The sequence below is a fragment of the Gossypium hirsutum genome, chromosome D06 (genome assembly GCF_007990345.1).
Source record: "Gossypium hirsutum isolate 1008001.06 chromosome D06, Gossypium_hirsutum_v2.1, whole genome shotgun sequence".
Classification (NCBI taxonomy): Eukaryota; Viridiplantae; Streptophyta; class Magnoliopsida; order Malvales; family Malvaceae; genus Gossypium; species Gossypium hirsutum.
This window is the reverse complement of record NC_053442.1, coordinates 3494868-3566956: the sequence shown is the minus strand read 5'-3', so window position 1 is coordinate 3566956 and position 72089 is coordinate 3494868. Positions and strand designations below refer to the sequence as shown.

Below are 72089 nucleotides of genomic sequence, written 5' to 3'. Positions count from 1 at the left end.
TAACACTAGTGAAGGTAATATTTAAAAATTTACCGAGTAATGAGTTATTTTTTATGGGTAAACTACTAAAATAGTCATTTTTGTTTGACTCAGATTATATTTTAGTCACTTATGTTTGAAATGTTATGTTTTAGTCACTTACGTTATTATTTTGTTACAAAGTGATCACTCTACCGTTAAGCTCTGTTACCTCCCTAATAGCGGTCCTAAATGACAGTCCAAATTAAATTTATTTAATTAAAAACATATTTTCACCCAGCAACAGGACATCCAAGTTGGCATTTAAAATCCATTTTGACTGCCATGTAGGACTGCCATTAGGGAGGTAATTGAATTTAATGGTAGAGTGACCACTTCGTAACAGAATAATAACGTAAGTGACTAAATTGTAACATTTAAAGCATAAGTGACTAAAATGTAATCTGAAGCAAACAAAAATGACTATTTTTATAGTTTACTCTTCTTTTATTTTTTAAAAGTAGTGCATTAATCTTTTTGTAAGATAATATTTTGGTCCACTTAATTAGCGTTTGATTAGGTTTTGATTAACTAAATTTTAAATAATTTACTTTCTTTACTTTTTAGATTTCAAAATTTAGGTTCGATTGTTAGTATTATTAACATTTTTCTATTAAATTCGTTGGCGTAATATTTTAGGAAAAAAATCATTTAGTATCCATGTAAGAAAAATAATGACATTGTAATAAACCTAAATTTAACAATTGAATTTTAATGACACCAACAATTGGACTTGCATTTTTAAATACAGGCAGTAGAATGATTGAATTCCTTGAAATAAAAGTAAGGGACTAAATTCTAAATATATAAAAAATACATTGACTTAGAGCATATTTTAACTTAAAATTTTAAGAAATTTTATATAACGACTTAAGATGATACTAGATAATATCACACTGTGTGATATTTAGTCACATACTTTATCTAAGTATATTTATAATGAATACAAGTTTATTTATCATATTTTTTGTAAGGGTAAACTACACCCAATGTCACTAAACTAAACTATACCCAAGGTCACTAAACTAACTATCTATTAGTAAGTTTACGTTTTGGTCACTCAACTTCAAAAAGTTATAGAATGATCATTGAACTATTTGAATATTTTCATTTAAGTCATTGTGTTATTAAAATCGTTGTTGCAAAGCCTTCTCTATTCATACCACTTGCACCAATCGAAAATTCTCATTCCCCTTCTCTTCTAGAGTTTAGTTTTTCATGACACAATTTTGAACGTCATCAGTCTACAAACCCAAATTCAAACAGTTTTCTTCTTCGATATCTAACATTGATCATCAAATTAACTTGGATCTAATGTATATTCTTCTACTTATCGGTGTGTACAGATTCATCGTACCAATCGTCAACTTGTCGAATGAAGTTTACTAATCAAGCTTCAAAAAAAATTTCGAATAGTTCAATGATTTTAATGAAAACTTTATAATTTTCAGTCACCATTTTATAACTTTTTAAAGTTAAGTGATCAAAATGTAAACTTACTAATAATTAACTACCCTGAATAAAATTTATCCATTTTAAAAAGGTATATATAGCAATTAATGAGATACTATTTTTTTTAGGTGGTGAGCTAGATATCTAAGTTGTTTTCAATAGGATGGCTTTAATGCTTAATTGAGAAGACATTATTTGCAATTTTGGTACCAAGAAGACATGAATTATTGCTTAACAAGTTTCCAAATAAATCCAAACATCCCTTTTATCTATTTTGAGAAAGCTTTTTGTTTAATTTTTCTTTTATTATAAAACTTGGTTGGAGCAAACTGTATTAAGAAATTTTTGATGTCACCCAAGTCAATGATTCAAATATATTTATCATAACTGCCCTAAATTTTGCCAAAAAATTCAAAAGAAATCATCATTTTTTGTTCCTTCTACATAAATTTGACTATAAAATTAAGCTCTTATAGTAGACCGCTAAGTAAATTTTTTTTAAAGTAATTTATTTTTCAAAAATTAAAATTAATAAAAATTTATAATTAAATGTTTTATTTATAAGTAAATTTATAATTAAAATTTATGTCAATTGAAGACTTCATATTGAATTTTTAATTATTTTACTTGTAATTTAATCTAATTTTATAATTAATTTGCACGTTCATTATCTCAAATTTTAGTCATAATTTTTTTAGTGAAACTCACGTACCACTTACAAATAATTCTCGTGATTCGTTTTCTAGATAAGAGTATAAATCATTACCACATATTTATCATTAACAAATAATTTTTACAACTCAATTCCATTTTGTGAATAACCAATAATTGGATCCCATTTATTAGTCTTAAAATATTTAATAAAATTAAAAAATTTGAAAAAATAAAATACAAGGCGATTGAATTTTTTTTTTTTTTGTTGAATCTCCACGCAACGAGTAAGGATGGTCAAAAATAAGATAATGAGGTGGTTGTTCCTTCAAAAAGAGACAGCTTACGGCCTTCCATCAATGGGCTGTCACTTTAGCCCCTTCTCCCATAATTGCATTGGGGGACACAATGGCGGGTGTTTTATAAAAATAATACAAAAAATAAAAAATACTAAAATAATATAATTTTTTTATTTACCAAGATAATACAAAAAAAACAGTTAAAAAAACAAATCTCAAAGAAGGGCATGTACATGTGGTGTTTGTGGTAGAGGCGGCACAAATTATTCGTATTTTGGCCATTTGTTTATATTTTTTTCTGAATTTTATTACTTTTAAAAAATATATTATTTTTTATTTTTTTATTTTACATTATTTTAGTACATTATGTTTGAAATGTATTAATTTAGTGTGTTTTTAAATAAATTAAAAAAAACCCTTATTTCAGTCCTTTATTCGTATTTTTTCTAGGATTTTATTACTTTCAATAAAAATATATTATTTTTGTTTTTTATTAATTTATATTATTTTAGTACATTATGTTTAAAATGTATTAATTTAGTGTATTTTTTAAATAAATTTAAAAAAAAACCCTTATTTTGGCCCTTTATTCGTATTTTTTTCCCCAGAGTTTATTACTTTAAAAAATATAATATTTTCTAATTTTATTATTTTAGTACATTATGTTTGAAATGTATTCATTTAGTGTGTTTTTTAAATAAATTAAAAAAACTCTTATTTCGGCCCTTTGTTCGTATTTTTTTTTCGAATTTTATTACTTTCAATAAAAAACACACTAAATTAATACATTTCAAACATAATGTACTGAAATAATGTAAAATAAAAAAAATTATAAAATAGTATATTTTTTAAAAGTAATAAAATTCGAGAAAAAAATATGAACAAATGGCCAAAATACGAACAATTAGTGCCGCCTCTGCCACAGGCACCAAAGGTGCCGCCTGTGGCAGGCCCTTCTTTTGGTATATTTTTTGTATTATTTTGATAAATAAAAAAATATATTATTTTAGTATTTTTTTTATTTTATTTTTGTATTATTTTTGTAGAAGACGCCACAATGGCTCTTCTAAATTTATAGAGGACAAAAAACCGAAATTTTGTTTTAAAAAAGAAGGTTTAATAGTCACTTTATTCTTGAGCATTTGAGATTTAGTATTTTTGTTTTTAAAAAATTAATATTTTAGTACTTAAAAATTGAAATCCAATTAAATTTGAATTAAATATAAATTGAAATTAATTTTATAGCAAATAAGTGAAGTGAATACATTATTGTAATTAAAAGTAAAAGGGATAATATAATTTTTGGTTATTGAATTTAGTAATTAGGTTCACTTTGATACTTGTATTTTTTTATCTGTTTTGATAACCTTAACTTGACTCCTAAATTCATTTTGAGTCCTGAACTTTAAAAATATAAAAATTTGATGATATGACACTTTGAGACTATGTCACATCACCACTTAAAGATTAAAAATTATATAAATTTTCAAGTGATGCAATAGTACAATTTTAAAGTGTCACATACAATGTTTTAATAATTAGACTAGTGGTTGAACCAACCAAACCACTGGTTCTCAATTCAGTCGATTTGATCAGTTCAACTGTTAGACCAACAATAATTAAATAAATAGTTAAAATTTCTAAAATTTTAAAAAATATTAAATAGATTAAACTATTCAACTATTAGTTTTTGTTTCAGTTTTCGATTTTTACCGATGTCGAATAGTTTTTGATTCAATTGGTTCAACCTTTTTTTTTACCAGTATACCAGTCTATTCTCAATTTAATCGATCCAACCAACCAATCTAGTCATGTTCCAATAACACTGGTTATATCATCAAATATTAACGGAATCAAAGTTCAGGAATAAAAATGGACTTAATTGTCAAGTTTAAGTACCAAAGTGAACAAAAAAAGTACAAGTACCAAAATGGACCTAATTGTCAAGTTCAAAAGGCCATAAATTATATTATACCGAAGTAGAATAACTAAATTTAAAAGCCAAAGAGTACAGGGACTGGATTTTAAATTAGACCAAACAAATATCTCCCAAAAAAGGAAATACGGCCTACGTTACCGCATATCCCACGTGTCGGTGGCCTATACGAGGGACGGCTCTTTCCCCCAAATCAAAGCAATTTAAACAAATTCTTTCGACTACTGATTCGTCCACGTGTCCCAAATACCGTGAAAACCACTAGCGGTTTATACACAAAACCGCTGGTTTTTTGCTCCCGCTTAAAAAAAAAAAAAACTTTCCTTCTATAGATGGCTTTCCTTTACGCTAATGATAATCAAGGCCAAAACGACGTCTCTGAAACCTCGGTTTGTCTCCTTTCTCTGACTCCCGTTCCTCACTTCCTTTCCAAGTAAGTTTTTCCCCTATTATTTTTCAAAAAATAAAAAAGGCAAAATTAAGTTTATTTTTGCTAAGTTTTTATCATTCCTTTCTAGCTTTTTTGTCGGATATCGAGAGTTTTAATTTTTTTTCACTTTTTTTTTGGGTTGAATAATTAGAAAAGCTTAATCGTTTTTGAGACTTCGCTGAGCTATAAAAGGTATGGGTAGAGGGAAAATAGTGATAAGGAGGATCGATAACTCAACGAGTAGGCAAGTAACTTTTTCGAAACGAAGGAACGGATTGTTGAAAAAAGCCAAGGAGCTTGCGATCTTGTGTGATGCTGAAGTTGGAGTAACGATCTTCTCCAGCACTGGAAAGCTCTACGATTTTGCTAGCACCAGGTCCTTTTAAGATCTCTTATCATCATATTCTATTTGTTTAAAATGTTCTTGGTTTTTCTTTATTATCATAATTTGTGATTCTAGCTAGCTTATTATTATTATTTTCATAGATTTGATTTGAATGTTTCTTCGTAATATTTTTTTTAAAGTTTTTTTTTGTTAGATGTGAAATTAAATGAGACCTTAATGTTGAAATACGGTAGGGAGATTTAAACGTTAGAGATATTTAGCTTTGATTTTATGATTTTATGATTCAAAAAAATGTGCGGATTTAGTTTGAGTGTCGCCTTTGATTGTTCGTCATCCTCGTTTCGTTATGATTTAGGGTTTGGCTGAGTTCGAAATTTTAGAAAACTAGAAAAGTACGCCTAAGCTATAGAGAGAGTAATTTGAGTTCAGGAGTTGACTTCTGAGATTTTCTACAAAGACTAGCGATGGCTGATTGAAGGTTCCATAGAACTAGAGTAACTTTGTTTTTGGACATGGTAGAGCTAGAGTATACTAAATTAATATCTAAGAAGAACTATAGCTCATGCTTTTTGTTTAATATTAGGACTCAATTTGAAGCTCCTAATCAAAATGCTTGGTTTAAGAAACAAACGAAAAAAAGAAACTTCAGAGATTTGGGGTTGAATGGTCGTCTCAATAAACACTTATGATTTAAAATTCCTCTTGTTTTTATTTTTTCCATAATGACACCAGGTATATATATAACCAACAAGAACTCCAAGCACTGTAGGAAAAGTGAAAAAAAAAAAACTTGAATGACTTGCCAACAGGATCCCAATTAATTCATGAATTAAGCTTATAATTATAGAATGATATGTGTATATACATATATATTTACTTTGTAGAACAACAATTAATACGGTCCCTTTGATAAAAGGTCAGATTAGGAAATGTCAACCCCACATCTAGCTGAAGAAATAGGAGGAAGAAAAAGATAAATGATGTTGTCAACAGTTGATGCCACTAACTACCTATCAGCAAGCAGTTCTGGTAAATAATATATGAAAGTTAGTATAAAATAACTATAGAAGTTAGCCTCCTAAGATAACCAATGATCCAAAATATAAGTTGTCAATCTATAGTATCTATAAAGTGTTTTTATCATAAATAAATGGAAAGATGACACCTCATTACTTTAAGATACAACTTGTACTACTGAAAATATTATGAAATGCGAAAGAAGCATTACTAAAATAGGGTTCATGAATAGGATATGTATAGTAGTAAAAAGTTTCTGCTAGAAGTTTGGAAAAATATTTTTGGTGGCAAGTTGACTATCCTATGGAGGATGGTGGATATGAACATACTCATATGTATATATTCAAAGTCAAGAGTGTCACATTGAGTGATGATATATGCAATATTGTTGGTGATGGCAATGAGGCTGTTTGCATAGTCTGGTCAGTGCAGTGATAGTGAGGCTTGTGCTATTATAAGAGGTAATTATGAGCTTGGGTACGTATAGTAGTGACAAGTTACATGTATTCTTTCAATTAGTAATTAATTAACTACATTTCTTTCCACAAAAATGTGTTTTTTGTTTGAATTTTCTCAATGCTGAATTAAGAAAGAAGGCTAGGTTGTGGAAACTTCTAGGAATTAACTAAACCTAAATTTCTTTTTACAATAAGAATACTGCTTTCTTTTTCAATATAAACATCATTTTAGAAACCATTAGGCTATTTCAACTTAAGCTAGGTTGACATTTATTCGTTGAATATATATGATAAAAGAGGAAATATATACCTAAATGATCAACATCAACAACTTAGATATATTTCTTGGTACATAAGAGTTTAGGTTAGAGGAGGTTATCCCAATCCAAGATCAAGACATGCTACTGGCTTCATAGAGGGCTACATCAGCAACTTGATAAGTGAAATTTGTTATACCTTTACTCCTTGGACACACTTTTGAGAATAACCCTTCAGAAAAACCCTTTAGAACAACTCTTTACCTACACAACCGCGTGAACCTCTCATAATAATTGTCATTTATCAACTGTCATGCTCCATCTAAAATGATTGATAGCGTGTCTAATCATCACCCTACCTATGTCTCTAGTGGCAGACCACTTGACCAATTTACTTTGAAGTCACCAATAGAAGGATGACACATGACACCTTGGGATCATAGTTAAGGGTATATAAGCCCTTAGCCTCGTCCATGAAGGGGGACCCCCCCTCTCTCTCAATTATTCTCTTTCAACTCTGATCAACTCATAACCATCACTACCAAGACCTTCGTCCACAGACAAGGTGAATCGTCTCACACTGTCATGATTTTTGCCTTGTGTGATCTAAGTATCAATAGAATTGTTGTGCTCTACTGTGTGTATCACAGGAAGATTGTTAACAAAATCCTAAATTAAATAAAAGAAATTAGGATAAAGTCTAGGTGAATTCCCTTGGATAAATTGACTAGATAGGTTTACAACTGAAATTACAAAATAAAAAACTACAAACATATAAAGCCTATCTAAATGTTTTCTAGTTCAACAATGTATATACAATTAATAAGGAACTAAAGATATTGAAGCAGAATGTAAGTTGCTTAGTGGTTAATAAAAAATGAAAAATATATTTAATTAAATAAAATATTTAAAACTTATTTAACGACTTAACTTTTGTAAGCATGCATATGCAAAAAAACGTTTGATGATAAAATTTAATATCTAATACAGAAAATTAGGAAATCTAAAGGAGTTTTATATATACATACGTATAATTTTTTTAATATTTAATTATAGATAATGATACTTCTGCACCTTAAATATTCTCTTCATTATTTTAGTGGAGATATGAAGATAATATGCTAACCAAACATCCTTTTAAGTGAACTGTATAATATAATCCTAGGGTTTCATCATTAGAGTTCCATGATTTCTGATTCGGGCTTCGTGTTTCATATGTAATATTCAAATATCGTAATGGAATACAGAAAACATTAATATAGGAGAAAGCAAGCTTCCCCAACCTTATCTCTAAAGTTGGTCGCAAGAGACCAAAGTCTAGAGGTCCTTTTTTTTTAATAAAATAAATATATAAAATAAAAAAATGTCTCAATGTAAAAATAAAAATAAATTATTATTTGATAGTGAAAATTATATTAAATAATTATCTTATATTTTTAAAGAGAAACAGGAGAATCAAGGGAGATCATGGATATTCCAACCTTCCACCTCACAATATTTTGACAACAACATTAGGGTTTCTAGGAAAAAATAATTCTAAATTCGAAAGAACACTATCCATCTAAATCGAATTAGATGAGAACATAGAAAAAAGAGAGTACAAAAGGCCGCATGCAAAAATTGAACTCTAAGCATAAGTTAGGCTTTCACTTTATTTTCATGATCATAGGCACTATATATATAATGGGGCCCCCCAACAAGAGATAAGAACTAATCATCTTCATTGTAAAAGTCACGAACCAAAGATGTTCCTATAAAAGGAAGTGAATATATAATTGAAAAAAAGAACCAAAATATCTTACATTTGCAAACAAACTAAGGTGTGATTCATGGACCATGATTTTACTAACTAATTCTAGATTCTTATGGAATTGAATATTGGGAAGATAATCAATCTTTATAATATATATAATCACATGAAATCTTATGAAGTAATGCGTAATATTATTCAATATCTATGACATTGACGGGTTTCAAAGCACATTATTCACCACTTACTCTTTGTTTATTACAATTTGTCAAACTCAAATCCTCACTCTTTAGCTTTTTTCTTTTTAATTAGTTCATTTGAAAACTATAGCATAGTTTCATTCGAAGCTAAATGTTCTTAAAAGCAGTTTTAGCTGTTGAATTATACTGTTGCCAGCCTCAACTTTATAAACGTCAAAAGGTGCGTTCTGATCCGTAGGAAATCCTGAATGTGGAGCACTTTATATAGAAAATTTATCCACGTTTATATTAAAGATTAATTAATATCCTCTTCTAGAAAAAGAATCTTGTAAATCTTCTCGTTACATATTTTTATAATTTAAAAACTTCAATACATTGAATGAGATGATTTCAACAAGACAACTATACGATTGGTTATAAAAACGGGTGCTTTATAATGAAAATTGTATGTATTGAAATTACAATGATGATTATACTTAATATTTACTAATTCTATCTAGTATTTAGACATGAGATTTTAAAATAAAATTTTAAACTACAATATATTAAAATTTGAAGGGGATAAGATATGCATAAGATAGGATATTATTGTGGTCTCGAAATAGGAATTATAATACAGAATATTCAATTTACACGCTTTCTTTTAAGAAACAAAACTTAGTTCTAATACATTTTGATTCACAACCATTTGATTCTTTCCCCATCCCACATTTCTTTTACCAAAAATTTTAGATATTCAGTAATTACATTAAGCTCTAACTAAATTTAAAGTTATGCTAGTCGAATTTTTAAACTAACTAAAATCATCCCAACATTTTTTTTTCTTTCACAAAACTTAAACTCGAAACTTTAAACAAGTAACATCAAATTTTCTAATAACCCTATAATAACCCCAAGAAAAATAAAATAAAATTCCACCACCACGATCGTCGGTTTGAACTCATCTGTCAAAATCATCTAGTCTTAAATCGCCACCCCATCCCTTTTTATCAGATGCCAAAATTCATTTTAAAAATAATTGCACCGGTGAATATTATTTTTTCGTTGGTTATTACATTTGTTTCTATAATTTTAAGTTTCATATAATGACTACATGCAATTCTGTATGTAATAAACAATTTGGTTAGAAAAGAAACTCAGATTAACTTGATTTATAATCGAGTCAAGCTCGATTGTTAGTTCAAACGTCATAATGCTCAACTCAAATAATTTGTAGGCTAATTTCGGATTTAGGTGTGTTGAACAAATTGAAATTTTAAGAGCTAAAAAATTAATTTTTATAAGTGCTAAATTTATATTAGAAAATTATTTGGTAAATTGGTAAATGTAAATACTGAATACAATCATATTGTTCGATAAAAGTAAATGCTAATTTTAAAAGATTATTTACCTTCTAATTTTAATCTTATAATATAATATTTTATATTATTTTAGATAGTTTTGAATAAAAAATACATATGATACTTTGGATATCTCTTTCTTTTTTTAAAAAAATATTTTAATTTTTAATAAAATAAAATCAACTTAATTTTTGTTATAAGTAACTATTTACCTGCACTTTCTTGTTGAAAAATTTATATTAAGTAAAAAAATTAAAATAATTTTTAAATACATTTGAAATATTTTTAATGAAATAGAGCATTTTTAGTGATTTATCGATCACATATTTAGTAACAATTAAGATTGAAGTTGGCAATAAGAGTTGAATTCAAAGTTTACTCGAAAAACAAACTTAATCGACCGAGCTTAGGTAGTTCAAATCTAAATTTAAACATTTAATTATGAGAATTCGAGATTTTCTAGCTTGATTTCGTGTCTCGTACACACACTTGCGCATAAATGACGAAATTGAAAAAAGAAATGCAATGTAACAAAACTCTTCTAAACGTAAACCAATTCTTAGAATTGTTTTCTTTTTATCCAGGAACATTTTATTAGTAATATAATATAAATTTCAAAGAAAATTGATCCTTTTTCGAAATGCCCATTATTTACGTAAAATTTGGTCTATTTGTGTAAGTTTTTTTTATTTGGCATGGTAAGTAGATGTTTGAACTGATAAAACTAAAAAGTAAATATCAATGTAATTAATAAAGCCTACGCTTGATGACGAAAATAAAAAGGGCAAAATTTCAAGGTTTCATATTTCCATTCCATCATGTGTAGATTTGATATTCAAGATAAAATTGCTTAAACGTATTCTAATTAAAGTTGTTCAAACATTCTTTCGATACAAGTGATCGAACAAATAAAAACACCAAGTGAGGAATTATGGCTACCTATTCTATTTAAAGTTGTTCAAACATTCTTTTGATACAAGTGATCGAACAAATAAAAACACCAAGTGAGGAATTATGGCTAGCTAAAAAGATGTCTACCAAGCAATGGATGTTGCTTCATTGTTTACTTCCTTTTACATGAGCTAATCCCTGCTTGTGCATCAAAAGAAGGGTTCGTCGAATAAGAATAATCCTAGATTGAACTCTCAAGTTGGCAATAATCTTTCTGCAAGCTAGCGTGACATTGTTAATATCTTTAGCCATTACAACTCCTTGACAAGTGAGGAATTATGGCTAGCTAAAAAATGTTAAATGTTGACTTCCTTTTGCATGAGCTGATCCCTGTTAGTTCATTAAAAGAAGGGTTTGTCGAATGAGAATAATCCTAGCTCGAATTCTCAAGTTGGCGATAATCTTTCTACAAGCTAGTGTAACATCTTTAATATCTTTAGCCATTGCAACTCCCTGACAAGTAAGGAATTATGGCTAACTAAAAAAGATGTCTACCAAGCAATGGATGTTGCTTAAATGTTGACTTCATTTGGCATTAGCCGGTCCTTGTTTTTTCATTAAAACAAGGGTTCATCGAATGTGAATAATCTTAGCTTGAATTCTCAAGTTGGCGATAATCTTTCTGCAAGCTAACGTGACATTGTTAATATCTTTATCCATTACAACTCCTTGACAAGCAAAGAATTATGGCTAGCTAAAAAAGATGTCTACCAAGCAATGAATGTTGCTTAATTGTTAACCTCCTTTTGCATGAGTCAATCCCTCTTTGTGCATCAAAAGAAGGGTTCGTCGAATGAGAATAATCCTAGCTTGAATTCTCAAGTTGGCGATAATCTTTCTGCAAGCTAGCGTGACATTGTTAATATCTTTAGCCATTACAACTCCTTGACAAGTGAGGAATTATGGCTAGCTAAAAAATGTGTCTACCAAGCAACAGATGTTGCTTAAATCTTGACCTCCTTTTGCATGAGTCAATCCCTGTTTGTTCATCAAAAGAAGGGTTCGTCAAATGAAAATAATCCTAGCTTGAATTTTTAATTGGCGATAATCTTTCTGCATGCTAGCGTGACATTGTTAGTATCTTTAGCCATTACAACTCATTAACTGAGTTTCAGATTTCCTAACTATTTTAAAACGCAAATTCCAACTATGATTCGCAACATCATCCATCTTTGAACCACACTTCTCGCCAAGTCACCCATTATCGATCATTTTGCAATCTCTAGGTTATCTATATCATAGTTTGCCAACGAGGAAATAATGGTACAAAATCATGTGTAACATCCAAAAAGGGCCAAGCATAGTTTGCTTAAAGATCATCACATTACTAAATTTCCATAAGCCTCATGGGATATAGAAGAATAATGTAAGTCTCTTACTTTTTTATTACCTTGATCATTTAGCTAAAGCCACCAAAAAAATCCAACCCTTAACCAAGACAAGATTTAAAAGTTAAAGTTTGACTAAGAGAAAGCTCTCAAACCAAATAGCTATGGCGAATTCATACTTTATGACCAAAGGTTTTAAAAACTCGATATCCCTATTACACATGGAGCAACCGTCTTTTACATTGATAAATATTTTTCATAGTTCATCCTTGTTTGAAAGACATGATAATTTTCTCCCAAAAAATAAGTTTAAACTACAGCTTGAGCATCCATAGGAGCACCCATATCCTACCCTCTAAAAGACATTTTATGGATCACCCATAACCCAACTTGCCATGGAATGCTCCATTACATTCCCTACTAAAAGACATTTTCTAGTATATTTGTTGATCCCTTTTCCACATTATTGAACCCTTAGTTCTTGTAACATTTGGCCTCCAGTTCCTTCATTGATATTGAAATTGAAGGTCATAATCCTCCAAGCTTGTTGATCTGCTAGTAAGGATTCATTCATTGACTATAATATTCAAATACTCAACCCATCTACATGGATGTGTTTGCAAATGTTCTCCCAAATTCATAACTAGAGTGTTTTCCCTCACTTCATGATCCCCACCAAAAAGTTCTGAGAGTTTGATCAATTTTTCCATAGGTATAATGAGTAGCTCTGTAATAGGAACACATATAAAGGGAGATTAAAGCTAGCTTAGATTTAATGAGTGTTAGCCTATTTTCTTGCAATAAGCATTTAGCTTTCCAAATCACAAGTTTTCCTTTAATTTTGTTAAAAGTACTTTGAAAGAAAACACTTGCTTGTCAAATCTTTAACCCTCAAAATACCACCAAACTACCTCATTCCTTATGTTTAGGAGAAGAAAGTGTTTCAACATATCAAGGTTGACCAATTGTCACTAAAGATCACAAAATTCCTTAAGACTAGATTTAAGATGACGATAGGATATAACATTTGCCTTAAAAAAGAGAGCAATCATCTAGAAAGTGATTAGAATGGACTACTTCGTAGGTGATTCTAATGGCATTGATTGTACCATTGTTTTCTACTTCAATTAACATTAGAAAGAGAATGTTTTAGTTGAGCAAAAAGAGGAAAGGGGAAACTGGATCTCCTTATCTAATATCCCATTAGATAATCAAAATGGTCCAAGAATAATTAAACCATCAACTTCATAACCACCTAAATGAATTTAAAACTATATTTTGTTAGTTAATCTTGAAAAGTTTACTGATTTAATGATATACAATAGTAAAAGAAAAAGAAGGAAAGAACATTACACCTCTACTTTATTAGCTTCATGTGTTCTTACAAATCATTCATAAATTGGCTTACACCATTAATTAACAAAGCAATATCACTTCTAGTGAGTTAAAAATATCAATTTTCCAACAAGCCTCTGATACATTTGTTAACTAGAGTACTTTCATTACACCCTAACTTTAACTTGTTTTCATTTGAGCACTTCTCAATGTAAATTCAAGCATTCTTGTTTCTTTTAACAAACCCACGTGCATACCCTTTTTTTGCATCTATGTTTTAGAGTCTGGTGGAACCTCATGTGCATTTTTTTCACTAGACAGCTAAAAACTGCATTCTTAACATCAAGTTAATTTAAGGACCAATCAAGGCCTACCGCCAACAAAAGGAGAAATTTAATTGTATTGTATTTTGAAAAAAGAGCAAATTTCTCTTCATAGTCAATTCCATAAAACTAAGTGAATCCTTTTATAATGAATCTAGCTTTGAATCAATCCACACTTTCACCTTTATATTTTATAATATACACCTATTTACATCTTACTAAACTCTTCTCTAGTGGCAAATTTATAATTTCCCTGGTTTCATTTTTTTTTAAGATTTAAAATTTTTCATGCATAATTTTCCTCCATTCTAGTTCTTTAGGGCTTCATAGACATTGTTTGGGATTCTAATCTTATCAAGATAGTAACCAATGCTCAAATATTAAGGACAATCCCTCATATGAATCAAAGTTGGAGATTAAGTGTTGAGAGCATGCTCTTATCCCTTTCAAATAGCATACTACAATGCATTAAAGGCCAACTCAATATGAGAATCATAATTTTTATTACTTAGTGTGTGCATAATATAATTTTAACTTGGATTTAATTTTTGACTTTGATAAATTAATGTTAATACAATAAGGTCTTTATTTGGTTCTAATGTTTTTAGTGCAAAGGTTTGAGGTTATATATTTTCTTTCTTTTCCTAAAACCTTTGTAAGATGCTAAATGTCTAGATCTTGTTGCTAAGTTTGGACTCTATGTAGGAACACTCTAAATAAGAGTTGTTTACTAATTAATTATGATTCATTTGGTTATCCCAAAGTTAGCATACGAGTATTGGTTCACTCTCAATAACAAATTTAGTTGTTCCATACTCACTTGAAATAGTCAATTTCAGGTTATATGGTATTTGCTCAAAGAATGTGATGTTATATTATTTGTGCGTGTTGGAAAAATAACACTTACACCCTTGGTTTAGAGAATACCTTATAAAAATATATTTATGTTACATTTAGTAACAGTTTTATTTTTTCCACATGTTTTAGTCATTAGTTAGTCATAAACTAACCACAATTAATAATATTTAACCACTCACATGACTTGTTTGTAGCAAATATATTGAAAACTTTTCGCTTATTTTGAAAAAATCTTTACAATAATTTTTACTCATTTTTCTAATTGTAGGTTTAAATTTGTAGTAATCATTTTTTTTATAGCTTAACTATTTTAAAACATGTGTTAAATAAGTTATCTACTCCTGTTATTACACTAGTAACCAAACGCAGCATTAATGACTTTAAGATTTAGTTTACCTCAATAGAGTTTGTGGTTTATAGGTATGGATACATGCAATACACCTAGATATCTTCAAAGGAACAATTAACGCAAGGGATTATATTTAGAAAGGATATGAGTACATAAAATCCTAGAGGGCATTCTGTTTATCAAATACATGCTTACATTTTTTCTTTCAACAATGTCAATTTGTTGGGGCGTGATTACACTTTAGTGAACCATGCACTGACTTGTTGGGTAAAACCCTAAGTTGGATCTGCAATACCATCTAGGATTATCAGTTATTAGGATTTGTTTCTTAAATTAAACTGTGTTAGGATCATGGTGTTGGAGTTTCTCTAGTTTGCCCTACCTAATATTTTTTTTCATTCAAAAAACCTATACAAGCCTAGTGTGATTATCTATAACGGAAACAAACAAACTAAAGTTTGTGATAGGTCTTACCCTAGATGGTCTCCACACATTACTATGGATTATTAACAAAGACTGAGATGATGGCTTATATGAATGATCAAGGCATATGTTTTATGATGTAAGATAGATAAATTTGGATATCCTAAACAATAATGCCATCTGGGAAACAAGGTCAAAGTAATTTTGGGTTTGACCCATTAGACAATTGGGTTTTGGATGGCCTTATTCTTTGATTGTCAAGAATTTTGAGAACATAAACCCAACAACAATTCAAAATATCTATTTGCCCTCAAGTTCAAGTCCTAAAATTCACAAACTTCTAAAAAAAAAATAGCAACAAAAGATTACAATCTATATTTGGAAAAGAATTAAACGAAAAGTTAATTGAAATTTTAACGAAACTTGCTATAACTATTTTTCAAGGAGGTCAATCTGCCGCTTTCCTTATTGTCTAATTCTCATAACATGAGTTTAAAGATTCAAATAAGGTTTTATCCCCTATCATATGATCAGATGCTCCCAAATCCACAAACCAATCGCCTAACTCAGGTCGCTAAAGACAAAAGCTTTGCTACCACTCATTGAGAACAAAAAGAAGTGAAGAGAAACTTAAATGGCTTTAACTTAGCAGCAACCTATCAAGTGAGAAGTGATTCGTTTTTAAATTGATAGCTTCCAAGTAGTTTGAATAACAAATTAAGTAGCTTCTTTTGACACAAGAACTTAATGTTGCTCATGATGCTCAAACACGTCAAAGTTGATTCGATCGCCCTAAAATTGAGGGTACTAATGATGTCACAAAAGGTAGTTTAATAAAAACCACCCCTGAGATTGACTTTTGTGTACAAATTTGGGCTTTTTCAAACAAGGATGGTGCCTTTTTTACATATCACACCAAATGTAAGCAGAATATTCTATCTAATATTTTGGGTCAAATAAATCATGCATGAATATTACTTTTCTTAATAGGCTCAACTTGAAGTCATCTCAACCCATGAAAATCTATTTATAATCTTTTACCCTTTTTTCCCCTTGAATTCATACTCAAACATATCATACCTTGAGCAATTTTTAGATGAAGGTTTTGTCATTAGGACATGAATTAAGCATGAGCATATCTAACTTACGTTATCCAAATTATTCATTTTCCTTAAAGCATTTATGTCTAACATCAACACCTAATATATTCAAACGGAGTACAGGAGGTGATCCTCCTAAAAACCAATAAAAGTTTGCCTGGAGCACATCTATGGGATAGCTATACCTTGAGGTTATGATATCAAAGAAGCTCCATCTTTATATTCATGGTTGTGGTAAAGAATCATGCAGAGTTAACAAAAAAGATGGAATTCCTTTCTCAAAATGACTGATAATTTCAGCCAGATAGTTTACCTCCTAATAATCAGACTCAAAAACAAAGTAGGGAGGGAATCGCAAGGGTGACAGGGTAGGGATGACAGAATACAATATACTTTACCATGAATGTAACCAGATTTAGTGGTGATTCAAGATATGGATATATTCATCTTGCTAAAAGTTTGTTTCGTACAGATTAGGCATGAATATTTAAAAAGAAAAAAGAAAAGAATCGAAGTAGCATAGGGTTTAATGTTATAGTAGAATGAGGCAAACAAAGCAAGCATGAAGAGGAAACAGCACTTGGACAAATCAAGACTATCATATTTAACCAAAAAGAAAACTTACGTATAGGATTGCAACTTCAACTGTTCTGTTCACTAACTGGTTTATCTTTCTAGACGGAAGCTGTCATTTAACCAAAACTGTCAGATACAACAATTTTAGATACTAGTGAAGTTGACAGACGCTATCATTATACTTTCTAGAGCTACGTACAAAGATTTTGAATGTCCTCTCTGTGCTTCTTCTCTAGTGTAAGCATTTAGAAATTACAGAATGTCTGATACAATTCAAATCTTCTATTGCTAGCATGAGATCTATAATTGAGCGATACAACAAAGCAAAGGAGGAACATCAGCAACTGGGGAGCCCAAACTCAGAAGTCAAGGTATTGTTTAAGTACTTAATCCTAAATTTCTTGTATCTACATGTCATGCTTGATTCATAATTTTATTATTAGCTAATTAGCCGGCATTTAATTTCTGCCGGGAAAAGAAAATGTAAGATTGCAAGGTTAAATGACTTTTTGTGGACCAAACATTACAAGCATACCTGGAAACATGATGCATGCAAATTTTTTATAGCTAAGCATGGGTCTCAGGTTGGCAGCAGGCATAGGCTACTGTTACAAAATGCTTGTAAATTTATATAGCTAAGCATCAGTTCAGGTTGGCAGCAGGCTAAGTTACTGAGACAAAATGCTCGTAAAATTTTATGTAAAATTTTATCGTAAAGCATCAGTTTCAGGTCTAGATTTTGTGCAACTGCTGACAAAAATTTGGCCGCAGCAAAACCTGAAGATAATTGGTTTGGATACATTCCATTAACTACTCTTCCGATTGTTGGAATAGGAATATGAATAAGTGCATGCATAGGCTAACCATGCTAGGATCGTGTCTTTCTCATAGCTACAGGATGATGGAAACATTACCAATTAAGATACAACATCGAAGAAACCAAAATGGGCCCATGGTGAATATGAGGAAAATAAAAATGCTAAGAAATTATCATCTTCAGGCATGACAATGGACATTAAATGGAGATTAGTTTGGATAACCAAACACTTCAATTAACTCCCTCCCTCCCTCTCTCTCTATTTATCTACCTATCAATCAAAAAAATATTATTTGTGACTAGTTAAAAAACACAATGAGATAGGTCTACAAAATCTACAAGCCTAGGACATACTAATTCTAACCGTGATAAAGAGGATATATTTCAAAATATAAAAATTGAAGAGGGTGAGAATGCTACAAAGTTCAGACCAGACAACGAATAGACCAGTTAGAGCAGTAAGCTACCTCCCGAAAACAAGAACTATGGTCAAATCATGCACTAGTATTTAGGGGTGCGCATATGGTTAAGTCAGTCGGTTCGGATGGCTTTTTACTTAATTTACCATCCTCCTACTATAACCAAACCAACTTAACATCGGTCAATTCAGTTGGTTAACCAAATTAATTTTTAAATAATATATTATATATTTATAATATATGTAAAATAATTAAAATATAATATATACTTATGCTCTCTCCTACTAGTATTCATGTGGTGATGAAAGAATTAACATCTAACATAAATACGCACACAGGGATGTAAAGTTATAAGGAGGTACTTGTACCTGCCACAGTCATGACATTCAACCTGGAAAGTTGAGAGAACTACCACTTATCATAGCTTGCTGTCATGCTTTTATGGTTTAAGGGGCAACTACAGCATAAAAATGACTAAAATCTTAACTAATCAACAGAGCAAAAGATTTCCAATGTTAGCTGTAATCTTAAAGCAGAATCATAGAATTAAGTAAAGAAGAGATTCGACGAAGTTAGAGATTACAGAGTAGCATAGCAGTCAATTGTTCTAAGTTTCCTATGTGCATGGAAGTTATTTCCTTTAGAGAGCCACCGTAATGGTAAATTTCCTCTGTAAGTGTCTTTCTCTTTGAAGAATAACAGTACGTTCAAAGTTTCCGGTGAAAAGTTTTTAATTCACCAATGAGAAATCTCCACTATAATGGTTGACAATAGTAAAACCTGCTTTTAACTCTCCCTCATGTTTAAATCACGATATGAACATTCTAACAGGAAGTTACATTAAACAATGGAAAAATCCTTACAGTTAGCTTTACCTAATGACTTCATAAATTTCCTTCTAAAGCCATCTTTCATCTCATTTATAGCTCAAAATAGGCAAAAGGTCCTCCAATAGATAATATTCATGGATAACTCCAACTCGGAAGTCAACAACATATTCCAAAGGCAAACTAGACCCTTGCCATTCCTACTTCTAGACCAAATCCAAAGACTCATCCATGATCTATCTACTTCTGTATTCATATTTCCATCTCTTTTATGCTTTTAAACTGTCTACCGGTGATAGAGAGAAGCTAGAAGCATTTTCCAACCTAGAAGTCAACAACATACTCCAAGGGCAGGATAGACCTGATGTTCCTTGCCTCTAGACCAAACCCAAATACTGAAGTATAATATTTCTACTTCGAAAACCATGACTCCTGCCTCTTGTTATGCTTTTTGATGCTTTTACAGTTTTTACCTATGATATATATTGAAGCTAGAAGCATTCTCTGATTAATTCTAGAAAAAAAATCATATAACTCGCTGAAGAAAGTTTGTACTTCGCTATATCCAGCAGAAAACTATCAGTGCATATAAATTTCACATGGGATTTTACTTGCTAAGTTTCTTGAGTAGGCAAGCCAAAAATCAGAGCCTTTAATTACCCTAAAGAAAGGAGGAAATTTTTACAGTTACCTTTCTCCAAAGACTGCCTCAACTTTGTTGAGAAGCTAAGCAATAGCTTCCTCCAACAAATTATATTCATCAACAGCTCCAAAGTCAATAACATAGTCCAATGGCAAAATAGAACTTTCCTTTGCTTGCTTGTAGACCAAATCCAGAAATTTATATATTATCTATCTACATTGGAATTCACATCCTGATGTCTTTTTATGCCTTTGAGCTTCCATTGGTGAAATACATAGATGCTAGAAGCATCCTCCAATATCCTGAAGTTTGTACTTGGCAATTTCTAGAAGAAAAAGCATCTATAAGTGCATATAAATTTCACCTAGCTTTTTACTAGTTGTTAGCTCTAAAATCCTAATTTTTAAATCCAAAAGATAAAAATAGAATAAAGCTTCCACAGCAAGAGCTAAAATGTGCATAACTTTGACAAGTACACCAAGAACTCAGGAAGTGATTTATCATCAAAATAGTTAAACATACATATTCTTGCTTAATTTAACTCATAGTCTAACTTCTCTACAAGATTGAAAATCTTCTCTAGCAAGAACCTTGAATCTAAATATGTTTGATTTCTTTTTGCGTGTAAATTTGCCTACATTTGCAGTATTCAGAACATGGTTGAGTCCACATTTATGATATGCATGGTTATTGTCATATACCAGTAACAAAGTTATCTAAATATAATGAACCATATTTTTCAGTTCTGGCAAAGGGAGGCAGCAATTCTGAGACAGAAATTGCAAAACCTGCAAGAAAATCACAGGTAAACCAATTTTTTGCCAATACAAATGCATCATGTTAAACATCAATGAAAAAAATACAATGAACCAAAAATGCAGAATCAAGAACTCTTTTTACAGTAGGCATTCTTCCAAACACAACAATTACGCCCATATGTCTCAGTTCAACACAGTCAGCTTCATACTTTTCAACCAAATAACAGCTTTCTCTATGGATTTTAGAACTACTTATTCCGACCTTTTATGATGCAACTATGCTTAGAATGTTCTATCCTTTATGGCATGATTCATATATATCTAAAGATTAGATTGACTGAATCATTCATCCTTCAACAAAAATGAACACACAGAGACTAGTGGTCCTAGCCATAATTTTCTTTCCTATAAAAGGATTTCATATCTAACCTAAACCATTGAATGGACCCAAGAATAGAATGAGAATGTAAAGTCCATTGCATCTCATGTACATGCCTACAAAAGACTTTTATAATGTCTAAGATGAAAATTTATAGACTGAAATTATGCTTCTGCACACCAAAACAGGCAAATGATGGGTGAAGAACTTTCTGGATTGGGTGTAAAAGAGTTACAGAATTTGGAGAGCCAATTGGAAATGAGCCTTCGCGGTGTTCGTATTAAGAAGGTTTGAAACTTTTATTTCCAAGTCATGCTCAGATTTTAAGTTCAAAACAGCATGCAAAATAAAGCAACCCCATTTAGTAACATTTATTCCACTGCTGTAGGATCAAATTTTAATGAATGAAATTCAAGAATTGAACAGAAAGGTAAATCCTGAAACAATAACTTCAGCTCCTTACTACCATACTGTCTCAGCACAAGTGGCTAAATTGCAGTGTCTCGTTGCAGGGGAACATAATTCATCAAGAAAATGTGGAACTCTATAAGAAGGTAAACCTAATTCGTCAAGAAAACAATGAATTATATAAGAAGGTATTACTGGATCATAACAATCCCAATTATACTAGAAACATTAAAAAGATTCAACCATTAAACCTTTGCCTGTTATAAGATTTTCTAAAACCGACCTCAAAATCAAAGTTTAACACATCCAGGTTTATGAAACAAGGGATGTCGATGGTGCAAACAAAGACTCCCTTCTCACAAATGGTTTAGGCATTGGAGAGGATTCACAAGTTCCAGTTTGTCTCCAGCTGTGCCAGCCACAGCAACAAAGCTATGAAACACCAACAAGAGCTACAAATATGGGGTACATCCCACTCTATATGTTAGATTTTGATTTAATGCAGATTTCTGTGCCCCAATTTGATGTACACCTTTTTTCATGGTAACTGCAGCAGACTGCAATTGCAGTAGCAAAAGCAGATGTACAGAAATGGGATTGGATGTCACTCGACTTCTATCAACAAATATCTCATGGTTCCAAAAGTTATGCTTCTCATAGTAAGATGTGGTATGTTAAAACCACCAATCATTCAGCAAAACATTGGTTTGAAATGTTTAAACAAATGAACTTTAGCATGTGTGATGATCAAGAAAACCATCTAGTTATGTAAAGATAATTTAAGCTAATAAATAAATATATATATATAAGAAGGAGAAACCAGCATTAACTTTTTTGAAGTTTCAAAGATGACTGAAATGAATATCGTAATTACACACTTGTTTTTGTTAATTTGAAATGAAAAAGCTTCATCTTTTGAAACTTATATGACAGCAACACGGTGGTTCAGAAAAATGTTAATATTTAGATTGGTGAAGCTACAAAAAATTCGAAATATAGAAGCATCACCAACAAGATCCTTAAAATACTAAATTCATTCAAGTTTTACTACAACTCAATTTGCAATGATATTTATACCTTCTTATGTAATTCATTTTTTTTTATTAGGTTTACCTTCTTATAGAGTCCCACGTTTTCTCCTTCATTACATTGTAGACGTAAAGCTGATATCATGGCCTGCAATACCAAAAGAATAATAATATAAGAGTTTTAGAATACCAGTTCAAGGTAACTAAAGAAAATAGCCTTCTTATAATACATTACAATACTATATGAACAGAAGGTAAAAACGAGTTTCTTTGGTATTTAATACATAACATGATTAGTTAATACAAACCAATATTAAGAGACTTAAACATAGTATATACATATGATGGCAGTACAATTTCAAAATGTTAAAACTATGGGATTGTGTTTCTAGTTTACTGCTTAATAGAAAATTCACAAGTATAACCTACATGGCTTTAAGACCTAGGACAGTCCACCCACCCCCAATAATAGCTTTGACTGACATAACCAACACATACAGTTACAACTCGTGTTTCTAGTTGACTGCCTAACTAGAAGATGCACGAATATAACCTACATGGCTTATGGGACAGTCGCTCCACCCCCCCCCCCAAAACAAAAAAAAGAAAGAAGCTTGGATTGACATAACCAGCATATACAGTTACAATTGAGACTTTGGGCCGTAAAAGTAACTTAACTTCAGGCTACATTCACTTTTAGAAAGTCTCAGAGGACACTACAATAAATTGGACAGCATGCAAGCATCCCAAGAAGGTTCACAACCCAATGTCATAAAATATAGCTCACAGAGCAAGGAATCCGTGTATTTAACAAGAAACTATATGCATATGTTGCAATAACTCTGCCTGTGATAGCACAAGATGCCTATAGCTGCAATTACAGCTGGTCCCAAGCCCGGAAAAAAGAGGAGGGTTGCAACATGTTGAAAAGAAACACTATAAAACAATTATGGACCATCAAAATAACCCAACTTCCAATTGTAAAATAAATGCAAATATAATAAGAGCAAAATAGAACTTAGACAGGTGCCTTGCAATTAAGTTTAGTTATATTCAAATGTTGATCCAACGGAAAAGGAGGGATGCAACATGTTGGAAAGAAATACCATAGAACAATGATTGACTACCAAAATAACCTGACTTTGAATTGTAAAAATGCAAGTATAACAACAGCAAACTAGAACTTAGATGCATATTGGACATATCTAACATACACCTCAAAATTGCATTTGGAACATTAAGTCTTCATGCAACCAAAGCCTAGTTATTCATCAAGAGACATAATCAAGCACAATAATAAAGGAAAAGGAAGAAAGCAAACAAGTAATAAGCTAAAAGGAGAAAAAACAGAGAAATGGACTCATATCATTACATTAATTAACAAAAGAAAGAAAAACAAACATTAATAATATGCACATCACCCTCTCACAACGGCTCAATGCACCCGAAAACATGAATTAGGACTGAACTCTTAAAGCAGCAAGGTAAGTTTTCCAACATATTGACATTAAATGTGTTTTGGCTCTATTTGAGGTAGGACTAACCAAAGGGCCTGGAGGGGAAAATTCAGCATAGCTCGTGCATGTTGAAACTTAACAGCTTGATATTTATAACTTTCGCAGATTAAATGATTTGAAGTTGTAAATTAGTCACTTACATTTTTAAAGCGTTTATTATATTTCGTCACCAAGAACACTTCTTATGATGAATTACTTAGATCATTTCAATCTCATTATCGTAGTGTTTATCTCTACCCCCAAATATGTTATTTTCCTTATATTTTTTCCTCAATCAAATAAGGAGCACATTTTGAGATTTTTGCTTGGAATTTTAGAACAAGCAATAATATCAATGACCCATGACTTCTATTTCTTGACTGAGCAGGGTTAAATGATTTCAAGATTTTGATTCCACATATGAATAATGACCTTGTAACAAGTTTGAGAAAACTTAGCTTTTGAAAAGTGTGATACACGATTTCAAATGTTCAGCATTGCTATAAAGAAGTGTTGTAAAAAGTAAAAATATTTATTTTAGGCATGATGTTGTAAAGTAAAAAATAAGTTAATTTAAATGGTATTCAAAATTGTTAGTATTATGATGTATGAAATATCAATAATTAATACATTTAAGTAATTAATACATTTAAGCAATTAATATTAATTGTTTATAAATTTAATTCTAATGTATAAACCATATAACATATAAGCATAACTCTTATAAATTAATAAAAATTTCATAAGTAATGAATAATTGACTCAAATGCAAAGTATCATTCTTTCCCTTGTCTTTATTATTATTACTACGATGTCATTTTAAAATTATTTTGGTATAAACAAATATTCAACTTAGCTCATAATAGAAAGTATAACAAAAATAATTTATAATAATTCATTGTTAAGTATAATATATAAAATATAAATTTTAAATACTTTTTAGGCAATGAATATTGCTAAACAAGGCCTTATATCAATTAAATAGTGTGCAAACTATCCAAGTAAAAGCTATTAGCCACACACCAAAGGAAGCCTAATCTAACCAGCATTAACTAGTTAAAGTTTGGAACCAAAATGATAGATACAAACATGCATGCAAAGACATATTGATTGAGCTTTATTGTGTGAAAAAGAGGGTGGGAAAAACTATCAGTTACATGACAGAATTAAATAGTTTAAAGTACTAGTAATACAAAATACAATTAGCATGTTATAGGCCAAACCTATGTTAGTAAGGGCATAAATTTTGATTCTCTAATTAAAGCTTAGGTTGCAATTTTAATTCTTTCCTAAGTTTCTTGATTGTGATTTTATATCAATTTATTTATTTCTTCTTAGAATAAATTTCTTATTTATGTAATAAAATTGGTCCTCGTTTAAAGGGATGTATAGAATAATAAACCCTAAACAACATTTCTATTAATAAAACTAAAGAGATTCAAGTCTCTCTTTACCGAGTCCTAAGGTTTTAGTGTTCCTTTGATGAGCTGAAATGTCAAATCACAATAATAACACAATTGACTTCGACTTCCCTATTAATCGCCCTATGACTCAATCCTATTCTCATGTCCATAGCAATTTGGCATCAAAGCATATCACAATGGCAATGATGGATGAGCATTGTTATAAGAGAGAATTGTTTCGAAACCTGTGGTGGAGGCTAAGTTCATCAATCTAAACACTCGTATAAACATCTACCTTCAACAAATGACTCGACATATCTAGGAACAACTGAAAACCCTAATTTTTTACTTCGGCAAAAAAAATAGGGATCGTGATGTAGGCAGTAACACAATCCAACTAGACCGATGCATTTCCCACCAACTACTGTAGGAGGCATGGCGCCACCACCACTTGGAGGGCAGAGGGTTCCATCAATTGGAACTATTCCCAAGTACACAAAAGTGGATTTTCAAACTTTTGATGGATCAAAGGATCCTTTGATTTGGCTACATTGATGTGAATAATTTTTCAAAACCAACACGCCAATGAGGCAAACAAGGTAAGTTTGGCAGCCTTCCACATTCTGGGTGAGGCACCACTTTGGTATTATTAAATCAAATTGGAGGAGCATGTGATGAACCGGTAAGGATCCTATAATTATGGCTCCTTTAGTTTTGGTGCTCTGATGGGCGGCAACTCCTTGGGAGATCTGGTTAGTTTGAAATAGACAGGAACTTTAGAGCTTTATTAGCAACAATATCAACAAAAATTAGCAAGAGCTAGTCAATACATTCGAGTAAACTGACATGATGGGTTTTTCATGGCTGGACCAAATGATTCCATTCGCTTGGATGTTCAAATGCACAACCCCCCTAATTTAGCCATAACTATAAGCCTCACTAAAGCCTTTGAATAGAAGCAGCAAATACTACATGTCAGAAATAACCATAGAGGAACTTGGCATGGTAATGATGGCAGCAATATATTAGGGGGAACTATTAAAGCAAATTCAGTAAATTTTCCTACCCCTTTTGGTTGAAAGTAGCTTATTTGAATGATGAAGAACCAAAAACTAAAATTGAGACTGAACTAGGTTGATTTATGTTGTCAAGTAATCTTGACTTCGAACTTAAGGATAAGCTCATATGGCAAGAGGGGGTAATGTTATGGGTTGAACCTATGTTGTCAAGTAATCTTGACTTCGAACTTAAGGATAAGCTCATATGGCAAGAGGGGGTAATGTTATGGGTTGAACCTATGTTAGGAAAGGCCATAATTTCGCTTCACTAATCAAGTCTTGGGTTGCGATTTTATTTGTTCCCTTAGGTTTCTTGATTGTGAATTTATTTCAGTTAATTAATTTCCTTTTTAGAATAGGTTTTCCTATTTATGTAATAAGATTGGTCCTTATCTGAAGAGGCGTATGGAATAATAAGCAGAGTTTCTATCAAAAAACCCTAAGTTGTCTGGGTCTCTCTCTATTGAATCTTAAGGTTTCGGTCTCCCTTTGATTAGCTGAATTATCAATCACAACAGATCATTACAAGAATAGAGATAAAAGGGAAGACAATTGACTTCGACTTACCGATCAATGGTCTCGTGACTCAGCTCTCATGTTCATAACATAGCAAAAAATTTAAAGGTTTAACATTGTTTTACAAAAATGTATTATTAATTTTTATATCGGGATAAATTATACATATATTTTTAAAACAGGTTAGTATGAACTTCTAAAAAATGAAATGGAGAAATATATCTAAAATGGTGTATTACTTTAAATAATATTAATATCTTAAAACACTAAAGCTTGGCGTAAACCAAGCAAATCTCCAAAAATTTATAATAGCCAACAAAAAAATTGGTCAAAGTACAGGCAAAGTTGCTAAAAGAACAAAACAAAACCTGGGGGAAAGGATCGAACTTGCAAGTTGAAGAGAAAAAAACCTTAGAAACATGCCCTCCGGCTCTACACTCTAGACTTATCCTATTCTTTTACATATTCCAAAGATCTCCTATCCAATAAGATCATGCCTCTACTATAATAGAGCCAGCAAGTTTAGCAGTCTTAGCAAATGATAAGTTCTCAAAAGTAATGTTTCACATAGAGTTTTGAGTTACTTAACCAGAACCTAATAGCAATAAAACTAAACTAAAAACTGCTAAAAGGAAAGGACAACAAACCCAAAACTTGCTCCAATGAAGTGAGGACAACAAAAGCGATAAGCAGCAATTAATACAGAAAAGAAACACCAAAAAAACTCAAAACTTGCTCGAAGGAAATGTCATTCGGCACTCAATTTACCTCCTTTCTTCTACTTCAACAGAACTTCAATGAAAAGCAAAATGATTAGTTTGATTGAATTGTACTTTAGCTAGCAAAAAGGAACTGAACGCTAGATATATGTAGCCATGTAGCAAATCTCCACATGAAACTCATGCATACAAACCATTTATTCATCATAAACTCTCTAACAAATGTTCAAATTTTTAAACAAGTATTTAATGACCAGTAACAATATGTATAGAAACATCTCGCATGACAATAAAGACAGACATTACCACAATATTTTATGTGCTTTTCCATAATTATTGTGCTGAAAGAGCTACGGACTAACACTATGCACACCTAATAAACCCAAATAATGATGATTCTACAGCAGTGAAAGCATAACGAAATTATATGAAACGCCAACTTGCAAAAAATGATCAGAACTGTTTGAAAACATGTATGCTATGACATATATTTCGCATCTCAATGTATAAAAGGGCTCAAGCTCATTCACTAATGCAATTTTTTTTTGAGGGTCAGTAATACAAATTTTTAAATTGAAACTAAGCTGATATAATCATATAATCGCTTTGTAGTGACCCAACCAAAACAAAAAAGAAAGATGAACAGTACTAAAACACTATTCAGACAACGGCAGGATATAAAATAATTAAAAAATATAGCGTACATGAAAATGTTAAGAAGATTAATAAGAACCACCTGGAAACAAAAGCTAATTTGCTTTGAATCTTAAACTTTCTCTCCTCTTATTGTCACCTGAAAAATAGTCCAAAATGACAAAACTCCTTTAGCAATATATTTTTTAAATGTTGTAATAAAGAGAAAGAAAATGCTAGCAATTGAGTGGGCGTGAAACACTCCATTTCTCAACTACGGGGCCGAGAAAGCTTGACAAGAAGAAGTCAAAACGGTTTATTATAGAAATGTTTTGAACAAGAAAAATGTTTCTCGGATGGCTTTCTTTTACAATAACTTTCTCGGTAACCAAACGGATTTCACACAAAAAAAACCTCGAAAACAAAGCTTTTTACCGCTATCGGTAACAAATTCCGAACCAAAACGAATTAACAGTTCTCAAAACCCTCAAACAAACAAATTACTTAACGGAAAAAGAATCAGCATCCACGTTCAAAGCAGAAAATGCAAACGCAAAACAATACAACATATAATGAACGTCAAATCAATATATATATAACCTAATTAACTGAATCAACAAAATAACCAAATAAAAACGAGAAAATTAGAAAAAAATCGGATCCGTTTACAAAGAAGATTATACCTCAAGAAGCTAGGGAAACCGAAGAAGAGTGATATAGGTAAAAAAAATGGAGAGAGAAAAAAAATCTGGAGAAAGAGCTGGAACAGACATTAGATTTTGGGGATTTAAATAAGTTAACGTGGGGGAGAGCTAATGAAGGATGCCCCCACTTAATCTTGTTCTTAGCTAATTAATCAAAAAAATCATTCAATAATCAGACATTGGTTGACGCTTTAAGCTTAGCTTTTGGAAAAAAAAATTAGTGCAAAGGAATTATTTTATTTTTGATGATTTGATTCTTCATAATCTAGGGTTTCGGGTTTTCCTTTTAAAAGAAAAAAAAACATTAAAAACTAAAATTCGCTTTCTGGCTCTTTCGAGATTTCACCCGAAAACCAGCTAAGCCGCTGTATGAGTTTCGAGCCGCCGATGTTTCCGTTTCCCGCACCGTTTAAGGGTATAGCAAAAATACATGGGCTGACCGCTGGCGCGGTTTGTAGAAAAAAATCTATCAATTATGATCCAAATTTTAAAATTAGATATAATTAATTCAAATTTAAATTTTGACCATTTTACTAATAAAGGCTCATTTCTAATTTTATTTACGAAAATAGGTCATTTTTTAATTATTTATCGGAATGGACTGAAAACACCAAAACGCCTCTACATAGGAGCGTTTTAGGAGGAAATTCCAGCAAAATGCGTCCCTGAAGGAGCGATTTTGCCACGTCACCAAAGCACATCCACATCAGCACGTTTTGTGCTGACGTGGTAAAATCGCTCCCTCAGAGACACGTTTTGCTGGAATTTCTCCCTAAAACGCTCTTACGTGGATGCGTTTTGGTGTTTTCGAGCCATTTCGGTAAATAATAAAAAAATTGGCTTATTTCCGTAAATAAAGTTAGAAATGGGCCTTTATTGGTAAAATTATCTTAATAGTTAGACCTAAATTTGAAAATAAAAAAGTAGAGAGACTAAGTTCCTGAAAATATAATTGTATTAAGTAAATTTTAATTTTTTGAAGAATATAAGGACTTATGACATATTTTAAACAAAGTCATCACATGTGCTATTTGTTTTTTTAATATTAATTAATAATATATTAATTCTTCTTAATTCCGTTGTTAGTGTATCAAATAATTATTTATAACCAAAACGATGATAAAAATTCCAAAATAATATAATCTAGAAATGGTATAACAAAAAATACTTAACTAACAAACTCATATTTAGAACAACTCAAATCAAATATAACCTAAACTAGACATTGCTCAATTTTAAAATAATTTGAACTCAAGAATAACCTAAACTTCAAATTATTTGATCAATAAACAAATCACATTTGATATTATCAAAATTTTAAAAAAAATAACATAAATTCATAACTATACTCTAAATCTAATTAATTTATCTTAATTTAAAATCCATCTTCGATTGAGCTTTAATTAAATTAGTATCGATATTTAGGGACAGGCAGGAATCCTGGCCCTCGTAAAATGAAAAAATTTATGTTTTAGCCTCTTTAGATTTATAAAAGTTTATGATAATATGTTGTAAAAATATAGTTTACCCCTTAAATTGATAAATTTTTTTTAGTCATTCTAAAAACTATAAAAATATATGCTAATACAATAGTGAAATTACATGCATCAGCGTATATCAATATTATTTGAATTGAGTCAGATAGACGACTAGATTGAGAACTAAATGGGGTATCAATTTAATGAAAAGCTTTAAACTAGTTAAGTCCGAAACTCATACGACCGATTTAATTAATAAAAAATTCGATTCAACCGATATTCAAAACTTTTATTTTTATTAATATTTTAAAATTTATTTAATATCAATAAATCAATGATTTAATTGTGTGATTTTAAAAACTTTAGTGTATATTATGGCCAATTGACGAATCTACTAATAAACAAAAACCAACTGCGGCAAAGGGAATGGAAAACAAACTGGACACGTATTGCCAAAAGCCAGCGACAGCAATGAGTCGTCTACAACCATAAGAATTTTTAAGCCTTGCAACGTGCAAAAATGAACGAACAACAACTTGACGCGTAGCCAAATGGAGTTCTTTGAAATCTCATTGGCTAATTTTTTTTATTTGACTTTTCTTTTTTGGGTTTTGGAGGAATCAAAGAAAGAAACTTCCATTTGTTAATTAGAAAAAATAAACCCCAAAAAACAGGGCAAAAAGTGGTATTCGTACTGTCAGAAACACGTGTCGAGGTTTGTAGGATTATTTAAAAAATATGTTGGAGAAAATAATATTTTATTGATAAAGGGAAGAAGATATTTTAGTGTAGGTCAAGATATTTTGAAGGGGAGTGTGGACTCTGAAAAGTGAGAGTGCTTATTAGTTATTTTACAGCCCATCTCATTAGAAAAAAAGAATCTGATAACCGTGCAATAATTATAGGCGGGGTTGGTAAGGTAAAGTAGGGGCGTAATCTAGCTGATTAAGTTTAAGTTCAATTTTAATTTGGAATTTAAAATTTATATTTTGAGTCGAATTTAATTATACATCTAATTTTAAGATTAAGTTGATTTGAGATATAATTAAATTTTTTAAATTTGAGTTTGATTAAATTTATTTATCAATTTTTATACTAAAATTCAACTCGATAATTAAGTTTAAGATTAATAATATATATTAAAGGTTTGATAAGTCTCGTGAGTTGTTCAAGTAAAGTATTATTAAACTCAAAATTGGCTCGATCGATAGCTCAAGTCACTTGAGCTTGACTTGATAATTATCAAATTAAGTTCAAAATTTTTCAAGTTAAACTCGAATAGCTTGAAGTACGACTGTCTTATTTACAAGGTAAATAACTATATTTGAAATAAAAATACTCTATTACAAACGCAGATGTCAAGTTCGAATCTCATCTTAAAATGTAAAATAATTATAAATTATTAAAATGTTTACGAGTTAAATAGGATTGATTTTCGCTTAAAAAAAATAGCTAAGCTCAAACTTGATTCATCAAAATCATCAATATCACTATCCAAAAATAATAAAAATGTTTTTTTTTTTATTTTTAATTATACAAAATATATAAATATTAATATAAAATTAATTTTAATTATTTTTAGACAGTCAACGAGTTGGTAAGGTAAACGAGACGGTGGAACCAAACGTCTTTGTTAAAGGGAATAATAACTTATTTGACCCATCAACTTTGCAAAATATTCATTTTAGTTTTCCATTTTATTTTTATTTTTTTAGCCTTAAACTTATATTGTTTGTCAAATTATCCCAAATTGGATAGAAAAGCTTACGTGTGTTAACCTTATTGATATGACATCTATGTGTATACCACATCAATAATTAATTTATTTTTTAAAATTTCAATAATTATAAAATACTATTATAATTTTTATTATTAAATAACTTTTATGCTTTTTTTGTAATTTTTATACTTCTTAACCATTTTATATATTTTATATATTATATTTTTTAAGTAAAAAAATTAATTAACTGTTGATGTGGCATACACATAGACTGTCATGTAGAGGTGCTCTTGGGTCGGGCCGGGCTGGGCCCAAAAAAATCAGCCCGCGTCCTAAGCTCGGGCCCGGCAGGAAATATGGGCCTAAAATTTTGTCCAAGCTCGGCCCGGGAAAAAATTCCTAAGCCCGACCCCGGCCCGGCCCTTTTTTAATAAACACCAAAATTTTATTTTAAAAATAAAAAATATTTTTAAATTAAAAAATAAAATATATATTTATTATATTCGAGCCGGGCCGAGCCGAGTCGGGCTGAAAAAAACGGGCCTCTTTTTTTGCCCAAACCCATATTTCGGGCGGACCGTCAGGCCAGGCCGCCCGACCCATGAGGACCTCTACTGCCATGTAGATGTTAGCAAAGTTAACAAATGTCATATTTTTCATTAATTCCAGAGTGTTTTGACGAAAAATACTAGTTTAAAGGCTAAAGGAGGTGAAAAATATATGAAGGGGTAAAATGGTTTTTTTTTCGTAAAGTTTGAGGGTCAAATAAGTCATTATACATTATTAAAGTTACTACATCGCAAATGCATTTGAAACATCCATTATCAAGGTGATCATGGGCCAAATCAAATCAGGTTAAGGCTTAATTTTAAAAATAAATTCAAGTTTAATCTACCCCAATTTGCTCAAATAATTTGTTTCGTTGTTCAAAAACAATAATAATTTTTATTTCAAATTCATTATTAAAATATATTAATATAATATTTTTTAAAATAATAAAATGGGTTGGGTCAAGTCAACTCGAAGTTGAAAAACAAAAATCTAAGTTCGACTCATGAACACCTCTAATGAGTTATCTAAGATTTATTCTAGTTTAAGTTCGATTATATGTAGGTTTTATACAAATCTATTTTGATAATAGTTTATTTTGATTATAAATATTTGGATCTATATTATTTATAATTACAATTAGTTTGGCATCGATATCATACTTGAGTGATTAGAAAGGAAAACACCATCTACAGTTTAACATAAATTTTGGAAGGGTGTTTCTTTAGAATAATTGAAAGGGTAAACCATATCCAAAGTCACTTAACTATAAGCGAATTTACACTTTAATCACTCGATTTCAAAAAGTTATAAGTTGGTCACTAGTCTTTACTTAGTAACCATGTGAGGTGTGGTTGTTAACTCTCCATTCCTCATAGTGTAAGCTATATCAAGGTCACTCAACTATTATTAAGTTTGCACTTTAGTCACTTCATTAAAAAAAAAGTTACAAGTTGTTCACTGAACTTTTTGAAAATTTTGGGGTTTTAGAGACCTCGCCCACAGTTGTATTCCAATAATCTTGCCACAGCTCAACCTCCTCCTCTGGCAATAAAACACATCGAATCGAAGCTTTTTCCCTTCTTTTATGCTTTTTCTCTTCTCTTTCAACTCCATGGTTTAAGTTTCCTTGAAATGACTTAAAACTCCATTAATTTAAACCCAAAGTTCTAACGGATAAGCTCTCCAATCTCCATTCATGATTGTTGGATGATCTTCTAACTTCAATGTGTTTCTTTTCTCAGTGAGGCTTTTTCTTTGACGAGTTTCTACCACCTAAAACTCTTTGATTAATTCCTAACTGAATTTGGTACGTTTAAATCTATTTTATTTTATTTTCTCTGATACTATTCTATCCCTTTATTTTTATAGGCATTATTTAAATTAAACTTTCAGAGTACCATATTATACAAAATACTTAAACAACATAAAAAGGAATTTGATCAAGATACACGTGACTAAAGAAGTTATCGACAAAAGTGAAAATACAAGCAACAGCATAAATAAACTCTTTGTTAGTATTTCAAAATTCCATTAATACAATCTCTTCTCCCTCAATTTGTACGTGATTAAAAAAATTAAAATACACCAAACACTATCATAATCACAATCTGTCTTTCCCTTAATCACAATCTTTGAATAAACAAAGAAAACCACAACCTTTCCTTGGTGACAATCCACTACTCTATTCATCACCAACCAATTTGCGACATTGAACATGGAAATGCTTAGAGGGTTTATGTCGAATTTGAAATATTTGAAGTATGTATTAATGAACAATCTTATCCAAAGACTTGTCTTCTTTTTGTTTCTTTAAGTATTGAGCTTATCTCTTAACATGTAAAACATTTTCTTACATTTTAATTCACGCACATAAAAGGATATTCATAAAGCTATTGGCAGTACATTAAAGAGACGCAGAAGAAATATATGTGTCAAAGCATCAAACTGCCTTCTAATAAAATCTAGATTGGATTCATATTATAAAACTCAAAATTTTATCCTTCTAGGGCAGAGTTGAAACGATTGGGAATTAATCGGGATATTAATTCAGTGAAATTTATTAGATTAATTAATCAAAAAATTAGTACAGAACCCGTTGAATTAGACAAAAAATAGATTAAACTAAATCATTGAATTGAAATTTTTTAATAATTTATTTTATTAAACCAAATATATTAGTAGACCGATAAACTGATGATTTGACTAATTCGGTCACCAATTTAATTCTGTAAACTCTGCATCATAAGATATTTCAACTAAAAAAATTCAACTGAAAAAATAACATTATCTTTTTATTTGGTAAAATTTAAGTGAGAGAGAATTATCCAATTTAAAGTTAGGAAATGTTATTCGACTCGAAGAAAATTGATATTTACAAATTATTTATCAAATAAGATAATAAATTATTATTATTATTATTATTATTATTATTATTATGTACAACAATGATTCAAATCACAAAGTAAATGAGCCAATAAATTATACATTGGGATTCATTTGACAAACCTAAAACAACATGCAAAAGAGAAGAAAATATTTTCTTTGTCTCAAGTATAGACTCGCCCATAAACTATGACTCAATCTAAAAAAATTGCCATATCCAGGCTTGAGTTTGTTTCAACTAGACCAGTCCATGGGCGGGTCGGGCTGGGACAGGAAAAAAATTTTCGGCCCGCCTCCTAGGACCGGGCCCGGCCCGAAATATGGGTCTGAAATTTTACTCAGGCCCGGCCCATTTTTAAAATAAACCTTAAAAAATTATTTTAAAAATAAAAAATATATATTTATTATATTCGGGCCAAGCCGGGCCCGGGCAAAAAAAGTGATGCCCAAGGCCCGGCCCGTTTTTTAAACGGTCCTCTTTTTTTGCCCTATCCCATATTTCGGGCCTATATTTTTACCCGAACCCTCTCATATTTCGGGCGGGTTGCCTGGCCCATGGACAGGTCTAGTTTCAACTCCATTTGACGATTTGTTTTCATAGTTCATACATTATAAAATATTAAAAATTATAATAATATTAGATTTTTGTTATACCTATGATGCGGATGAAAGGAAATATTATATATCAAAATCATTTTCTTTTAAAATATATTCGACAATGAATGTAAGTAGAGTATTAATAAACTTATATTTTAATACTATTGAACATATGTTCGTTCAATCATTCCTTAAGTTAATAAATTTAATTTTTTATTTAAAAATAATATAATCATATGAAAAGACAGAAGTTGCATTATAATAGTATTTATTATAATTTAAAAGAAAAATATTTTTATAATTTTATAAATAAGTTGGTGCCTGATTAAAGATGATATTAACTTAGTAAAATATATAAATATAAATATTGTATTTAAAAGAAGGAAGTAATTGAGATTCCGGTTAAGATTGAGATAAATTAAATTAAATATATAAATATTAAATTAATAATTTTTAATAAATAAATTTAAATAAAAATATTTTATATTATTGAATCTGAATTCGGATAAATTATTAAAATTATCTTGGGATTAAAATAATCAGATTATGGACAAATCTAAAAAAGAAACAAATTATTCTGCTGACTTATAATTGGAACACATTGGGGACAAACCTAAAAGAACAAATAAAAAAGAAAGCAAAAATATCTTCTCTGTCTGAATCATTAATCTCTTATCGAGGACTGGATACATTGAATACCAAAGTTGCTTTGGTTTCCCAAGATCTTAAAGTCAGGCAATCAAGTAAAGTGGAAATGAAAAAGTAAATAAAAATATTTATGTGTCCACAGCATATTGGCTCATGTTGTAGATATTTTACCATCTCTTTGAAACTCAGCTTGTCGGGTAACGGGAGAAGTAGTAGTTCATTGTTTTTGAACTTAGATTTTCTGTCTTGAATTGGGTGGCTGTCTCCATGTTGATGTTAACCCGACAGATGGGTAGGGAATTCCCAACGTAATTTTACAGCTGGGTTCTGTTCTTTACAACTTATCACTGATGTAGCTGTTTGAAACCTTAGATTTTTGGTTCTTCCTTTTTAGAAATCTATTTAGATCTTATTGTAAAACTTTGATTATTTTTAAGAAGGTCGGGAGAATTTAGGAATTTTTTTAGAGGTGAAATTGATTAATTTTAAGAGATTAAAATATAATTTTATATTGTATTAATTTATGGTTTTTTTATTTTTAAGAGATTAAACATATTTTATTTGGAGGATAAAATACAATTTTAATATAAATTAATTTTTAATCTAATAATTTGATAAGGACTTGTATGAAAATTTTTAATTTAAAAGAATCACGCTTAATTACATTTTAATTTATGGATCTTGTTAATAAGTGAGTTTTAATAAAGTAATGAATGTTAATATAGTGGTATTACTATTTTTTTACTATTTTTATATGAAATATTTAATTAAAATAATTAAAAATTACAGTGTGTTAAATTACAAAATTAAGTGCTAAAAAATTAAGCACTAAATGTTTAGTATCGAATTGTATATGCACTGAATTTATATTATAAATTTGTTTGATGTATTAGTAAAATTAAGCACTAAATATAAATATTTTATTTGATAATAGTATATCTTGATTTTTCTAAGGGATAAATCTCAAAATTATACATAAATTTTGAAATTTTCATTTAATGAGCAATTATATACATAGATTTTAATTTGATGCAATTATACACGTGAAACTCTAATTGTGGTTCAAATGTATACTTAGATATTTAATTTTGATTTAATCATACACGTTTAAGTAAATAAATACGCCAATTTATTTTTATATTGGATAAATATAATTATTTATGTATGCAATATATAAACATAAAATGATATTATACCTATAATTGTGTTAATAATTTACAAGAATTGGACCAAATCAAGATTTCATGTATAAAATTGCACAAAATCAAAGTTTATGTATACAATTGTACATGAAATCATAGTTCATGTATAGTTTTAGTATTTATCTCTTTTTCTAAAATACATTATTTCATAATTTTAATTTTTTTTAGTATGATCTTATTTATTTTATTTTAAATAGTTCGGAATAAAAGGTAAAGATAAATTTTTAATATTTTAATATTTAATAGAATGAGGAAATAATTTAATTCAGAAAATAAGATTTTGAAAAATAAAATAAACTTAATATTTTTCGCATTAAGTGATAAGTAGCTATTTAATTATTTACAATATTCAACACTTTTATTTGTTGAAAATCTTATATTAAGTAAAAAGTTAATATGATTATTGAATACAATTAAAATTTTGAAAATTTGAAAACATTCATTTTATTGGAAATACAAATTTTCAATGTTTTATCAATCATGCCCTGAATATCTAAGGAATTGAATTTGAGCCTAATAAGGATTTATTTATAAGTACCTTACCACTCCATTATATAGCGTAAAGCAAATGCAAAATATATTTTCTATTAAAATAAAACTTTGATTGAAGTTGATGTCACTTTAACATATTTAGTTGGGTAAAACTATATATATACACAAAATTATACATAACAACGACGCGAGTGAAAATTTTACGCAAAAATATATCTATTAAAAGTCAACAAATGAAGTTTTGGTTGAAATAGTAAAGCCAAACATTTAAAAATCATAATGTCATAAGTTCATATCTTACTGCATATGAGTTTTTATTGATTTTACAAAAAATATATAAAAAATATCAAAATGGCATTATAATAAATATAATTTACTTAAAAAATGATTTTGAGTAATTTCTCAACTAAATTTGTGCCTAGTTAACTTGTGACACTAACACAATAAAAAAGTTAAAGTATAATTATTTATATAAGTATTAACAATATTAACAAGGAGTAGGAGGTAGAGGTAGAAGCGTTGATTCACATGTGACAAGCAGAGAGTTTTAGTTTAGGTGTTAAGGGAGAAAAGAGAAGAAAACTTGGTGATACTTATGGTTTTGTTAAGGAAAAAGAAGAGGATCCTTAGTCCCTCGTGCTTTAGGTGTATAGAGGGGTCACCCCTTATCCTGTAGTGCCATGTAATCGACAGTATGGGGGTAGGCATGATTGTGTGGTTGGCGAAGTGACAAGGTTGCTATAGGTTAGTTGTTGCCATATAGTGTGCTATGTGGTCCTACTTTGACATGCTCCTTCTTAAAGCTGTACAAGGTTGTTGCACCGCAATGGTACTCATAAAGGGTATGCATCAAGTGGTCCTTTAGTGATCCTGACGGAGGTGCGCAACGAATTGCCTCTAAGCTAGTTCTAATAGGATATGCAGGAGGTTCCTCACGGACCGTCTTAAACGAGGGGTTGCCACAGGCGATTTTCAACAAGAAGTTGTATGTGGACCCGCTTTCAGCGATAGTCATTTACGAGTTGCCTCATACCTTACCACATGTAATATTCTTGTAGGGGTATAACAACAATATAAGTATTTATATAAATCAAAATAATATATTAATGGAGTAAAACAAAAATTTGAAGTATACAAATCATTTACTTATTTTATATACAAATTTTAATTGAATTTCGCCTAGATTGAAACTCAACTATAAATTAATATAATCTTATTTTCTTTTAAAAAACAGTAGACTTATTTATGTAAATTATTTTTTAAAACATAGAATTGATTTATCTATTTCTTCATTTATCTATATAAAGTTACTTAATCCCTTTTTTATTTTACAATTTATATACATATATAAAAGTCTAGAGGAAATTTAGGGTCAGTTTCGGATTGCTTTTAAGAAGCATTTTTGAGACAAAAAGCTTTTCAAAAGTACTTTTGGGATAAAAAAATCTTTGCAAAAGCACTTTTTTAGCTAAATGAGAAGCAGAAAATTTTAACTTTTACTTAAAAGTGTTTCTAAGCTAAAAGTACTTTTGAAAAATAATGCTAAACTAAGTGAATAAATATAACTCAGATAAATTTGTGCACAAGTTTTTTATAAACCAATAAATAATAATATAAGGTTATTTATGTCCTTTTAATTTTATATTTTAGTTTTTCTAAAAAAAAATCTTTGGAGTACCAATCACCATTAAAAACTAGCACAAAGTTAAAGACCCAAAGGAGATTCGATGCGAGATCCATAAACCTTGATACGAGAATCAAATCAATCATCACCTGAGCCCAACATTGTTGTCTCTATGGACATAGCTATGAACCCATATTTGGGGACTTAATCAGTGGGCTTTTTCTCAACCATAAGAATTGGAGTTCACTCTCTTTAAGTCCCAATTAGCCTCAACAATGGGACTTGGCTGCTCTATCTCCAGTGCTGATGATATTTCATAGAAACCATTAACCAGAAAAAAACAAAACTGGATAAAGTCACAAACAACGCCGGCATCCTCTCCCCTTTTTCTAAAAGTTATCCCTTCCACAGCTTATTTCTAGGTAAGCTCTCTCCCTTTGCTTTCCATTGAGAACCTCATTTGAACTTCAATTACTTTTATAATTGTGTTGGAATAACTGCCCTTTTAAATTTCTGGTTTGTTTGAAGTACTGTATGGTTTTTTTTTTAAGTGGCGGTGTTTGAGAATTGATATTTTTGGTTATTTACAAACTCGTAGGTAAAGTATGGATATGATAGTATATACAAACCATGCCCATGAAGGGTTTTGTTACTTTCACAGGGAGGGTTTAAGAAATAGTCGCTTTTTAGAAGCTAGGGTTAAGGCTAAAGCTGTTGCTAAAGCTTCTATGGGGTGCAAACTTGGGGGGTTCCAAATGCGGAGGCGATGTAAGGTACTTGCTGTTTCAAAGATTGAAAGTGCTGGTGTTAATGGTAGGTTGCAAGGTTATGAAAGTTCCCAACAAGGGGGTTTTGGGAATGGTCATGTTTTGTCTAGTCCGTCGAGTTCCATTATTGAGGAATCTGGCAGCAATAATCAACTCCGTAAATTCGTTAGGAATGGTGAACTGGAAGAAGGGTTTAAGCTTCTTGAGGGCATGGTTTATCACGGTGAGATTCCTGATATTATAGCTTGTACGAGTTTGATTCGTGGATTTTGTAAGAGAGGCAAGACGAGGAAAGCTACACGGGTTATGGAGATTATCGAAGATTCAGGGGCCGTTCCTGATGTCATAACCTATAATGTGTTGATTAGTGGGTATTGCAGGGCTGGGGAGATTGATAATGCTTTACAAGTTTTGGATCGGATGAGTGTTGCTCCTGATGTTGTTACGTATAATACAATTCTGCGTAGCTTGTGTGATAGTGGGAAGTTGAAGCAAGCGATGGAAGTTTTGGATCGGCAATTGAAGAAAGAATGTTATCCGGATGTTATTACATATACGATTTTGATTGAAGCAACTTGCAAGGATAGTGGCGTTGCACAAGCTATGAAGCTTTTGGATGAGATGAGGAGTCGAGGATGTAAACCAGATGTGGTTACGTATAATGTTCTTGTTAATGGGATTTGTAAGGAAGGGAGATTGGATGAAGCAATCAAGTTTTTGAATAGCATGCCATCTTATGGATGCCAACCCAACGTGATTACTCATAATATTATTTTGCGTAGTATGTGTAGTACCGGCAGGTGGATGGATGCAGAGAAATTGTTAGCTGATATGCTACGTAAGGGCTGTTCCCCTAGTGTTGTCACGTTCAATATTCTCATTAATTTCTTATGCCGAAAAGGTTTATTGGGCCGAGCAATTGATGTATTGGAGAAGATGCACAAACACGGGTGTACTCCAAATTCCTTAAGTTATAATCCACTGCTCCATGGGTTCTGCAAAGAAAAGAAGATGGAAAGGGCGATTGAGTATTTGGAGATAATGGTGTCTAGAGGTTGCTACCCTGATATAGTGACCTATAACACTTTGCTTACGGCATTATGCCGAGATGGGAAGGTTGATGTGGCAGTCGAGATACTCAATCAACTAAGTACCAAGGGTTGCTCGCCTGTTTTAATCACTTACAATACCGTGATTGATGGGCTGTCAAAAGTAGGTAAAACAGATCAAGCTATAAAGCTTTTGGATGAGATGCGTGCCAAGGGTCTAAAGCCTGATATAATTACCTACTCTTCACTCGTTGGAGGACTCAGTCGGGAAGGAAAGGTTGATGATGCGATAAAGTTTTTTCACGACTTTGAGAGAATGGGTGTTAGGCCAAATGCCATAACCTATAATTCCATCATGTTGGGCCTTTGTAAGGCTCGGCAAACTGATCGTGCTATTGACTTTTTGGCTTATATGGTGATGAGGGGATGTAAACCTACTGAATCTACATACACCATTCTTATTGAAGGTATAGCATATGAAGGCTTAGCCAACGAGGCATTGGAGTTACTAAATGAGTTGTGCTATAGAGGAGTTGTGAAGAAAAGTTCGGCAGAACAGGTAGCTGTCAAGATGTAGGCTACGGTGCATGGTTTATTTAGTTCTTCCGCAGGTGGCAAACACTAAGTCTTGCCACATTTCTGCATAAACTACAGTTTTACTTTGTTTTCTCCTCGCTCCTGGATGATATCCTAGTGCAATTTTGGTACATAGCCATGTAGCCTGTTGGAATTCCATTTTTGTACCATCCTTTGACTCTAGAATCGAACTTTCGTACCTGTCATGAACATTTGTTATATCCTTCTTTAAGCCTATATATGCTTTTCGATTTTCATGTTTGCCTTGTTATGTTTTAGCTTGCAGCTGATGTGGTAATTATGTTTTCTTTGCTTAATATAATGTTAATATTAGCACCTTTCTTCAAAGGTTTGTTTGTGGATTATTTCATTACTTGTGATGGCATTTCATCACATTTTAGGCTCGTAAAAACTTTTACGGAAAATATTTTCATTTTTTTCCGATGTTTATTTCATGTAAAATAGGATGTTTAACGTAAAAGGTTTTCCGGTTAACGTAAAATTACCCCATTATTCTCGTAAAATGTCTTATCAAAATTTTTTTCGTAAGACATTTTTCAAATTGATAAGGCTTTGTTCACTATAACACCTCCCATACCCAACTCGAACATCAAGTCAAAGCACTGGAATGTTACATTTTCTACTACATTCTTCACTTATCAAATATTTTCTTTTAAACTTTCATAAATTTTCAATTTAATCCCTTTTTGTCGTAAAAGTTCAATATTCACTAATTAATCATATTAAATCAATTTTCTTTCTTGTTACACTTTAATCACATAATTTATCTCAATATCTTGTTTTACATATTAAATTTCTATGTATTTCAATTCTATTATTTCATTCACATATTTTTTTCAAGTTTAACAATTTAGTCATTGTAATAATAAAAATTTCATATTTTTTTACAATTTCACTTTTACAATACTTTTGCATATTTCATCATCTCATATCACATTCATTAAACTTTTATCATAATTTCCTTTTCACATATTAAATTGTTCCACACTTAAATTTTGTACAATTTTCAATTTAGTCCCTATTATCGTGTAATTTATTTTTCACCATATAAGCACTTTAATCAAATAATTCATTATAATATCTTATTTCACATAACAATTTTTCATGCATATCAATTCTCTTGTTTCAATTATAAATTTCATAAAATTTACAATTTAATTCTCTTGTTTACTATAATTTCGCCTTAACATCACTTTTTAATCAATTCACTACTTCATTTAAACTCTTCATCATAAATCTTAAATGTATGTTTGTTTCATTGAAAACAATTTTTATGAAATCTGCCAAATAATAGAAAATATTTTGCACAGATTCATCCAAACAGAAAAAAATATTAACTTTTCCAGAAAAGTAAGCCATTTTCCAGAAATTATTTTCAGTGAAACAAACGAAATTGTAATGATCGGAATTGCAACTTTGTGATGTTAAGATACTTGATAAATTTAGTGAAATTTATACATACCATGTTTTGCATCATGTTCATGTTTATTACATCCGCAATCAGTATCATGATTATTGATAGAAGCATCATGGAGACCCTTCTACTAAGGGTCAGATTGCATTACCCCATCTACTAAAGAAAATGGCAACTTAGTCCATGTTTGTTAGATCAAAAGGTAAATTGATCATTCTGTTAAAAAAATTATTCATTTCTACTATTAAAAACTAGTCCATGTATGTCAACTTGAGATATACGTGGCATGCTATGTGTAATTGTATGGTTATTTCATAAATTATATCGGTTTTTAACCGTAAAAATGAATGAAATTTTTAACAAAAATGATCAATTTGCTTTTTAATCTAAACATACATGATTTAATTTGTCTATTTTTTGAGTAAAAGAGTTAAAATGCAATCTAAGTCTTATTCTATGATACTTCTTGTAAAACTTCCCATTAAGTTTAAGCGAGCGAATCTTAAGAATCGATAATTATATTTTATCTTTTGAGATGCTGTACATATATAAATTGTACTCGCATCGAATTCCAGGGGCATTGTTCCTTTTTGTGTGCTTATAAATGTTTCTCTTTTACTCTATCCATTTCCAAAACCCCATTATTGTTTTTGGTCTAGTGAAATCCGTGTGCAAGTTCCCTTATATAACAGGCATGTCAGTTACTTCCTTGAGTGAGGCCAAAGGGCATTAAACAAGGGAAATGATAAGGATGAATATGTGAGATATTTCATGGTTATAGCATGGGATAGTGGTTTAATAACGGGACAAATGTACAAGGGTGACTGGACGTGTGTAGGACAAAATGACAGGTATCCAAGGATTAACCAGATGAGGAAGGCAGCTTTGTACGCCCTTCAATCACGTGGCTTAAGGGCCATTACTTAATGTAGCTGATTATCCACCCATGTTTTTTACCCCTATGTTTGGATGCTTGGATAAGGAAAAGAAAGTAAACGAGAAATGGTTAAAAAAAAGTAAATTATGTGTATAAATAATAATTGTTATCAAAATACAGTAAAAACATTATGGAGATTTTTATATTAGGAGTCGAATTACATTTTATTTCATTTATTCAATAAATGAGTAAATTAATCATTATATGTTAGATCAAAGAGTAAATTGATATTTCTATTAAAAATTTCATTTATTTTTACTGTTAAAAACTAATTAATCATCATACATCAACATGAGGTATAAGTGGCATGTAATGCCATTGTTTGATTATCCCATTAGTCATGCTAGTTTTTAATAATATAAATGGATAAAATTACTAACAGAAAGGATCAATTTACTCTTTGATTTAACGTACAAAAATTAATTTCTTATTTTTTTAGTAGAGGGGACAAAATGCGATCTACCTCCTAATACAAGAGCCTCCATGATACTTATACTACATGAATAATTATTTGATATATTAATATTGGAATTTTTGAATTTCATACACTATTATGTGTTCTTAATTGATATATAACAGTTTTTTTTAAAAATTTTGTTTTAGAGATAACTTACACATTACTTACAGGATCAAATTATTATATATCAACACACACCACAAGCAAACAATCCCTATAACGTCTTTGGTTAATAGACCAATAGGTTGTTCTTTTAGGAGTTAAATTACTTTTTTTTGTTGGTATACTAATAACTTGTATATTTTATTTGGATATATAAAATGTGAAAAGGACAAAAATACATATTTTTATTTATCCAAATTGAAGTAAACAAAAATCAAACAATTTAAGGGAAATTTCCTTGCTCCTTTACCTTAATCCAAACTCCAAGGATAAGGCTAATGGCATCAGCCATGTATTTGAGGATATTCTCACTTTAAAAAGCTTCCAATTTTTAATGTCCTTTCCGAGCTGTTTTGTTTTGTTTTTCGTAATCAAAATGAAAAAAAGAAAAGAAAAACCCAGAATGAGAAACTTAAATAAAGATTGATGGGGAATCTCATAGGCATAGCTATGATCATTTAAAACATGACTCCAACATCCAATTTTCGGTTTCTTTTTGTTTGTTTGTTTGTTTTATAGAGTTGTTTCGTTGTTAGAAGAAACTCAACTCTATACAGCTCTAGACACAACAGCGTATCAGATGGTGCAAATTTATTACACCATCAATGTATAACGTTTCCATTTTGGCAAAAATGAATGACGACAAATTATTCTTTCTTCACACACTCTCTCTCTCTCTCTCTCTCTGACCCTAGATTCCTTGTTTGCATTGTTTCTCACTCTCACTCGCACTTTTTTTGGGATAAAATATGATATAAGTCACCGTACTTTTTAAATTTTTTGAATTAAATCCTTGTAATTTTATTTTCAAGAGATCAGTCTCTTTATTTTGAATCCAGATCCAAAGGTTAATATTATTATTTTTTGTTAAATTTAGATTATTACAAGTATTTTTTAATTGTATGGCTAACAAGTAAATATTTTTTTAATTTTAAAATGTCACGTTAACAAATGTAATAAAAAATAATTTAATAGTATTAATAGTTGCACCAAAATTAAAAATTGAAAATTGAAAAGTAAATAAATTAAATTTTTGAAAATAAAAATATAAGGACTAAATTCTAATTTTTTTGAAAAGTAGAGAGACTTGTTATATATTTTAACCCATTTTTTTTCTTTTTCCTTTATTATTTGTTCTCATAAAACCCAAAAGGAAAACAACTTTTTCCTATATACTGATTCCTTTGTGGTACCAATGCCCTTCGTCTCCACCACACACTAAAAAACCCGAGACCCCAAATCCCCTTTCATAAACAAAAAAACATTTTTGCTTTCTTCATCGTTTAGAATCAATAAAGTTGATTTTAAAAAGGGTTCAAAAACCATGGAGAGAAGTTCATCATCACTATCACCTAATGAAGAACAGTTGCTTTCTTGTTGGGGTCGTCTCAAGCTAAAGCTTCCTTGGACAAAGAGGAAAATAAGGAGTTTGGGGCATAGCATAACAGCAGCTTTTAGGGCAAAGCGACCCAGACCTGTTGGTGGCTTTAAGTATGACCCTTTAAGCTATGCTCAAAACTTTGATGATGGCTATGGTGATGATGACCCAGAGGGTGCTCTTTATCATGGATTTTCTTCTAGATATGCTGCTCCTTCATCAAGATCAGTTACGGACAAGTGAAAAATGGCTTTGGAGGTGAAGCACTGAAGATTTTTCATGTTTTTGCTGTATGTGTATAGTGCTTTAGATTAATGGTTTTTTGAGCCTTTTATATGCAGAAAAGGAAAAAATATATATAGAAACATGATATTTTTCTTAGTTCCTTTTCTTTTTGTTTCCATTTCTTATCGAGAAAAGTGTTAATAAAGGGAAAAAGATGTTGAAAACTTTTCAAATGAATCTAATACAGTGAACATGTTCCTTGCATGGTCAATGTGAAATATAAGGTAGCAGCAGTAGGCATATATTGCATGATAGGTTTCAACTGTGAAAGCACAAGCTCCATGGATGAACCAGTTGAGAGCAAAGTATAGTTTGATAATAAAAGGGATGAAAAAGATACTTTTGGGTGGAACTAAGCAGACCCCAGGTAACAGCCTGGAACATGTTCAAGGACTGTGTTTGGACACTGTGGTGAGCAGCAGCCACCATGCTACTGTAAGGTTGATTGTTTCGGCTATTTATTACAGTTCTCTTATAGGCTCTTATTGTTGAAGACAAAATCGAAGGGATTAGCAAATAAAGTAGTAACCTTATACGAAGGGTCATGTTTTGTTTTTGTGTCTGTATTTTTTTTGTTTTTGTTTTTGTTTCTGTTTCCATTACCCTTTTTCTTTTTGTAAAATAACACCACCTAGTGTCCTCTATTATAATAATAATAACAACAACAATAATATTTAAAATAAAAATATTTTATTAATTTAATAATTGAATTGAAATTTAAGGTCATATATCTTTAAAAAAAAATTAGATCGTCAACTATTCATGTCTTCTCCTAAACTCGTAAGCAGGAAGATATTCACTGCGCTCAAATTCACGTCCTTTTACATTGATAATAATATCAATACCAACCAATGAACTAAGCATCAATTGATTACTTTTTTTTAATAAAAAATATAATTTTATAATTAGTAGATAAAGAAGAATTTATAATTTACTAGATTATGACACACCTAAAATGAAAAATAATTATGTAATAAATATATTTATAAAAAGTAATTTAAAAATATTTAAGATGTTAAAAACTATAATATCTGAAGTGTATATATTTTTATATAAAATATATAAAAAGATGAAATAATTTTAAAATCAAATAATTTATTTTATAAAATAAGACTAATTTCTAATTAACTTACAATAGTAATATATACAAATATATATGGGGTAGATACATTTGGGGAGTTATAGTGAAAAGCCATATAGGGCAATAATTTTTTTACACCATTTTGAAAGAAAAAGTTATATTTATGCTTTTGATTTGACATATAGGTGGGGATTTGCTGTTTATTAGATATTAAAAAATATTTTTATTAATATATATATTTACATAATTAAAATTAAATAAAATTATTATTAATTATTATGAAATAATAATTTGATTTGGACGGCTTAATTACAAAAAAACACTTTCTTCGAGGTCAACATGACGGCTTCGACCTTCAACAGGTAGTCACATGTAAAACACAATCAGTTTAGTTAAAGGGAAAAGGAAAATTTAAAAATAAAAAAGCAAATTGTGAGCTATTATTAGCATTTTGTAAACCTACTTTTGAGAACAACATACCCTTTTTTCTTTATTGGGCAAAAAGACCGGGAAAGAAATTTGAAGAAATGTTTTTTTAATTGAATTTTAAAATTTTAATTTTGGTTGAATTCGTCTGATTAAATTTTATTATGAGTCTTTTATAATGGGCAAAGTTATAAATTTAGGGTGAGATACGATACAATATATTTAGCTTACTTTTTGTTTTACATTACAGTATCACTATAATATCTATTATCATCGTCACCACTATTTATATATTAACAGCAGATAAATGCATTGCCCATCCAAATCCAACCTTAGCAAATGTTTTCTAATTGGATCATTATTAGTTTCTGTATTTTTTAAATTTTTAAATTTTAATATTGACATAAATAACCGCTGTTAAGTTAATTAACTAGTGTAAGAAATGTGGTATAGCATTATATATATAATAATATGTTTTTAATATCAGATTTTGGAAATAATAAAATTTAATTTAATAAATTTAATCGTTACTAGTTGATTAGGATTAAAATTTTAAAATTAAAAAAATTACTGGGATTAAAAATAACCAAATAATAAAAATTATTTTGTTAAATTCATTTGTGTGATATTTTGAAATAAAAATATACTCACTTGATAATTATATATAAAAAATTACAATGAATATTAATTTTAACAAAATTAATAATTAAATTTACTTTTTTTAGATTAGAAATATAAAAAGACTAATTTTCTGAAATAAAAATTTTAATTTTTTGGACTAAATTCCATTGAACGAAGAATATTTTATTTTAAGAGTTATGGAGTAGAAATGTTGATTGGAGGTCCACAATTTGCCTCACACTTATCCCACACAAAAGTAGATAGGAATTAGGATAACGTAACAGGTGATGTACAATAGGTCCATAACTCTTTTAACAAAATGCGTCTTCATTTTATTCATAACATTTATACCATCTGTCCCACCTTTCTCCATGGCTTCTTTCCCTTCATTTGCTAGCACCGGCACTCTCAAGCTCGAACCAGACTCCACAAAGCACTCCACCGTTTCTCTTTTAACACGTAAGGTATTCAAAGCAACAGAAGTTCTTTTTTCTCTTTTCTGGGTATTTAAAATTCTCAATTTTCAATATAAGTTTACAAGAAATGGGTTTTGTTATTTATATGCATTGATGCTAAGTTCCATATTGATTTTCTCAGAGTCCAAGTCTATCTTATCCCAAGAGTCAAACATCTACCCCATCAGAGTCTCTGAACTTCCAAGAATCACTATCAGTCATAACAGATGGTTCAAAGATTGAAACATCTTGTTATGTCCCTCTTTTGCAAGAATGCATTGAGAGGACTTCGTTTTCGGGGGCTCAAAATTTTCATTCTCATATCATCAAGACTGGAACTCATCAAGATGTGTTTGTAATGACATTCCTTGTCAATGTTTATGCCAAATGTGGATCCATGGAAAATGCTCAAAAAGTTTTTAACAAGTTACCTAGAAGAAATGTTGTTGCTTGGACAACTTTGATGACAGGCTATGTTCATAATGATCAATCAGATGTTGCCATTTCTGTTTTCCAAGAGATGCTCGAATTCGGGTCTTTTCCGACGAATTATACTCTGGGAATTGCTTTAAATGCATGTTCTGCAATAAACTCTGTTGAACTAGGGAAACAAATCCATGGATACAGTATTAAATACCATATTGATCACGACACAAGTGTTGGGAACTCACTTTGTAGCTTATACTCCAAATGTGCAAACTTGGATTCTGCTATTAAGGCTTTTCTAAAGATTGGTGGAAAGAATGTAGTTTCATGGACTGCTGTTATTTGTGCTTGTGGAGATAATAGTAAAGCTCTAAAGGGATTGAGATTCTTCACTGAGATGCTTGCTGATAATGTTGAACCTAATGAATTCACTTTGACAAGTGTTTTGAGTATGTGTTGTACAATGCTATCTTTGAGCTTTGGGGTACAAGTTCATTGTTTAAGCATTAAACTTGGATATGAACCAAACCTCAGAATAAGGAACTCTATCATGTATTTGTATCTCAGATGTGGGCGGTTCGGTGAAGCACTACGGCTGTTCAATGGTATGGAAGACATGAGTTTGGTTACGATGAATTCGATAATTGCTGGCTATGGTGAAATGATGGAACTAGCAAAGGATGATCTTTCAGCTTACTGTAATGGAACTGAGGCTCTCAACGTTTTCTCGAAATTGAATAACTCCGGATTCAAACCGGATATATATTCCTTCTCGAGTATTTTAACTGTTTGTAGTAAGATGTTTGCTTTAGAACAAGGGGAGCAGGTTCATGCTCAGACACTTAAAACTGGGCATCTGTCTGATATGATAGTGGGAACTGCATTGGTTAATATGTATAACAAATGTGGAAGCATTGAGAGAGCAAGCAAAGCTTTTCGGGAGATGTCTGCTAGAACATTGATATCATGGACTTCAATGATTGCTGCTTTTGCACAAAATGGGCAAACTCAACAAGCACTGCAACTATTTGAGGATATGAGACTGATGGGAGTAAGACCGAACCAGGTAACCTTTGTCGGTGTTTTATCGGCATGTGCTCATGCCGGTATGGTAAATGAAGCACTTGGGTATTTCGAGACGATGCAAAAGGATTTTAAGATCAAGCCTGTTATGGACCATTATTCATGCTTAATTGACATGTTTGTGAGGTTGGGATTATTAAACGAAGCTTTTGTTGTGATCAAGAAGATGGATTTTCCTCCCAATGAGTATATATGGTCTCTATTGCTTGCAGGATGCAAAAGAGATGGCAATACTGAATTGGGTTTTTATGGTGCTGAAAAGTTACTCCAACTGAAGCCGAAAAATACGGAGACTTGTCTCTTGCTGTTGAATATGTACAAATCCGCAGACAGATGGGAAGATGTTTCGAAAGTACAGGAACTGATGAAAGAGAAGAGACTTAAAAAGTTAATGGATTGGAGCTGGATTAGTATTCATGACAAGGTCTATTCGTTCAAACCCGACGAGAGGCAAGCGTACGGAGCTGAGATGTATGACTACTTGGATCAATTACTTGATAAAGCAAAGAGTCTTGTTGGATATCGATCACTTGAAAGTTTTGAGTTACTTGAAGTAGAAGAAGAAGAGGGGAAAACATTACCTTCAAATGTTCAACATAGTGAGAAATTGGCTGTAGCATTTGGGTTATTGAACATGCCTAATGCTGCACCAATACGAATCATTAAGAATATAAGCATGTGCAGGGGTTGCCATAATTTTATGAAGGCTATTTCTTCACTTAATGCAAGGGAAATCATCATTAGGGATAGCAAACGGCTCCATAAATTTGTGAATGGGCAGTGTTCTTGTGGGGATTATGGGGGTTTACTTTGATGAGTTAGGGCAGCTTCTCATCATTCCATTTTTTTCCCCCCAGTGTACGAAGGTTGAATTAATGACATTTCATGCAAATTCTTTTGTCTAAGATATTCATGAATATTCCAAAGGGTAAACTAAACTAGGTAATTTTGATTCCGATTCGAATATAACAATGAATATACCAAAAACATGAATTATTAACGGGTCAAAATTTTATAAATATATAACATCTTACACACAAATCACAATACAAACTCCAAGACAAGAGACTTCCGGGTAAAGCCAACTCTAAAATGTTGAAGTCTGTGTACTTCGTGGACTAGTATTTTTACAACAGATGGCATTTACTGAAGGAAACAAGCTATGAATCAAAAACAAGAGAGCTTTACAGACACTATCCCTCCAAAAGGTATAAATAAAAACTATAGCTTCCTATTTCTCATGGGGCAAAGAGAGGAGTTTCATGGGCCAAGTTGGTCGTACCGTTGACCTCAAGGTTGTAATACAACATATATGCCATTGAAATACTGGCAATGTTGTGGGATGACAGGTCAACGTCTTTTACTCCTAGATTTGGTGATCCTAGTTTTGCTTGATTCATTTGGTGGTTTCCATATTATCTCCTCGAGGTTGCTATAAAATGCCTGGTAAAACTGCGTGACAAAGATGGATTGTTTATGTTGGACTCCAAAACTAAAGAAAACAAACTTGACATGTGATTGAAACGAGGGAACTAACCTTTAGGTATTCTCCGGCATCACCAGCTGCTTTTTCCATATCTACCATTAAAAATGTGGGAGCGACCTCGAAAACCTTCAAAAAGTACAATCCGAATGGCAAAAGGAAAAGGAGATTAGTAGTAGACTAAATTTAAAGGTTGGTGTGGAATCAGCAGGAGTTGAACCTACTTCGAGGATAACTGACAAATGAGAATTCTTATTAGCTGAAGGACCTTCAACTCTCATCTGAAACACATAATCATAGTTTAGATGACAATGGAAAAACTATGGGAAACAGTGTTCTCCACTCAAACTGATGAAATAATCGGTAAACAGAGAGAATGAAATCGTTGTGAAGGAACAAGAGGAACTTGTTAATGCTAGACTGAAAATACAAATTTAAATGAACAAATCTGGTAAAAGCAATGCTAATAGCTTGATTTACATACCTTATAATTACGAATATGTGTCTTATAGCCCATTGATTGAGCAACAACTTCCATGCTAGAAAGAACCACCCTTGCTGGCTTTTGTGAAACAAATCGTGTCTGGTACTTCATATTGTCCTGACAGAGAGGATAATATGTTCATTTAACTTAATATTAAACACATACATTTGACTGCCTCGCAGAAACATATACTGAAGGGTAAAACCAAGAAATTGCCAATATATGATTTCCAGCTATGACTTCCAGGTGAAACTAATGCTCATAAACAGATAGCATTAGACATCAAAAGGCAAAGAAAAGCCTAGCAGCTTTTCTGATCATGCTTTTTGGTTGGAAAACCTTGGAGCACATAATTGATAACTTCAAAAATGGTGAAGAGGTAATTATAAAACAATTTATTAAAAGAACTCTACCTTCCCACGGTCAAAAAGCGTTGCAAGGTTCAAGCCTTGAGAAAGAATGATCAAGTCAAATGCATTAAGACTCAAAGGACCCATATCCTCATTTCGTGAAGGCTCATTACCCCTTTCTTCCTATAGCAATATAATATTAAGAATTAAGAGTTAGAAATTAATCACAAGAACGGACTCAAACAAACAAATAAACCCAATTCAGACACAAACATAATGAAACTTTGTTTAAGTTATTTATACAAAAACCAAACTATAATTTTATAGCATATTAAGCTTAAGTTGTTAAATACCTTATCAACCTCTGGATCATCAAAAACAGCATTTACTTCATCCAAGTTAATATCTTCATACTCAAGAAGTCTGACAGGAACATAGCCCTTGTTAAACCACTCATCGCTCCTGATTTGCTCAATTGTAATACGCTGTGCACAAAGAGAAGGGAGATTTCTTACTATCAAGCAAAATGAAACACTGAAACCAAACTAAATTTACCAAAACACTTGGCCAAAAAAAAAAAGGTATACCATATAATGGTAGGATTGGAGCACTTAGTTTCAAATATGAGACCAGAATCCTTCATGGTTGCACTAAGTTATGCAAAGTAAAGAGTCAAAGCAATCCATATAGAAACATGAGTTTATGGCAGTCAGCACGAGGCTATCAGAACACCAAGAACCAATTAAATAATGACTCCTTTAAGCCATCACAAAGGAGATAGTATTCTTGTGGTTCATTAGCTTGCATACTTCTATCTCAACTTCTACTAGATTAGGTTGGTCATTTCTGTTTTAGGGTGCATTCCAGGATGCCTTGAATCCACATCATCAATTTCTACATCCTCGTGACACATTGCAATAATATCATGCAGATAAAAGAGTTAAAATTTGTTGGATAACAAGCACTTACAGTTTGAGGATTTGGGTCTAGAATTCTATGAATCAAGGATTTTGCACCCACAGGAAACCAAGAAGGGCAAGAAAAGTCTGCTCTCTCAATCTGCAGATCAAAAGAAAATGTAAAAGGCAAAAACAGCAGCTATAAAGTACTGAATACTTAAAATGAATTTCTTTTGTCCCCTTCATCCATTTTCATGCTTTTGAGGCAATTATGTCCTGAATCCAGAAGGAAAGTTAAACACAATAATGATAAACTAGTACACATGAAAATCATTCACACCTTACTGTAGAGAGTGGTGAGATCAAGCTCGTCAAATGGAAGATAACCTGCCATCAAAACATAAAGGATGACCCCACAAGACCAAACATCTGCCACAGCACCATCATATCCCTTGTGACTTAGGACCTATAAAAGAGATTATATACTGATTTAAGATGTATGCAACAGCACAAAATAGACCATTAAATTAACAAGTATTCATCACAAAAGCTAACTACTCTTATGACTACTACCTCTGGTGCCACATAGTTTGGAGTTCCACATGTTGTCCGGAGGAGGCTAACTCCCTAAACGTAAATATCACCAAATAAAAACCCATGTGATTATACTACTGTTAACCTATGTTATTGACAAGGGAGGAACACAGAAAGGTTCACCCTTCACTTAATTTCTTACTTGTTCCGGCAACGCGCTAAGGCCAAAATCTGAAATCTTTAAATTTCCCAGGGAGTCAAGTAAAAGATTTTCAGGCTGCATATAGAAGCAAACAATTGTCAGAAATTATGAAATCAAACAAATAGAAAAATTACATTCTAGATTCTACCAAAAAGAACACCTTCAAATCTCTGTGGTAGACTCCCTTACTATGGCAATATTCCACACCATCAATTAGCTGTTGGAAGAATCTTCTAGCTTCCGCTTCACTAAGACGACCTTTGTGAACCTGCATGAATACCATCACTCTTTAGTACTCACGGAAACGAAAAGACCCTATAGTACAAACGAAATCGGTTTTGATTTGCGATACTTACTATTTTATCAAATAATTCACCACCGGTAATGAACTCCAAGATTATATAAATCTTAGTTCGGCTTGCTATGACCTTAACAAATAAAAAAATTTCCATTTTTAGAAACACACCAAGCATGCAAATTATGGAATTTCATACTCTAATAATACTTCTAAGTTACTTACCTCGTGCAAACGAACAACGTAAGGATGTCTAACAAGCTTCATTATAGATATCTCCCTTTTGATCTGCATTAATTAATAGACATAAAAGAATTCAAACTTTTAGATCATACTGAAGCATGATTACTAGAACTGATTAAGCAATGAAAATTTACCAAATTCACCTTTAATTCAATAAAAACACATATAAAATAAGATTAAACAAAAACTAACCTTTGTATCAAATTAAAGAACTTTCTCATAAAATTTCTCGGTAAAACATATAAAGAAAAGTGAAAATTTGACCTGATCAACCATCTTGTGTTTAATAATGGTGCTACGATCGAGGACTTTCATGGCAACGCTTTCGCCGGTCTCGGTATTTTGGGCGAACTTAACCTTAGCGAAGGTTCCTTCTCCTATAGTTCTTCCAATCTCATACTTCCCTACTTTTCTCACCACCATCGTTGATTTTCTTCCGATTTTCTCAGTCTTAGCATTCCACTTTCTCTCTCGCCAAACAAAGAAAAGAAAAAGATCAAAAGATAAAAGCGAAGAGCTTTTCGGTCCAGAAGCAGATATTCAAAACCAAAGCGTGTTAGTGGAAATCTCTTAGCTTTTTTGGAATTTAAAATTGCTACCACTTCCTGATAAATTAAATAATTATAGAATTATAACAGTACAAAAAATGCAGGACAGAAATAAATTAATAATAATTCTGAATATAGATTTTTTTTTTTGAGAAAGAGAAATCTCAATAAAAAAATAAAGGGTACGGCCACTAAAATATAGGTAGAATTTTAATAAACGGCGAAAGAACTTAGGAACAAATGGAAGCCGGAGGGATTTTAGGTTTTGACCGTTTGGTGGAGACAGGGGGTAATTTTTATTTGGTTTAAGGGTAAATTACACTTATGGCCACTAAACTATTAGTAAATTTATGTTTTGGTCATTCAACTTCAAAAAATTACAAAATGTTCATTGAACTATTCAAAAACTTTCATTTAAATCACCAAACAATTTGAAAGTTTTTATTTAAGTCACTGGGCTGTTAAGTTTTCTTTTTTAAAAAGTTCTACTAGCGAGCTCCGAAAGATTATTTGACGGCTGGCATAGTTGATCAGTTCTCATCAATGAGTAGAAGAATATACCTTAAATCCAAGTCGATCTGACAGTCAGTGTCAGAAATCGGAGAATAAAGTTGTTTGGATTTTGGTTTGCAAATTCACGACGTTTAAATTTGTTTAATAAAAAAGTGAATTATAGAGTAGAAGGGGAATGAGAGTTTTCAATTATTGTAGGCAATGCGAACAATGAATTCCATACAACAACGATTTTAACATCTCAAAGACTTAAATGGAAACTTTTGTTTAGTACAGTGTCTGTTTTGTAACTTTTTGAAGTTGAGTGATCAAAACGTAAACTGACTATTAGTTTAGTGGCCTTACCATAAATTTAATTGGGTTAAATATCAAAGCTATACATAAACTTTGATTCAATGTGCAATTTGATGCATGAAATTTAATTTTGTGCAATTATACACATTAAACTTTGATTTTGATTCAAATGTGTACATAAACTTTTAGTTTTTATTTAATTTTACACATTTAAAGAAATGAACATATCAAATTATTTTTATATTAGATAAGTATAATTATTTGTGTTACTTAAACATCAAATGATATATCGATAATAATGTAAAGGGCATGTGAAAATCGAAACAAATAAAAAAATAAAAAATGCCATGTATAAAATTGCACAAAATTAAAGTTCTTGTGTAACATTGCACATTAAACCAAAGTTCACGTGAAAATTTGAGATTTGTCCCAATTTAATTCATCTAATTTTATTAGCAAAAGGGATAAAATAATATTTAATCCTTAAATTTGATAACTTTTACATTTTGGTCTTTAATATTTTGGTCCATTGTAGTATCGGAACTTTACAATTTTTTTTCAATTTGGTCCATTAACTTGGATTTTGTTAAAGTATGATGATATGACATTCTAAAATCATGCAACGTTATTACTAGGACAATTTATAAATTAAAAAAAAATAATTTTTTTTATAAAATTTAAATTTTCATGTGATGACATGACGTAATTTTAGAGTGTCATGTTATTACTCACGAATAGAACATTAGAATCCAAGTTCAACGACTAAACAGAAAAAAAGTTGTCAAATTCCAAGACTAATTGTCAAAAAATGTTCAAAGACCTTGAGAAAAGTTGTCAAGTTTAGAGACCAAATGTTGTTTTTTTTTTCAAAAATATTTGTTAGTTTACTTGTTTGATTTAAAATAAAAGTCGAATTGGTAGCACCTTTAATGGATTTTCGTTAAGTTTGAATATGTTACATATCAATATTTAGATATCTAATTTAAAAATTGAACTATAATTGATAACACGTATTCAATTTTAATAAAACTCAATTAGTACTGTTATTAATTGGATTTTAATTTTTAAATTAGATATGTAAAGAGATTAAATGTTTTAAATTAAAAGTAGAAAACTAGATTTCTAAAGTTCAAAAGAATATGGGACTGAACAGAATTAAACCTTTTATTTTTATTTTTTGAGTAATTTTAGTTTGACTTAATATATCATTTGGTATTCAAGTTGAACATTTTTGTCTAATGTGGTACCTGTGTTATATTTTTGTCCTATTTGGCACATGTATTTAATAAAAGTTATATATTTTGATACCAGAAGAAGTGTGTTAACCTTTTATTATTTAATTTAGGTTTGGGGTTGATTTGATGACAATTAATTGCTAATATTATTAGGTTTCAAATTTTTTTCTATGATTTTGTCAAAAGAATAAATTTAATGTTAATTGTGAATTTGTTTAAATTTATGTTTAATTTGTTAAGTACAAATGTGATTTATTTCTGATTTTAGCATTGATCTGATGAAAATTAATTGTTAATATTATTAATTAATTATGAATTTTCATTAAATTAACTCTAAAACTTGAATTAAACACTAAAAAATTAACACGATTATCGTCAAATATTAAAATGTATAACTTTTATCGAATATAAATATCAGAACAAAAAAACATATGTACCATTACTCAAATACTAAATTATGCACTAAAAAGTTGTTTTCTGTTATCTATTTATTTATTTTTCTATTCGGTGGCCATCAGCTAAGGGCTGAGCTGACTGCTGCTTTTCTCTTCTATGGTTGGTGACAGGTCACCTGTTAGACTCTTTTTTTTTCTCTCCTGAAACAGATCTAAAAAAACTTCAAAAAAAAAAAGAGAAAGAAAGAAATATAATAGGCAGGTAAAATGATTTTAAGATTTTATTTAAAAATATATAAAAATATTAAAAAACTTTTGAACTAATAAAAATACTCTTTATTTTTTTATATTACTAAATTAACATTTAAAAATAATTATAATCAAGTTTAAAAAGTGGGAAAAATATATCATAATAGTTATGTCAAAATAAAATTTATGATAATTATAATACATTTAAATTTATTAATTGAAAAAAGAAATATATTATAACAAAAAGGTTTTGATAATTATCTTATAGATTTAGGTTTAGTTAAATAAAAATAAAGAAGAAGTCTAAAAATGAATTAGTATACGATAGCAATAGTAAAATAAATTTGTGAAAATTATAATAAATTTAGATTTATTAGTTGGAAAATGGAATAGATTACAGTAAAAAAATGTGCTAATTATAGTATAGATCTATTTAAATTACATTAAAAAGATTTATAATCTAATTTAGATTTACTAGTTAAAAAACAATATACTATAATTGTTTTTAAAACGAAATTATGATAATCTAGAATAATTAGTTATTCTAAATAATTTAGATTCTTGAAAAATACTTTCAACAATAATTTTTAATCATTATTATTAAAAGTATTTAATGTGTTTATTATTTAGTGTAAATATTTTTCGTATTTATCATAAATTATTAAAATTTGTTTTATTTAATTTTTTATTTTTAATTTAATATTATAGTTTACTCTTTTCTGTAGTTCTAATTTTTTATGTTTAATTGTGTTTTTAGTTAAACATTTATTTTATAGACTAAAATAATAAAGATTGAATAATTGAAAAATATTTTCATTTTAACATTAAATACATATATTCATGTGCAATACACTTGACATAATTGATATATATTAATTATGCTAATTAGTTATTGTTTTGAATGATGTTATTTTATATTAATTATGCTAATTAAAAGTAATTTAATTATTATTTCAAATTTATTTTTATAATATTTAAATTTTAACTAAATTAATATATTTTAATTATATTTAACAACTTGAAAAAAAATATTTTACATTAATTACAAATATAATATTTGAAAAATAATTAAAAATTAAACGCATAGAATCACATACAACATATGTAACAATAAAGACTAGTTTTAATAAGGTTAAATTGTGCCAGAAGTCCTTGTTCTTTTTTAAAATTAGGAATTTAGTCTCTTTATTTTATAGGATTTAGTCCCTCTACTTTTCAGATTTCAAATTTAGGTCCAACTCTTAACATTGCTAAATTCTTTTTGTTAAATTTGTTGCTGTGACTTTTTTTGAAAAAAATAATACTCATTTGGTAGCCATGTAATTAAAAAATGACTTTGTAATTAACTTGAATTTAACAAAAAAAGATTTAATAGTGTTAACAGTTAGACTTAAATTTTGAAATCTAAAAAGTAAAGATTTAATATTAATTCTATTTTCCTTTTGTCTTTTTTATATGTTTAATTTGTTAAGTTTCATTTTGCCTGTTTCTCCTTAATTCTGCTGATTTTTCTTACCACGTCCGCTATATAATTTAGGCCTAATTGCCTTTTAAATCCCTCCTTTTTAATCACTTAAGCTATTTAATCACAATTTAACAAATTTTACACTATTTTCAATTTAGTTCTTTTTAGTTAATTAACTATCCGAACGTTAAAATTTTCTAACGAAACTTTAATACCAACTCAATGACACTCTAAAAATATTTCTAAAAATACTTATGGCTCGGTTTAAAATCTTCGAGGTCTGGATACCTCGTTTTTTTTATTTTAATTATTTTAATATTTATTCCTAGTACGCTATTCACTATTTCAAAAATTTTCCTAACTTCACATTTACTTATTCTTACTAAATTAATAATATTTTCTACTCATTTTTCAGATTTAGTGATCTCGAATCACCATTCCGACACCACTAAAAAATCAGGCTATTACAATTTATAGGTCAATCTTTTAAGTCTAATAATTTTTTTCCTTTAATTTTTGCCTTGAATGATATTAATCTATAGAATTAATTGCACCAAACATTTTTAAACTATGTCCTTCACTTTTAATTGGTTCTTGAACTTTAATTCATTCTAATTACACTCTTAAACTATTGATGTTATATCAATTAAGTCCTTTAATTTATTACTAAAATTATTAATTTAATTGTTACATGACACGCCAGATCTTATGTAACATGATTTAAAATGAAAATTTTAAGAAAAATGAATACTATAAAAATAGATGTTTTAAAAATTTTAGTTTTGAGGTTTTCAAAACATTTACAGAAGATTTATCATTCACTTTTTTTTTTAAGTTTTACTTTATATTTAGATTTTACTTTTAAAAGTTAAGTGATGTATCATTTAACAATTAAATTAACAACTTTAATAATAAAAGGACTTGATTAGTATAATATCAATAGTTTGTCAATGTAATTAAAATGTTTTGAAGTTTGGAGACCGATTAAGAATGAAGCTTATAGTTTGGGGGTGTCTGGTGTAATTAACTTTAATATATTTATTCATATTCTTAGTGGTAAAAGTACCATAAAGGCCCTTATGCTAGTAGTCAGATTGCATTTTTTCCTCTCTACTCAAAAAAATGAGCAAATGAGTCATTGTATATTAGATCAAAGAGAAATCAAAGAGCAAACTAGTCCTATTAAAAATTTCATCTATTTCCATTGTTAAAAACTGATCCCTATATGTCAGAATTAGGTACATATGGCGTGTCACATATAACTGTATGATTATTTTGTCAGTCATATCAGTTTTTAATAGTAAAAATTAATAAGATTTTTAACAAAAATGATCAGTTTGCTTGTTGATCTAACATATAAAAACTAATTTATCTATTTTTTGAATAAATTGAACAAAATATAATCTGATTTCTAATATAGGTACTTCCATGATACTTGTACCTGCTCTTAATTTTAAGCAGTGACTATTCATTTACCTTTGATAATGTCCAAGTTTAGGTACAAGCTCTTAATTTTAAGCAGTGACTATTCATTTACCTTTGATAATGTCCAAGTTTAGGTACAAATATTGTTGGCTTCCACTACTTGCCAAACATACGGAGTCTACGGTTTCGGAAGGCCCTTTGGTTGTGGCACTCGACTGTGAATGGATTTGGCATTGCCATAGGCTCAACCCAATACACTTTTAAACCATGGAACATAAATGCAACATTACATATATATATCTTGTGACAGTGAATTTTTGCCAATTTGTGCATTTATTGTCTTTGTTAGGTACGGTACAAGGCTGATTGTGAGGAACTCTATGGGAGAATCCTTGACAATCATAATGTCATGTCCTCAATTAGTACAACTTACAGGTGGATGTGAGTCCTTTCTTTGATCCTTAGATCTTGACATGCATATGTCTTTGGTCTATTCTAGAGGTGCTCATGGGCCGGGCCGGGCCGGGTTCGGACCAGGTCCATAAAAAATTTTGGCCCGGGTCCTAGGCCCGGGCCCGGCCCAAAATATGGGCCTAAGATTTTGCCTAAGCCCGGCCCGAGAAAAAAATCATAAGCCCGGCCCCGGCCCATTTTTATTTTAAAAATTTTAAAAAATTTTAAAAAAAGTATTTTAAAAGTATTTTAAAATATTTTAAAATAAAAAAATTTAAAAAAAGTATTTTAAAAATATTTTAAAATTAAAAAATTAAAAAAAGTATTTTAAAAATATTTTAAAATTAAAAAAAATTAAAAAAAGTATGTAAAAAATATTTTAAAATTAAAAAAATAAATATATTTATTATATCGGGCCGGGCCGGGCCCGGGCCAAAAAGTGGTGCCCGAGGCCCGGCCCATTTTCTAAACGGGCCTCATTTTTTTTCCCAAGCCCATATTTCGGGCCTACATTTTTACCAAACTCTTCCATATTTCGGGCGGGCCATCGGGCCGGGCCGGGCCGCCCGGCCCATGAGCAGCTCTAGTCTATTCATGGTTCACCACTTTAAAAGCATCCCAACCTTAAGTAGGTTTCAATATGACGGGATAGATGGCGAGGTTCTACGTGGCCCTCATAGACCGAAGGGTACGACACTTGTCTCTTGCTAGGTTGGGGGAGTGAACTCCACATGTCACATTTGCATGCCTTGACGTGCTTGGATATTGGTGACGTACTGGTGAAGCACTAGTGGCGAGGTATTCTAAGTGCAAATTAGAGAATCTATAGTTGTTCTAGGCAAGTGACCAATCTATTTTCAGTAGGAAAATTTAGTTTTGATTGAATGAGTTCACTTTAAGTATACGTGGTTAAAACTGCAACAAATTTTAAATTGGTTGAGCTTGTATTAATACTTGTACCGTGACTCATTTAGTGAATTTACCTCTGAATAAGATTTTAAAGAAAAGTTTATCAAACAACATAAACAAAATTTGGTATTTGAATGTTAATGTTTGAAATATACCCTTTTGTAAAATTACAACGTCGATAATAGTAATATATCGCAAAAAAAAGAAAGAAAGATATAACACACAGAATTTTACGGGAAAATTCTTTCAGGAAAAAGTCACGGGCAGAGGAGAAAAAATTTACTATGTCGAATTCGAATGATACAAGAGGAAAAACAATTACGTCTATTTATAGGTTTAAAACCCTTATTCTAATCAAAGTCGAATAGATTAAAATATTTTATCCTAATCAACATCAAATAGATAAAATAATATTCATTTCTTATTACAACATCCTAGTGGAATCATTCCAATCCAATTACAATAGAAATAGACTTTCTATGGGTCAAACTAGCTTTAAGACAATTGACAATGAAAATAATTCAATTTTTGACAAAGCAGATTAAAGATCCTGGAGAGTTCAAGTTCAACAGTGAGTTCTCAAAGTAACTTGAGTCGAATCAGACGGAAACTTCCTCTCTTAACACATTCTCTTTTGCAGCATTTCTTGGTGAGCAAAGCTGTGAATCCGCTACCTTCAAGCTGAAACATATTCAAAAACAGCAAGTGGATGTTTCAGATTTAAGCGTGTTAGAAAATAATGAATCTTTGACTAATTTTGTGAACCATAAAAATTATGATGTCTTATACAGCTTATTTTTATGAAACATATCTTGAGACGTTCGGGTTTTGGAATTCTGGAACATGACTTATGATAATCTTGTAGATATTCAATTCAAAACACATGTATTTTAGACTCAAACTTTGAAGCAAACTTGATTTTTTTCCCTCCCCTTGTCCACTTCATGTTTGATTTTAAGTGTTGGGAAAAAAATATTAATCTTGGTTGAGTGGAGAAAGGGACCATTAATGGCATTTTTTATAGTAATTCCATAAAACTTTAATATGATACAATGATTTTGGGAGGTGATTCCTTACGCGTACCATGAATATTAGTATAAATGACTTTGGTCAATGTACCTTAATGGGTCTTTGAATATAGAAAATACATTGACCTAATGTGTTTTATATATTTTATGCGGTCATGTACGTACAGCTAACAACTCAAAATCTGTACCCAAAAAAAAACATATACGTGATTGAATGAATGCCTCTAAATTTCAGAACAAAATGCTCACCTTTTGTCGACAATGAGCACGGAACGGAGCTCACAATTGCCGAAGCTGAAAAAGGCCCACATCAGACCAGGTCAGAATTTGAAAGCAAAGAATATATAATCAAGTCTTTGTCTAAAGAAGAAGAAGAAAATGGAGACAATGTATAAGGCCCACCGTTTGCATAAATCTGTTCTAACTGTAGGATGACAGTCGTTTTCAAGTACATTTAGTATATGTTGAAGCATTATGCCATGACTCACAATCACAATCTCTTGCTCTGGCCTTGTCCATAGCCTGCAATATATATAAATTGGTGAATTATTTCTGAATAGTAAATTGTTGATAAGAAATTTGAGTTTACCATTTTATAAAAAGAACCATTCGAGCAGCCATTTCCTCTTCGGACTCTCGAACGTGTGGATTCCACAAGCTGTCATCTTCACCATCCATCTGCACAAGCAAAACTCTTTGAATACTGATATTTAATGAAGATATAATCTATATCAGCATCTTATGGTTAAAGGAACTTGCCATTGAAAAATCAATGGAAGGGAAAAGAGCCTGACACTCGCAGACCCTTCTCCTCATATCACAAGGACGAACACCCTGTATTGAATTGGAGGATGCGTCAGTATATTATGCATATATTGAACTGCAATTATGGTTGGAGTAAATCAAGAAGGAAGGCCTAGCATGAGAGATTTCAGCCATATATGTTACTACCATGCGGTCTCGACAAAGCTCAACTGCCATAATTTGGGGGTGATTGACACCTGCATCTTCGTTGCTTTCAGTACTACCGAATACTCCAAAAGCAGTTTGCATGGTCCTGCAGTGATGATCATTTACACTCATCAACTATCTTTATCTAACACTAAAATGTATTTCAAAAATACAAATATTCCCTTGATTTCTTTTTCAGAGTGAGATATTCCATTGAAATTCAGGCAAAACTGAGCTTTATACCTGTATAACGGGGAAGTTACGACCAACTCAATCCTCTTAAGTAGACCACTAGCATGAACATCCTCCCGCAGTTTACCAACCTGAAATAAAAAAAAGGTAGAAATTAATATGATTATATAAAAAACTGGATTAATTCATTTCAGGATTGAAGATTGATGATAAGCTAGCCATTGAATGTTGTGGGATTACCTGGTGCAGGCCCAGTGGGGAAAGCTGGGCATCAAATAGGTGAGGGGACAACAGTGCTTCACGATTAATGTCTCCTTCTACATTATGCATGGCTTGTCCATGCCTCACCTGAAAAAAAAGAAGATAAAAAAACCATGATTTAATAAAAAAAAACAAAATTTAAGCAAATAGTTGATACTAGGATGGTGTGTATATATATACCAGGTGGACAGTTTTGCAAAGCTGCCATGGGTATGTAAATTGAGCTGCTGTGGTCTTCATTTTCTGCATTTGGGAATTCAATTCAAGTAATAGAAGATGCTCGTAAGAACAAAAGGATGGGGAATAAAGGAGCAAAGAAAGAATGGGGATTGATAATAATTGACACAAATGGCTATAAAACTTTTTAAGGGAAATTGTAAGAAGTGAATGTAAAATGTAGCAGACCCTATATTTATACAGAGAGAGAGGGACTTGCAATGTATTTTCTATGTTGGTTCATATATCTTTACATGACTCGTAATTGGACAATTATGATAGAATAATGAGAATATATTCGGTAGGTATAGCCTGTTAGTAATCAATAAGGAAAAGGGATGGAATTTAAGAAGGAAATAACGAGATCAAGACGACGTGATTGAACTAAATTCAATGCATGGGACTCTGAAAATAATGTTTAGTCGGATTTGACTTGCTATATTTCCCAACAACTCTCAAAATCTTCTCAGTTCATCATAGACTATAATTTTCCTCAGTAGTGGCCAAAACTAGCTAACTAATATTAGAAAACAAATAAATAATAAAATACCACTTGAAATGCATACAGTCTTCCTAGAAACCCCCAAAAGAATAAATATATTAAAAATGAAAGGAATATCATGGACATGAAAACCGCACGTCTCTTATGTTAACTTACCAGAAAACTGAGAGAAAAAAGGCAAGAAATCAAAGGAAAAATAGTTCAGTGTTCTGGGGGAAGAACTGTAGAAAGCTAATGGTATAATTAATGCCATATGGGATGGATATATATAAGCATGCAACGGGGAATGGAAAGGAATATCGTAGGCAGGGGTTTAGTTTGATTTTCTTGGTAGTAAAATTCAATCCATGCATACGTAAATCTGGGTTTGTTTGTTTTCCTTTCAGAAAAAAAAAACAGAAAAGAAAAGACTTTAGTCTCTAGACTTGGTTGCCAATGTGAACAATCATGTTTTCCTTTTTTATTCAAGTCTCCTGTTGATTTATTAATCAAATCTTATGAGATATGAAGTATTCAAAGATTCTCAATCATACCCTTCATTAATCCATAATTTATATATTAGATTACTCCTAAAAATAATATATATATACTGAAATATGTTTAAATTCATATTTAAAAAAAATAAAACGTATCATAGTTTTTCCTCGATCTATAAATAGGAGAATAATATGTTTTAATGTACTCAAATTCATATTCTCTTACATTAGCAATAATTACTATACCAATCGAGCTAAGATACCAAAAAAATTATAATAATCTAAAAATGAAAACGCAAAAAAGAAATAAAGAAGTAAAGTTTTCCCTGTACATATGGAGGCTATCATAAAAAAATATGTATGTAATTCTTGATAAAGGGTAGTCCAGGCCATATGATGATAGTGACCCTAAAATACACTTTATTTTGGGTATTCAAACTTTTTCTTTATTATCATCATTATTATTTCAAAAGAAAGGTCTTTTTTTATTATTTAAATTGATTTCTGTCCAAAAAGTTTTATCCAAAATTGGTAGAGCTGGGCTTTGGGCAATTTCAACTTTGCTCTTATAATTTTTAAAAATAAAATCTGAAAATTTTATACTCTTATATAAACGCAATACTACTTAGGTTAAAATATGTCTTACTTTTTAAAAGTTAAGAATTTAGTCTTTGTATTTTTATTTCCTGAAATTTAATCTCTTTATTTTTCAGATTTCAAAATTCAGATTCAACATTAACCCTGTTAAATTTAAGTTAATTATAAAGTCATAATTTTAATTACATGGCTATCAAGTAAATTTTTTATTTAAAAAAATGTTATAGCAACAAATTTAACAAAAAGAATAATAGTGTTAATACACCTTTTCATGAGTTGGGCTACCCGCCCAAGCTCGAAAGCCCGCTCGAATTTTAGGAAGGTTTGGGTAAAAATATTAGGCCAAAAATGAACTTGGGCAAAAAAATTAGACTTGTTTAAAATATGTGCCGGACTCGGGCATAAGCATTCAAGGTCCGAGCCTGACCCGACCCGACCCATTTTTATTTATAAAATTTTATATTATGTTATTTTTATATATTATGAATTTATAACACATTTAAAAAATAAACTTATACTAAATATATACTACTCTAATGTAAATATTAAAATAATGTTAAGATGATTATATAAAAATTTTCAGTAAAAAATAAAATTATTAAATATTAAATTAAAATAATATAAATATTTTTTTATATTTTTTTAAAAAATAATTTGGGTGGGCCTAAAATAAATTTGAGTTAGTTTTTTTGTAAATATGAGTAGACAAAAATTCAGGCTCATAGTTCGGGTTGGGCCTGACTTGGGCAAGTACAAAGTATTTTAACTTCATTCTTAGGCCTGACTTATGAACATCTCTAAATGTTAACCGTTAGACTTAAATTTTAAAATTTGTAAAAAAAAAAAAATTCCGTAATATAAAGTTTATTGGTCAACTTATTTCTTCTTTATCTAAATTCGCTTTATTACTTTTTATAATTCTAATATAAAGTTTATAATTTCCAACTTTGAATATCCTCTTTCATCATCTTCTTTTAACTGTATCGCTTTTCTCACTTTAATTTTTTAAGTTTTTCTTTATTTACTTCCGTCGTTAATATTATTAGACGTTCTCAATTTAATCCTTTAGACGTTAAAAAAAACTAGTTAAAATATCAAGCCAAACATAAATTTCCACATGGCATACGCTAAAATCACTATGACATCATCATTAAAATGACCTAATTTTTTTAAAATTAAAATAAATTATAAATGTTTAATTTTTTTAAAAAAATGTTAGAATCTTTTAAGAATTGTAAAAAAATTATAAAAATATTAAAAATCTTAAAATATTCTAAAAATATTAAAAAAATATTAAAAGTTTATTTTTAAAAAAATCATCATTGAATTTATATAAAAATTATTTTGAATTACTTTTAAAATATAAATATCATAATAGTAAATCATGTAATTAGTAATTATTGAATGTAAAGTGTTAATTAAATTTAAATATTATGATTGTTAAATAATTTATTATAATAATATGTGTATTTCAATTTTAATAGTGTATTTGACGGGTTAAAGTAAACTTAGCAGTGTTTCTATATGTAAAGGCCACAACATACTAAACCTTTGCTGGCGTAATCAATAAACGCCTAAAGCGCCAATAGCCTTACATATGGCGGCGTCTGTTGCCTAAAGCGCCACTAACTTTTTACGCAAATAATTTGATATAATTTTCAAATAAATTATTTTTTAAAAAATAATACCAATATTATGACATTTATATGAAAAAGCTTGTTATTTTATCATCATTTGCGGTAGTGTTGCTTGTATTGAATCGATGGAAAGTGCATTTGATTAGATTGGAATCGGAACGAATTGATTAAAAATCGATTGAATTGGTGATCAAATTGGTTAAATAAAAAAAATTAATTAAACTGGTTTTTTTTAAATTTTTAATCAGATCAGGAATTGATCAAGCAAGGGCGAAGCCAGAAAAACTTTTAGGGGCTGAAATTAAATTTTAATTTTTAATAGCTTATATTTTTATAATTTTTAAAATATTAAATCAAAATTTTATCATTTTTAAAGGGGTCAAAGTGTACTTTTACCTTTACTAATTTAAAATTTTAAAATTTCTAGAGGGCCTAAATGGATAATTTTTTATTTTAGGGGTCGGGCCTCCTACCAGCCCCCTAGATATGCCACCAAGGTATCATTCCGAAAAGTGTCTTTGAACCGACTAGATTGAGGACCGAAAAAAATCAATTGAACCGGTGATCAAATTGGTTAAACAAAAATTTTAAATTTTTTAATAATATTTAATGAACCAATTGAACTGATAAATCAACGACGTAATCGTTTTCTACCGATTTAAAAATCATTCATCTGCGGTATTTATATTAAGAAGGGTGCAAATTCTTGCTCATAGGGAACAAGCACCTAATAATTAATTAGGCTAAAATGATTACTTTTATTTAATGTACTACTTAGGGTTAATTTAGCATTGCATTTAAGAAGTGCTTTTAATAAGTGTTGTGGAAAAGTGATTTTGAGAAGTACTTTTAAAAAGTTTGGTTTAAGATTTAAATGTTTAGTATTGCTGTCAAAAAATACTTTTGATAAATAAAATGTCCATTTTAGACATTGTGTTATAAAGTAATAAATATGTATTTAAATAATATTCAAATTAGTTAATATTATGATATCTTAGTAAGAATATAAAAAATAATTTATTATAATTTGTTGTTAATATTTTAATATATGGAATATAAATTTTAAAAAATAAGTTAGTTAATATTATGATATCTTAGTAAGAATATAAAACACAATTTATTATAATTTTTTGTTAATATTTTAATATATGAAATATAAATTTTAAATATTTTTTAAGCAATTAATATTAATTATTCATAAATTTTAATTCGAATATATAAATTATATTTTAAATAATAAAATATGACCAATAAAAATTTAAATATATAATATTATAAATAAAATAAATTTTAATAAGAAAATAATTACATACACCATATAAGTATTATATAAAATATATTATAAGGGTTAAAATTGTCATTTAATCCTAAAAGCACTTTTGCAAAAAAAAAAAAAAAGCTAAAAAAAATTGCTTTTACTTTTAGATTGAAAAACACTTTTGACTTAAAAAATTGTTTTTACATTACTTTTGGCTTCAAAAGTACTTTTGATCCCAAAAGATCCCAAAAGCACTTTTGAGAAGCAATGCTAAACAAAGTCTTAGTCATTCGAATTTAATGGTAGAAGTCAACACATGCGGAGAGGAAAAGAAGTGAGTACATCCTTTTTTTATTAATTAATATTATTATGATGGTAGTTTTATTTTTATACTTTTAAATTATTTTTAAATAAAAAATTAAGAATTATAAATTTAAGGATTAATAATTACATATTTAACAATATTAAAATATAAATTTATTACCACTCTATTTATATTTATTATTGAATAAAGTTAAAAATAATTTTAATATAAAATATTTTGCAAAATCTAATATATGTTAAGTTATTTAAATTCGAATGTGAGTGTGAATACATATATGTATTTTAGATATTTAAAAGTCATATCCATATATTCGTATCTATATGTTTGTAGAGTATTATGCTCCTAATTTCACTACACCAGAACAGGTTTTTAGCGGCGCTTTTTAACGCCACTAAATGCATTTGCGGCGCTTGAGGAAGCGCCACAAAAAACGCCGCTAAGGATAACGTCGCTAACTTTTGCGGCGCTTACAGAAAAAAAGCCGCTAAAGGTCATGTTCTTTAGCGGCGCTTAAGAAAAAAACGCCGCTAATGATCATGTTCTTTAGCGGCGCTTAGGAAAAAAACGCCGCTAATGATCATGTTCTTTAGCAATGCTTGGGAGAAAACGCTGCTAAAAGTAATGTTCTATAGCGGTTTCTTGGTAAAAAATGCCGCTAAAAGTAGTGCTCTTTCGCGGCGCTTATTTCACAAATGCCACTATATGATATGACTTTTAGCGGCGCTTTTTTAAAAAACGCCACTAATTTTGGGATTTTTTTAAAATAAAATTTTATGTTTTTTCAGCCCTCCTGCAACAACAAATCAAAAGCAACCAGATCTAAACTAACCAAAAACAATAAATTTATATAATATTTCAAATTAAATGACTAAAATAATATTAATATCAATAAATAAAAGTGAATTCATACTTTTCTTTACAAAAACGTTAAAAGTTAAAATGATAAAAATATTTATGCAATATACACTATGACGGCGGAAGTTGCGATTGCTGAAACATATTCATCATAATCTGAAGCTGCTGTTGAAGTTCGTCGTACTTTTTGCTCTGCTCTGCTTCTCTCGATACCGCATCTGCTTGAAGTCATAGCTGTAGTTGTTCATATTTCTTTTGAACCTCTGCTTCTCTCGCTGCGGCCTCTGCTTCTCTCGCTGCAGCCTCTGCTTCCCTCGCTGCTGCCTCTGTTTTAAGTTGTTGCTGAAGTTCTTCATATTTCCTTTGAACCTCAAATGTGGTCGCTTGCATCTGAGCCATCTGGTCTTTTAACCTTTGAACTTCAGATTGAGATTGACTCCCCGAAGCCATGTATTGGTGCGAGCTGGATCCAAAACTTGGGTTGGGCTGATAAAATATCCTTGAAATCGAACCTGACCATACCTTTCAGGACCCAAAACTTCAGTAATAATCCGATTATCAATGTCTTCAAGATGAACAGAACCATCACTAGAAGCAATCGCTTCGTACTCCGTCTTTTTATCCTTTAGTTTTTCCTAATAAATAAATCACATAGTTAGGAACGCAATATATATTAAAAAAATACAATATAACAATAGTCGCATTACAAGCAATAAATTAAACCATTAGAAAATAAACACTATAAATAACTAAAACAAGTTAAATCGTATTAAGTAA

The 72089-nt window shown here is 30.2% G+C and overlaps 5 protein-coding genes and 1 long non-coding RNA gene across 11 annotated transcripts; 3 read left to right on the top strand and 3 right to left on the bottom strand.

The window, feature by feature from the left end:
* The first annotated feature begins 4672 nt into the window (after positions 1–4672).
* LOC121218200 (MADS-box transcription factor 23) lies at positions 4673–22467 on the top strand. 4 transcript variants are annotated; one of them, XM_041095037.1, is made up of 9 exons: positions 4673–4789; positions 4938–5162; positions 17690–17768; positions 20847–20908; positions 21429–21528; positions 21629–21670; positions 21753–21794; positions 21959–22113; positions 22205–22467. In XM_041095037.1, the coding sequence occupies exons 2-9, from the start codon at positions 4981–4983 to the stop codon at positions 22218–22220; spliced, it is 678 nt and encodes a 225-aa protein (XP_040950971.1). In that variant the 5' UTR covers positions 4673–4789; positions 4938–4980; the 3' UTR covers positions 22221–22467. The 4 variants fall into 4 exon arrangements, with proteins under 4 accessions (XP_040950971.1, XP_040950970.1, XP_040950969.1 ...); XM_041095036.1 differs by having other exon boundaries at positions 22202–22467; XM_041095035.1 differs by having other exon boundaries at positions 21753–21836.
* LOC107941800 (uncharacterized) lies at positions 21513–29652 on the bottom strand. Its single transcript, XR_001695700.2, has 3 exons — positions 29185–29652; positions 28605–28661; positions 21513–22824 (listed from the first exon to the last, which is right to left on the bottom strand). It is a non-coding gene; the product is annotated as an uncharacterized lncRNA (long non-coding RNA).
* A 10506-nt stretch (positions 29653–40158) lies between these two features.
* LOC107941798 (pentatricopeptide repeat-containing protein At1g09900) lies at positions 40159–42549 on the top strand. The gene is made up of 2 exons (XM_016875407.2): positions 40159–40322; positions 40499–42549. The coding sequence occupies exon 2, from the start codon at positions 40506–40508 to the stop codon at positions 42291–42293; it is 1788 nt and encodes a 595-aa protein (XP_016730896.1). The 5' UTR covers positions 40159–40322; positions 40499–40505; the 3' UTR covers positions 42294–42549.
* A 6827-nt stretch (positions 42550–49376) lies between these two features.
* LOC107941796 (putative pentatricopeptide repeat-containing protein At5g52630) lies at positions 49377–51930 on the top strand. The gene is made up of 2 exons (XM_016875405.2): positions 49377–49538; positions 49672–51930. Exons 1-2 carry the CDS (start codon positions 49446–49448, stop codon positions 51850–51852), a joined length of 2274 nt encoding a protein of 757 aa, XP_016730894.1. The 5' UTR covers positions 49377–49445; the 3' UTR covers positions 51853–51930.
* Positions 51931–52027: 97 nt separating this feature from the next.
* Positions 52028–56343, bottom strand: LOC107941797 (CBL-interacting serine/threonine-protein kinase 8). Of its 3 annotated transcripts, XM_016875406.2 has the most exons (14): positions 55793–56343; positions 55511–55573; positions 55347–55418; positions 55151–55258; positions 54991–55065; positions 54828–54881; positions 54595–54720; positions 54325–54414; positions 53709–53840; positions 53419–53538; positions 53006–53122; positions 52746–52802; positions 52576–52650; positions 52028–52490 (listed from the first exon to the last, which is right to left on the bottom strand). In XM_016875406.2, the coding sequence occupies exons 1-14, from the start codon at positions 55949–55951 to the stop codon at positions 52389–52391; spliced, it is 1350 nt and encodes a 449-aa protein (XP_016730895.1). In that variant the 5' UTR covers positions 55952–56343; the 3' UTR covers positions 52028–52388. The 3 variants fall into 3 exon arrangements, 2 of the variants coding, with proteins under 2 accessions (XP_016730895.1, XP_040950967.1); XR_005914406.1 differs by lacking the exons at positions 52028–52490; positions 52576–52650; positions 52746–52802; positions 53006–53122 and adding an exon at positions 53943–54005 and having other exon boundaries at positions 53517–53538; positions 55793–56309; XM_041095033.1 differs by lacking the exons at positions 52028–52490; positions 52576–52650; positions 52746–52802; positions 53006–53122; positions 53419–53538 and adding an exon at positions 53943–54005 and having other exon boundaries at positions 53708–53840; positions 55793–56309.
* A 7110-nt stretch (positions 56344–63453) lies between these two features.
* Positions 63454–65798, bottom strand: LOC107919242 (phosphoglycerate mutase-like protein 1). The gene is made up of 9 exons (XM_041095032.1): positions 65627–65798; positions 65426–65533; positions 65237–65316; positions 64994–65099; positions 64802–64876; positions 64632–64720; positions 64445–64564; positions 64292–64336; positions 63454–63695 (listed from the first exon to the last, which is right to left on the bottom strand). The coding sequence occupies exons 1-9, from the start codon at positions 65693–65695 to the stop codon at positions 63614–63616; spliced, it is 774 nt and encodes a 257-aa protein (XP_040950966.1). The 5' UTR covers positions 65696–65798; the 3' UTR covers positions 63454–63613.
* Positions 65799–72089: the final 6291 nt, after the last annotated feature.

Coding starts and splice junctions, on each gene's coding strand:
- LOC121218200 (XM_041095034.1), top strand. CDS start 4,981: ATGGGTAGAGGGAAAATAGTGATAAGGAGGATCGATAACTCAACGAGT. Junction 5,163..17,689: donor TACGATTTTGCTAGCACCAG/GTCCTTTTAAGA, acceptor TTCTATTGCTAG/CATGAGATCTATAATTGAGC. Junction 21,837..21,958: donor ACAATGAATTATATAAGAAG/GTATTACTGGAT, acceptor TAACACATCCAG/GTTTATGAAACAAGGGATGT.
- LOC107941798 (XM_016875407.2), top strand. CDS start 40,506: ATGGATATGATAGTATATACAAACCATGCCCATGAAGGGTTTTGTTAC.
- LOC107941796 (XM_016875405.2), top strand. CDS start 49,446: ATGGCTTCTTTCCCTTCATTTGCTAGCACCGGCACTCTCAAGCTCGAA. Junction 49,539..49,671: donor TTTCTCTTTTAACACGTAAG/GTATTCAAAGCA, acceptor TGATTTTCTCAG/AGTCCAAGTCTATCTTATCC.
- LOC107941797 (XM_016875406.2), bottom strand. CDS start 55,951: ATGGTGGTGAGAAAAGTAGGGAAGTATGAGATTGGAAGAACTATAGGA. Junction 55,419..55,510: donor ACGTTGTTCGTTTGCACGAG/GTAAGTAACTTA, acceptor TTATTTGTTAAG/GTCATAGCAAGCCGAACTAA. Junction 55,066..55,150: donor TCTACCACAGAGATTTGAAG/GTGTTCTTTTTG, acceptor TTCTATATGCAG/CCTGAAAATCTTTTACTTGA.
- LOC107919242 (XM_041095032.1), bottom strand. CDS start 65,695: ATGCAGAAAATGAAGACCACAGCAGCTCAATTTACATACCCATGGCAG. Junction 65,100..65,236: donor GTAACTTCCCCGTTATACAG/GTATAAAGCTCA, acceptor TCATCACTGCAG/GACCATGCAAACTGCTTTTG. Junction 64,721..64,801: donor CTTCCATTGATTTTTCAATG/GCAAGTTCCTTT, acceptor TTGCTTGTGCAG/ATGGATGGTGAAGATGACAG.